This window comes from Hermetia illucens, chromosome 4 (assembly GCF_905115235.1).
Source record: "Hermetia illucens chromosome 4, iHerIll2.2.curated.20191125, whole genome shotgun sequence".
NCBI lineage: Eukaryota > Metazoa > Arthropoda > Insecta > Diptera > Stratiomyidae > Hermetia > Hermetia illucens.
The window spans coordinates 167593032-167664597 of record NC_051852.1 but is presented as its reverse complement, the minus strand read 5'-3'; the positions used below and the strand labels follow the sequence as shown (position 1 = coordinate 167664597).

General features: G+C 44.9%; 4 protein-coding genes across 7 annotated transcripts in view; 3 read left to right on the top strand and 1 right to left on the bottom strand.

Moving 5' to 3' along the window:
• Window positions 1-9090, top strand: part of LOC119653884 — a 26300-nt gene extending 17210 nt beyond the window's left edge. The window contains exons 2-8 of one of the 2 annotated variants that reach the window (XM_038059004.1): window positions 5639-6313; window positions 6383-7029; window positions 7166-7367; window positions 7451-7586; window positions 7660-7802; window positions 7883-8245; window positions 8306-9090. In XM_038059004.1, the coding sequence (XP_037914932.1) occupies window positions 5647-6313; window positions 6383-7029; window positions 7166-7367; window positions 7451-7586; window positions 7660-7802; window positions 7883-8245; window positions 8306-8910 (2763 nt within the window). In that variant the 5' untranslated portion in view covers window positions 5639-5646 and the 3' untranslated portion in view covers window positions 8911-9090. Of the gene's footprint in view, window positions 1-5638; window positions 7030-7165; window positions 7368-7450; window positions 7587-7659; window positions 7803-7882; window positions 8246-8305 lie in introns of both variants that reach the window. The other variant, XM_038059002.1, reaches the window with a different exon arrangement.
• A 10409-nt stretch (window positions 9091-19499) lies between these two features.
• LOC119655153 (protein charlatan) lies at window positions 19500-59763 on the top strand. Of its 3 annotated transcripts, none has more exons than XM_038060893.1 (6): window positions 19500-20150; window positions 49373-49596; window positions 49830-51142; window positions 51351-51485; window positions 57959-58237; window positions 58543-59763. In XM_038060893.1, the coding sequence occupies exons 2-6, from the start codon at window positions 49405-49407 to the stop codon at window positions 59684-59686; spliced, it is 3063 nt and encodes a 1020-aa protein (XP_037916821.1). In that variant the 5' UTR covers window positions 19500-20150; window positions 49373-49404; the 3' UTR covers window positions 59687-59763. The 3 variants fall into 3 exon arrangements, with proteins under 3 accessions (XP_037916821.1, XP_037916819.1, XP_037916822.1); XM_038060891.1 differs by having other exon boundaries at window positions 49728-51142; XM_038060894.1 differs by lacking the exons at window positions 19500-20150; window positions 49373-49596 and adding an exon at window positions 37205-37768.
• Window positions 59764-70116: 10353 nt separating this feature from the next.
• On the bottom strand, window positions 70117-70628 carry LOC119655370 (DNA-directed RNA polymerases I, II, and III subunit RPABC4). The gene is made up of 3 exons (XM_038061234.1): window positions 70473-70628; window positions 70325-70417; window positions 70117-70265 (listed from the first exon to the last, which is right to left on the bottom strand). Exons 1-3 carry the CDS (start codon window positions 70531-70533, stop codon window positions 70243-70245), a joined length of 177 nt encoding a protein of 58 aa, XP_037917162.1. The 5' UTR covers window positions 70534-70628; the 3' UTR covers window positions 70117-70242.
• A 116-nt stretch (window positions 70629-70744) lies between these two features.
• Window positions 70745-71566, top strand: part of LOC119655889 (nucleoporin Gle1) — an 8649-nt gene continuing 7827 nt past the window's right edge. Inside the window, exons 1-3 of the mRNA XM_038062036.1 lie at window positions 70745-70860; window positions 70918-71169; window positions 71231-71566. The exon at window positions 71231-71566 is cut by the window's right edge and continues 660 nt beyond it. Of these exons, the coding sequence (XP_037917964.1) occupies window positions 70837-70860; window positions 70918-71169; window positions 71231-71566 (612 nt within the window). The 5' untranslated portion in view covers window positions 70745-70836. The remainder of the gene's footprint in view (window positions 70861-70917; window positions 71170-71230) is intronic.

Sequence of the window (71566 nt, the reverse complement as noted above, 5' to 3'; positions counted from 1 at the left end):
TACCTAATTTCAGAAATAGGATTATTTTTGAAAAGTACCAGTTGAGCTCTTTCGTTTGATACCTCCCATGACTACATTATGTGAAAAAAATGCTGCTCCCCCCTTTTGAATATATGGAAAGCCTCCACCCCCTTATTCCTAATACAAAATAATGCAATGCTGCATATAAGGGGACACACAGACCACATGTTCTCATGAAATTTCGTGACAATCAGTTCACTCGTTTCCGAGTAATTCGGGTGTGACAGACAGACAAACGAACAAACGGCCAGGCAGACATTGAATTGATTTTAAAATTAAAATTAAAAATAGGTTTGGTGAAAAACGCGTTTTAAAAAATGCACTCAAAAATTCGTGGTATATACACGGGTTCATAAAATAAACGTCACATACACACATACTGAAATCGCATCAAATATTTTATTTCCGAGCTGTCACAATCTCAGAAAATGAAAGATTTTACCTCATACTACCAAGTGCCAAGTAGTTAGACTCGGACGATACTACCTATTGGAAAAAAAATTAGAGGCCTTAGTGGTGGTGGCCGGTAGGAAATCAACGCAAAAATCCGTCGAAAACCCCCACTACGGGGACTACTAAAATGGTGTACTTCTACATGGTTTCGATTAGACTGTGTAGGAGTCCCAGGACATCTAGAGAAGCCGAAATAGATTTAAGGGCAACACCTGCAGCTAACAATATTGTTAGAACTACAACCACCATCCCGAGATACCAAACTTCCTTGATCTCCCAAAATAGTGGCATATACTTCGCCTTCTTCTTCACGTATTCCCGCTCATTGTAAACGCAACATGTCGCCGTGATCAGTTCATGTCTGTCCGTATATTGTACCGGGGCCACAACAGTCCATCAGAAATGAGATGACCTAACATCTCTAACACCGAATCACAAATTCTTCATTACTCATTTTCAATCCACTCTTAAATTATAAGCCTTTTATAAGCCCGGGTGATGACCATGCCCTCCTCAATGACACATATATAAGTAAGTCCCTCTGTCCTAGCTCACAGCCATCTGTTCGAAAATGGAGATCGGTAAATGGCTCCCAAAGACAATTCACTGGTTTTGCCCCGCCTGGTCATCAATCGGCTCTTGATGTGACTTGACCTAGTGACTCAGAGCACTGAAAGATCGATCTTTCAAGTTAAGTTGATTCAGTCCGCAACCTACCTTACAAACAGCAGCATATAAGGCAAAAATAAGCGCGAACCGAGTCGACTTGATGTTGTACAGCAACGTCAACCATACCCCGCCTCCGATGTCATGAGGCAGGTTCATTCGCTCCATGACAGAATTTTGGCGATGCCAAGAAAACTATACACAGCAACTTCAGCAGCAAAGTGGCACAGAATTGTGCACCTTTCGGGTTGGGGTGAAGTGAGGATGTCGCCTAGATGGTTTTCTTTTGTGTATTTTGGATGTATCTACTGTATCTTGGATGCATCTATTTATTTACTCCTTACTTCTTAGGAAAACAAACATTGATCTATTGCCGAGAACCCTGTGTTTGCTTCAACCAAGCTTCCCATGAAGGAATTCTGAAGCAACATTCGCTTACTAATACCATTAAGATCCATTACCATTAATCCAAAATGAATCTTTAAAGAAGCCCTGCATTTGGTTCCCGCTGGGATGTGGAGTGTCTGTTGTTATGACAGATGCTGCCGCTTGCTCGCAGCCATGTGCTCGCAACCAGGTAGGAGCACACCAGTGCACTGCATCACGTACATAGCACTAACACCAGCTCTTATGCGCGAAATTTTTTCGCGCAACTCCCGTCGACGTCAAACGTAGGCAAGTCTTTTCTGTCTCCATAAAATTTTATAGAATGTACTGTGAGTTGAATCTCCTGTGTATAGTCTTTTTGGGGTGATGCATTCTGAGTTTGGGCATAGTAGTCGGTATTCGCGCTGGACATTTTCCACACCAGTCTTCGTCCCCGGCAATATTCCGAATGCATATGACAATGACGGAATAGCGAACACATTCAGTGCGTTTATTTTATTCTTCCCCAGATAATCGATTTGAGCACCAACTTCACATGTCGCAAAAAATCGGACAACAGAGCATCCTTCAAATCACCAACTCGAGCACAGATTCCTTACAGAATACCTAGGTACTTGTCTTGCCAGTCTCGGTCATAGCTAGGATGTGGAAGTCACCAATACTTTGTCCGGCATGTGGCTCGCTATCAAATTAACAAATGGCTTGTATTAGACACTTTCTAGACCAAATTCCCTCCAACATTTCTACTATGCGCGAGAAACTTCTAAGATGGTCGTCAGCACCAGATTTGCAAACAATCAAAGGTTGATCGCGATGGTCAAACAGCATCCTCAGTGGCCGAACACGACCTAGAGGGAAGAGCTATCCCAGAAACCTAAAAAGTTGGCGAAATTGACCATGAAGGTCCACCTCCAAATACTGAAACTCCACCAAAGCGCTCGGTCGACACGTGCTTGCTCAGACTCGGGAATATGGGGGAAAGGTCCTTTGAGCGCTACGATCCCTCATGTGTCATTATACCGAATTCACGTGTATATACTAGTGCGCGGATCCGTACCAGATCCTGAAAATAATCGCACAAACATAGGAAGCCTAACGAGTTAAACCAAAACGCGGGCTAAAACCTGAAAATAAAAAAACAACCGTTCCACCGCACGCGTGGAGCCGTAGATCTCCCGACCTAAGTGCCGCGATCGAGGGAGGAAGATCCACGACGGATCACAGTCTCGATTCTGGTTTCTTTTGCCTTCCGCTTTTTTACCCCAGATGTTTATTGAGGCGCAGCCTCAGGGGTTCCCTCCTTTCCTTGAACCCCCCGGGCATTATTCTGGAGGATGTCCCTAATTGTGAGAGCTTTACAAGGACTAAGAAGGTAGAGAGGGGAAAGGAATCCTCAAATCAAAGAAGGTTAATTATGATTCATTAAATGAGATATATTCAAAGGAAACGGGAAATGAATTAGCCATCATTAAAATTAACCATGATAAGATTCAATTTAAAAAAAAAAACAAAAGAGCGAGAAACTAAAACCATTTTGCACAATCCCAAAACTCCGAAGGATGGATCGCGTCTTCTTTCTGTAAGTAAATAGCTGATAAGTAATTCCGGTTTGTATTGGGCGTAATCGAATAGGGCTCGGGCTTTTTGGTCAACGTTTGACCTAAGTCATTTGCATATAAGTCACTATCCAAACGGTCAACCACTTTTTTCTGAACGCACTCGAAGAAACTATTAATTTCTCACAATCCAAAATATTCTATCCCCAAGATATTCACTGAGCAAGGAGTCGCTTAAATATCAAAATCAATAACTACAACCGACCAATGATATATTCAAGCCAACACTCCTCAAGTCATTCACCGCTTCCCGTTCGTTCATCATCCGTCCAACGGTGAACTCTTTTGCGAAAAACTGACGTTCTCTCCTATCCATTAGCTGTCTCTCGATCAGCCGGTCTCGCTAAATCTGCTCTTGGACTTCTAGAAAACTCATGCTGCCAGCAACATATGCGTGGTTTTGGCGAATGCGGCAGATCAGTCCCCTCTGTCACCATCAATTCACCCGAATGCATTCAACAATGTGCAATATACGACGAAATTTAAGGTAATTGCACGCTACAGAATGCATTGTTTCAACAAATTAATCCCGAAAAAGGCGAACAAAATCACGCTCCCGTCGCAAAGCGCGTTAATGATAATGATGATGAAACATCAAAATCCTTTTTTACTAACGACTTACAAAATTCCTTAGTTAAAGAAGAGAAGTAAGAAATGAACACGCCAAGCTTCACCTAATCATAAGCATTATTACAGACGGAATGACATATGCGTTCTCCTTTTCAGGAGGAGGAGCAGGATACGTCCTCTCTCGGTTGTTCTCAGGTATCCCACTCACAGGCCCAGGCATTGAAGTCACCCGCTATGATTTTCGGGGTATGACTACTTGCATCCAAATGGTGTAGCATCTCCTCGTACTGCGCACGTGTTGCGTTAGGAGGATCGTAACAGCTATAGACATAAATCCCTCCCATATTTGCTCTCACGAAACCAGCTTCCGGACGTTGCATAACTTCCTGAATGGCCTGCCCACCGCACGCCCATATCGCTGCTTTATCAGTCCGGTCCCTGGTCCAGGCACCATCACCGAAGTTACGATAGGGTTCACAAATAATGGCAACGTCAATTCCCTTCTCTCGGATGGTCTGTGAGAAGAGGTCTTGCGCCACGTCACACTTGAATCAATCTCATTTAAGCCTTTTATTATATTTAGCGCTCTCCTGAACACTGGACATCTGCTGATGCCAGTAATATGTCGGTTGTCCATGTCCTCCTTTCCTTCGCACAGCATGCATTTCGGATCAGCTGTGCACTCCTTGGCGATATGTCAATCTCCTCCGCACTTTCTGCGCCGCTTTGATCTATCGTGAGCGCTGGTGTATGCTGCGGCTATGTGCCCAAAGTCGAGGCACCTGAAGCATCTTTTCATGTCCGCTCGCTCGCTGAGTCGACTGTTGACCCAGCCTATTCTCACTCTGGCCGACGCTAATATTTTGGACGCTTTCTCTCTTGGCAGGTTGATAAATGCAGTCTGCGTCCCGCCATAAGCTTTTCGCATCGATTTGACTGCCAACTCCTGTAGTCCCGGAAGCTCGAATACCTTTTCCATCGCTGCGCGGACATCCTCCTTCGTGGTGATCTCATCGATGTCCTTGCACTCGAGAGGTACCTCCTGCCGTCTAGCCCTTACTTCAGCCTGCTGGCCAAGGAATTTTTCGACCTTTAGCTCCAGCTTGAGGTCTCCCTTCTGCGACCGCCTAATTCGGTTAACGCTGCTTTCTAGATCCCTAAGCTATGGGTCCGACTTAACTTGCTTAAGAATATCGGCATAGGAAAATGGGTTCCACAGTGTGCAAGACCTGTGCACTGTGCAAATCTGACCAGCGTATTCCGATGATACGGAAGAGTCTCAACTTAATCTTGTTGTTGAGATAACCGCAGCTTCAGATTTTAGACAAAGCACAGAAAACGATCTAGTGTCGTTAATGCGTGGAGCAACATCTAGTTTGGTGTTCCCGTCGGCAGGAACCATGCTTCCAAGATCAACAAATTGGTCGACCACCGTCGTACCACTGAGAACCTATAGCCAAACCAGAATCCTTCCAAGTCAGTTTTGAATCCTTGCCTAATTCGCAAACATATTTTTTAAGATCTAAACTCAACACAGTGTCACCATCCAACCATCCCTTCATTCATGTGTTGTACTATATGTCCTTATTTATGTGTCCTTACAATGGCGTTTTCCGCTTGTAATATGTTACGTGGTCGTCCAAGTTTTAATAACTTTATACAAAGTATGCAGATACACTTCAGACAAACCGCAAAGAAACATCAAAAATATCTGATCAAAATTCCGGAATATCCAAAATTACACAGGACACCACCACAGTGGCCGTAAAATACGTCCCTTCCTGTAGTGATGAGCAATTATGTTCAGCTGAACCTAAATATATTTGGACGTGCTTCCCGAGCGCTGTTTTCTCTGCATGATTCTTCCGTTGATTTTTGAACCCTTTAGATTCCTCCAACTAACGCATTATCTCTCACATTTACAGTTCAAAGTATGGCAAAACTATCTTATGCAGTAGTTCTACTAGTGCTGTCGGTACTTTCTGTGCCGACGATAAGGGGACAACAAAATGCTCAGTTTCGGGTGCCCAGCTCTCTGGTGGAATGTTACAGGAACTACAACTATTTGTACGCATACAACCGCGTACCGAGTACCATCGGGAACCTGATCAGCATGATACAGAAAGTCGAGAACGACCCCAACTATTCGCAGGACATGCGACAAATCGCAATAGGACTCATTCAGGTCTTCCGACAGGATGGAGTGGAAAGAGCGCCTAATGTCATGGCCACCGACACGGTTCTACCTTACGGACCAACAGGATTCCAGTTCCCCAAGTTCAGGGTCCTCATCTCAAAACTCATTCCGGGCAATGGCTATCAGTTCCCCAACTCGAGCCTGTCAGCACTAGAACGCTGCAGCCTTCATTTCATGCTATCGAACACTATTGATCGCCGAGTACGGAACGATGAAAGCACCGTCTGCAATCAATTATCTCAATACTCCGCCGCTATGAGAGTACCGCGCGCTGCTTCTGATAACGGTAAGAGTGCAGCATCGCAAGCTGCCAGTCAATATGACAATAACTTCCTCGCGGATGTTGAGTTGTTAGAAAATTTAAAAGGTGATAAATCTCCCAGTGGGGGTCTGCAGTTTAGCGGTGAGTTTTACCCAGTTTACAATGACACGCCTACATCTGGTACGGATGCTGAAATTCCTTTCGATGCAGCTGGTGGCTACTATCCCAACGGTAATGGCAATGGTTATGGTACTGGCAATGGTTATGGTAATGGCAATGGCTATGGAAGTGGAACCAACACTGGTAGCGGTAGTAGCGGGTTTGGTACAGGTTACGGATACGGTACTGGACAAGGGGGACAAGGTATCAGCCAATGTCCCATCGAAGGAGGTGTGATGTGGACTCCATGGGGCTCAGTCTCCGCTGGTACCGTAATCGCTGGTATCGCCGCAGGCCTTCAACCTCAAACCATCCAGGTTGGCACACTGCTCCAAACTTTCAAACGTGCTAACACTGGACGATGGACAGGAAAGCCACTTCAGCAGCAACAGCAAATCAATCTTAACGTGGACAATCGATGGGCGGCCACTCTTGCAGGCGAACTCTCTGAGGTAGCTTTGTTACAGGGTCCTATGCTAACTGCCGGTGGTCAAATATCCTTAGGTGCTTCCGGGGCATGGAATAGTACAGCTCTGCCTCGATATTACTTCCTCTCGCAAAATACCCGCCTGGAAATGACAGATCCCGAAATCCGAGGAGGACTTGATGGGCTCATTCTTGCAAGTAACATTACCAATTGGAAGAATGAGTACAGCTCGATGAAATTGAGCCAGTTGTTGGACATGTACTACTCAACGGTAATTTTTTTATTTATCTACTTCACAATCACCATTTCGCAGATGACAGAAAATCTAACTCTACGAAATCGAAATGGAGATTATGAGTTCCTTGCTTAGAATTTAGGCTTTCGAAAATACTAACTATCATTCACAGCGCGGAGTTTTCGGCAGAGGAGTCAGGGCCTGTGACCGCCGAGGTCAATTCGCCTCAGTTGCCCCACTTCAGACAATGATTGCCCAAACAACAGCTTTCAGCAATGTCCTCGATCAAGAAATGCAGCTTCGCGTAACCCTCGATAGTGCAGCCATCAGTACCTTCTCAACAAATGCTGCCAATGCGCTTGCTGGCTATGTTCGTAAGTAACCACAACCAGTTTTGCTTCTGTCCATGTCATATTGCTCTCGTCCAATCTGTATCGTCCTTTACTTTCGTATCTAGCCCAATACTTGAACGACGTATCCTGCTATTCATCCAACTTGGTACCGAATGAACAAGTTACCTGGAATACAGCTTCCGATCTTTATATTTTCGTTGATACGACCTGGCAATTCCAGGAGATCAACCCAATCATCATGTGAGTTCCGATTGTCAGATTAACTTTGTTTTAAGCTTCTATGAAAAGGTTTGAACTGTCCTTGAAACTGCAGGTACTTCCTACAAAACATGAACGTGAGTCCTTATGCCTCAAGGATGACCGTCATGAATGCTATGAACGGAGCCCCTATCGTCCCCACATCCCAATATATCACAGATGCCTACGTATACTGGAACTGGACTACCCATCAACAGCGTAAGTAGCCAACCTCAGGTTTCCGCCACATATCACCCCACGGGAAACTTAACTATAATTTTTCACACAAATTTTTCCAGAGCCACGAGGTTTGAACTTGGCCAACGTACTCATGACAATCGGTAACATTACACAGAACCTGCAACGCGCAGCTCAGAGTAACGCTACCTCCGGTGGCAGGTCATTGGTTGCTCTGGTAGCTTCGCAAGCCAGCGGAACCCAAATGGGACCCAATATCAACCAAGCTAGTGCTTCGTACACCTATCAACAACTACAATACCTCCGTACCAACGCTCCCGATTTGAAAATTTTGTTCCTCAGCGCTGCCGGAACTGTCACCACATTCTCCAACTACGCTCAATCTGCAAAGGATGTAGTTGGAGCGTCAACTGCAGGCAATGTCGTCTCACAGACAATCCCATTAATATTAAGAGTCCGAGATAGTAAGTGTTCCCTAGGTCCAGCATCCTAGAAACAGATAATAAGAGGGTTCCTAATTCCAGTTCCGATGGCACTGATTAACTACCGCTGTGGACCCTTCTGGACAACTGATCAATACGGAAACGCACAGATGTACCAATACGTGGCACCTGGATCAATCAACTTCTACCGTCTGTTAGCCAACTACTTCTTCGGAGGCGGCAGTGATCGTTACATCAGCATCCAAGGACCAGCTGCTGGAACCATTACTGTTTGCTCATCTCGCTACATTGAACATCCTACCACAAACGCCACCTACGGGTACGGGGGCTACAACAACAACAATAACAACGGTGTTTACAACAACCCCCAGAACAACTACCAGAACGACGTCAACTGCACGCAACTGACCTCGACATCGCAAAGTTACACCCTCTACTTGAACAACCCCTGCAGTGGTTACAACCGTATCATGGATTGCCCGCCCGTGTACATCTCGGTCCAAGGAATGTCTTCACCTTACGGAGGCTCGTCAGCCAGCTGCACGGACAACATGTGCCGCTTCCCAGACCAGCTTCGTTACACAGTTTCGATGAACAATCTGGGCTGCTACAGTTCAGCCACTCGATTTATTATTAGTTCCGTATTAGTGTTTGTTGCAGCCTTATTTAGTTATGTGTTTATTTAGGCGGGATGTGCAGTCAGGGTGCACACCCTTAATGTTTGTAATTTACCGTAATTTGTAAATGTAACGTTGGACGTAACGAACGAACTTTTTGAATTTTAGGTGATAAGTATTGTACAAGTCTATGACAATTTTTACAAAACGAGATACAAACTATTCGTAATAAAATAGGTAGTAAACAAGGCCCTGCGTTTCTTCTTTGGAACTTGTAACCAAAGGTCACTGTTTTCTCTACTCTCTTCCTTAGCCGACACTCTAGATACTGCTCCTGGAACCTTTGGTCCCCCGGAAGATACTTGTCTACTTCCCAGTTCAGCGGCAATGCTCTCCAGTTTCCAAGACTGGAAGGCAAGTCCATCTAGGGCTAAGTCTTGGAGGGTATAGATTTTAGGCTGTGCACTTTCACTCTCAACAAAATCTCCTGAATTATCATCATCAACGGTGCAACAACCGGTATCTGGTGTAGGCCTGCCTTAATAAGGAACTCCAGATACCCCGGTTTTGCGACAAGGTCCACCAATTCGATATCCCTAAAATCTGTCTGGCATCCTGATCTACGCCATTTCTCCATCTGAGGCATGGTCTGCCACGTCTTCTTTTTCTACCACACACATTGCCCTTATAGACTTTCCGAGCTGGATCATCCATACCCAACCGGATTAGGTGACCAGCCCACCGCAAGCTGTTGAGCCGGATTTTATCCACAACCAGACAGTCAGAGGATTCCTCTCTCGAATGCGGCCAAGAACCCAGGTCTCCAAAGAATACATACATTTGACCATATTGTGAGACCTTTCTGGCATAGTCACCATGTACTTCATGTTGCCTTCGTTAATGTGCAGCAGAAGATCTCGCACTGCCTGCTAGATCTGAATGAAGGTAGACTGTACATCTCGGGTTGTTCTTCCCATAATGTCAATATAGTCAGCTTAGGCCAGTAGTTAGGTGGGCTTGAAAAGGATGGTGTCTCTTGCATTAACATCTGCATCGTGGATCACTTTTTCCAGAGCCAGGTTAAAGGGGACACATGATAGGGCGTACGGTCTTCCAGGATTCGCCAGTGTATTCCAAGCAGAGGTTCTGGTGATACTGGGAGCCTGTCAATGGCGAAGGGATCATTTGAGCTCCACGCGTAACCTAATCATTCTGATTGACAGCCAAGCAGACACTACGACTTTGTACTCAATGGCAACATCCTCCTTCATAAATGCCACGGACCAGCTCTGAAGATCTGAGCCAGCTGGATTCTAACCCTTACGAATTTGTGGGATCAAAACGGCGCATCCCAGCACTAATTGGCCTCCTCGGAGTGTTCACTGATTCTTACCTACCCCCTACACGATAACGGATCTCCAGTAATATACGGACGATAGCTCAGGATTTTGCCCTGCGGTTGCTGATCAGCATGAGCTTCGGCACCTTCCAGCAACAAGGATAGATGCCCTCCTGTCAAGCAGTGAATGTTCCGGTTTGTCTGCCAGCAACAAGCTTTGCTTTTATTTATCGCGGAGATCATAAAACTCTTTCCGCATCTAGGTTGTTTCAGCCCCTAACAATACATAGAGGGCTGGTTGCCTTCAGAGAAATGGAAGCCCTGAAGGACGAGTGTCAAATTGGTGTACACCAAGCAATAGCGCAGACCACCTCGAACGAGATATATTGACGATCGCTTGCCTAAAAGTCTTCTATATTCCATCACCCCACCACCGATAACACGAGTGATTCCAACGCGAAAGTTAGTTAAGTAGAAAACGCTTCCTCCGCAGCCTGCACGCTTCAACGTTGGCGTGGATTTGGCGTTTAAAATTACGAGTCCAGCCCTCATTGCCATTTCGAGCATCCACTTCTCTTTGAGGTCTGGATGAAGCATTCAAGTGCTCTGACACTAAAGGCATCCTCAACCAGTGTCTCCCTCTCTGTGTCCAAGAAAACATTCCCCAGAGCATCAAATCTGCTTCTCAAGTTCGGTATTCTTTCATTCGGTGTTAGATAGACACTAAAAATCGTTATCCCTAAAGCGTTCAAACGTATCAGAAGTTCGACGTCATCCCAAACCTTCTCAGTTCCGCTCAGAAGACTGGATCATGGCCGCAGTATGTGCAACATCCTCATTAGTTGCGCCACAGTCCCTGCAGAGACCGCAACACTACTTTTTGTTGCATGTACTTGCTTTGCGATATACCTGCCCACATTTATGGTATGCTGCTCCCCTGAGAGACTTGATGGGGACTGACCATATTCGCACCTTAAATACTAACCAAGCAACTTTGCTTATTGTTTGACAACTTCTACCATAGCAAGATTTTGGTCTCTAGAATTCCCAGAGGTGACGCTATCTGGGCGTTGGTTGCCTCCGGGCATTCACGATTGATGGCCTTTTCGTTTCCTCATCTTTCCCTTTGTTACTCCACCGTTCGTATCTGTCTTAGCTTTTGGCAGATGGCGGTCTTTCGACGCGGAGCTGTTTCTTTCTGTTCTTCTTTGCTTTCTTTTTTTGTGCCCCGGAGGCTACTTAGATGAAATCTTCTGCGGATACCTTTGTCGAACCATCTACAGTCCGCGCGTAGCTTACGACCGTTTCTGGTTTTAGGGCGTCTCTTGTTACTGTTCATGTTTGCCTGTTGAAAGAAGTGCGGTCCAAAAATTTCTCCAGTTCCATCAGCCCTTTTTCCAAGCATTTGCTAAAGGTTTTCTGGAAGGAGGTTGCAAGGCCCATTTGCTTCACAAATGCCGCACATTTCTAGATAAGCGTTTCCTCCGCTGTCGCAATGATAGTCAACTAGGCTCGCCTTCGGTCTATGTCCAAAACCATCTGGCCAGTTTCAACAATCTCCTTTCGGCTTCTTTTCGAAAAAGGAGCAATGCGAAGTATTGGAGTTGGCCTCTTCGCACCGGCAGGAGCATCACTTCGCGGGACTTCCTCTGAATTTAGCCGTGAGTCTTCGACCGTTTTTGATGTTGAATAGTCTCGATAGTGATCGTGCTGCCTTTATCTGGCCTCGCACATTGGTCAGGTTCAGTCTAGTCAGTCTTATCAATTTCGCCGGGATACCCGATTCTCACATGGACGTATATGGTTTTACCCTGACCATGCTATCATAGGCGGCCTTAAAATCGATGAATTTCCTGAATAGCCCACTATAATATAGCTGCCATTGACCCATCCCTCCTGGATTTTCCCAGAAACCTATTCACCTCTAATGTTCAATGTCACATGCTCCTAAAACCACAAATTCATCCGAAATCCTCAGATAGTGGAGACTACCGCATGGCATAGCCAACAATTAAATTATCGTACTTTCTTAAAGTGCGACCTATCCACTGCCATTTCTGCTGCCTAATTAATATCTGGAGGCGCCTAGCTCTTATTTTGACGTCGCTGTTCGTTAAAAATAATGTCGGGTCAGAGTACCCTGACGATATGACGAAGGCAGGATTTAAAGAAAGATCAGAGCCTTCGATTAACAGCAGGACGAAAGAATCTGGCCCAAAACAACCTTTTCTTAACTTTGATGATAAATTACCTGTATTCGTAATTTGGACAGGACAGTAAAGGTAAATCTAGCGCTGTTAAGTTACCGGTTGGCATCGAATTCGGTCGATCCGTCTTCTAGGTGAAGTTCAATATTTAAGATCCTTTTATAACTATTATGCTTGGAATGACACCAAAAGTCTCCACTTCCTAAGCCTCATCAAAAGCCATTACAACAATGGTTTCGAGCCTTTACGTCTGACCCAGACAGCTCTTCAAACCACTCAAACCTTTTCCTCCCATGAATGCAAGAGGTCATCAGTAAACATAAAATCCGGTACGATGACTCATTTACACTTACCTACAATGACTAAACCACACGGCGAGGAACGTACCCCTTGAGGTGTCAAATAAGATCTCGCTCAACCAGATCCCTCCAGAGATTTGACAAGAAGTCAAACTTGTCCGGATTCTTAACAAGGGAAAAACTCAAAACGACCTAAATAACTTCAGACCGATTTTCCTCCTTAATGTTTACTCCAATCTAACCTGTGTTTCGCCTTCAGGAGGCACACGTCAACCCCTGCCTCAACCACCTGCTTTTACATATCTCCAAGGAGAGGAGCCATAAAAAACTTGTCCTTGGCTTATCCATTGACAATAGCGAGGTCTACAAAAAGGTAAAGCTGTCCCTCTTGACGATCGTGATGTCTGATATGAAGCTCCCTCTTGTGTCCGTTGAACTTAGAATATAATGCGCATTAGGAAACTGACCACGGGTGATCATCAGGTCTCGGTGAATAATCGCCTACTCCAAAGGGAAAGGGAATAAAGGCAGTTGTGGCGTCAAACGTTATGAAGAGCACCACCCATCGAGCTAGTGTGCCTCTAGTCGATGAACGGCATCCATGACTTGCATGACAGCGAGTCTACTCCCGAGAAGCGGCAGTGTCAAGTATACAAAGTGATCGGTGTGAAGGAGGAAGCTCAAGATCGCCTTTCCCTTTGCTCATCAGTGCACGCCTCGCCACCTTTCAACGAGAAGGGAAAATGCCCTCTGTCAGGAAAGCGCCAAACAGTAGTTGGTCGGTGTTAGAACGCCAGTTTGTATGCCTTTGCTTTTATACCATCGGATCCTGGTTCTTCTTCTTATTTTTCATAGAGAGGACTGCCTCTCCAACTGTTTATAGAGAAAAGGGGACAGTGCTAAACGCTCTCTTATCATTCAGTACCGGGTGTATAGGAGATAGTACAATGCGGTCCATCTCCTCGGCCTTAAATGAACAGGGTTTCCACAGAACCCCTATTTTTCAGGTTACCAGTTTGTAAGCGAGTCCTCATGGGTCCCCATTCACCTCGACAACCAGGTCCTGCTAGAAACGAGCTTTGCTCCTGTTTATCACGCTGCGGAGTCTTTTTGTCTTATCTAAACTCTTTTTTTTGTAAGGGAGTAGAAATTCTCAAAAGTCTCTGGCCGTGCGGGATATTTGATGTCAATCGCTACAACCGTCTCCGGGAAAAATGCGTGTGACAGACAGACAGACCTGTACAGATTCGCCAGATCTCCCATCAGACGCGACCCTTCGTGAGGATAAGGGAATGCTCGGCGGATGCGTGGAAATGGGGGGGGGGGTATGTTTATACGCAGGTCGGGTAGGTGGAGAAAAACACCCACCCGTGGACAAAAATGACTATGGGAAGGACCCCCAGAACAAGAAACCAATATCGAAGAAGAAAGGAGAGAAAAAGTTACGGTGCTGGGACTCGGAACCCCAGTATCGGCGGCTTTTAGGAGTGGGCAAGCAGACTCTGGGCTCTCTCGACTGCAGTGCCTCGATGGTGGATTACTTGGCCACCGTTGCATTTAACACTACAAGTAGCCTGGAGAAAGCGCCCTGTGGGAAAACCAAGCAGAGGAGCAATGTCAGAAGAGGGAGGAAAAATAATAGAGTTCTCCGAATTCATAAGGGACAAACACAATGTGCACGTGGCCCATCAAAAACATGGTCCGAGCCATTCGGGTACCGTACAATAGTGCCAAGGACGAAAAAATTCCTCCAAGAAATCAAGCGTCATACAAGCAATACAAGTGACACCCCGTCAAAATCCAAAAGGCAATAAGATTGAAAAGAGGAGTAGAGAGCGAGCAAACGATTCTTTCAGATCCTCGCAGGATGCGAAAACGTAAAAAGGCATCTTACCGGCAAAGGGGAAGGCAAACAAAGTTACCAAAATTGTGGAATCTGCGGCGCCAGCTCCAATTGACCCAAGCTAAGTAAAGTCCCAAAAAGAAACCAAGGAGCATGGGCCAAAGTTGGCGGAAAGAAAAATGCGACTCATAAAAGAAGATTACGGCCCGAATTAATTATCATCTCCAAAAAAGGTGACGTCATTTATGCCGATATCCTCAGGAAGGTCAAATCCGATCCTAAGCTGAAGGACCTTGGAGAAAACGTCAGCCAAATCAGACGCTCCCAAAAAGGAGATCTGATGCTGGAGCTGAAAAAGTGTCCCGGAAAAACAGTTGAAAATTTCCTCGGCAAGGTAGAGAAGTCCTTGGGAGAAGAAGCACAAGTACGGGCCAGAAAGCAGGAGATTGTTATACAATGTGAGGACATTAAAGAAATCACCACCAAGAAGGATATCCACGACGCCTTAGAAAAGCAGTTCGGACCACCAGTCGTTTGTCGACTCAGGGAGCAGGTGTCCCCCAAGCGCTGCGTTTGAGGCCTGCAATTTGACCACATAGCGGCGAAATGCACCGGTGAGCGTGACAGGTCAAAAAGTTTGCAGAAAATATGGGGAGAAGGTCATATGTTCAGGGAGTGCAAGACTGAGCCTCAATGTATGCTGACTGTCGGCCCGTTGCAGGCAGCAGCAGATGCCCAGTGTTTAGGAGAGCCTTGAATGCAGGAAAGAAATGAGGTTGATACAAATCAACCTCTGCAAGGCAGCGCAAAACCTTCTCTCGCAGACCATCTATGAAAAGGGAATCGAAGCTGACATAATCAGTGAGCCTTATCGCAATAATAAGAGCGGTGCCTGGACTGCAGATGTAACTGACAAGGTGGCCATATGGGCGTGTGGAAATTAAGCTATTCAAGAAGTGATGAAGTTTCCAGAAGTTGGATTCGTCAGGGCAAAAATAGCTAGTATCTATATATATAGTTGCTATGCTGCACCAAGCGCGACGATAGCAGAATCCGAAGGAATGCTAGATAGACTAGTCTCGGATGCAAGAAGTCGAAATCCCAAGATCATAGCAGGAGATTTCAACGCGTGGGCCGTGGATTGGGGCAGTTGCACTAAGAAGACCAAGGGCCGTATCCTGCTCGAGTCTTTCGCGAAGCTAGACTTGGTGCTTGTCAATACGGGAATTGATTCCACTTTTCGTGGGACAGGGTCAGGCTCAATAGTCGATCTGACATATGTGAGTACCACATTGGCAAGGAGAATGGCATGGTTTGTCAGTAAGCATTATACTCACAGCGACCACCAGGCAATTTTCCTCCAGATCGAATATGGACGCGTTCCTGCGGAGGTGGAAACCAGGGCCGGCCCATAAAAAGGTTTGAAGAGGATTCATTCATAGAGATGCTATTGGGAGGCCACAATCCCGGTGGTGTGGCTACAGAAAAGGTAGAACTGCTATGCCGAGGCGGCGAGTCCTCGTAAAAACGCGCTCAAACTATTGGTGGAATGAAAAGATTGCGGTGTTACGGAATGCATGTTTTCGAGCTAGAAGGTTCTACCAACGATCTAGAGGAAGACTGGACTTCGACGAGAAACGGCAAAGGTATGTGAACCTTCAAGGTAGGCTTAAGCAGGTTATACGGACCAGCAAGCGAGAATGCTTCAAGGAACTTTGCGCAGAGGCAGACCGAAGCCCCTGGGGAACAGCGTACAGGATGGTTATGAAGAAGATGAGAGGGCGAACACCACAACCCGCATCTTCTGCTCGACATCGTGATGGCGCCCTTGGACGTCTACACCATACCTGCGGTAACTGAGGAGGAACCTGCGCAAATTTGCCGGAGAATTAGTGATAACAAAGCACCCGGTCTGGATGCTATTCCCAATAGAGCTCTTAAACTCGCTGTTAAAACCAGACCCGACTGGTTTAACAGCGTTTTTGAAACATGCATGGTATAAGGAGTTTTCTCCAACCGGTGGAAGAGGCAAAAACTAGTTTTACTCCCGAAGCCGAATAAGCATCCAGAACACCCATCATCATACCAACCGATTTGCCTCATCGACATGGTAGGAAAGATGCTCGAAAGGGTCATCTACAATAGACTGCTCCCTATCATTAAATATAAGGATGGACTATCGGAGCGACAATTTGGATTTTGACAAGCCCACTCAACAATCGACGCCGTAGACGTTGTTTTGAAGCTGGCTCGAGACGCAATGTCGTCTTAAAAATGCTGTGACGTGGTAACGTTGGACATCAAAAATGCCTTCAATTCCGCTAACTGGGAGTGAATAGCTCACTGGCTAAAACGGGTGTCCCTAGTTATTTGACTAAGCTCCTCGACAGTTACCTTTCGGAGAGGACACTTTGGTACGACACGAATGAGGGATCCAAGCATGACATCGTCACCGCGGGAGTAGGGTCCCCTCTTGCGGAACCTCATGTACAATGGGTCCTTGTCCTTCCCGGGCCAAAGGAGGCCACGATAATCGTTTTCGCAGATGATCTAGGTATGATTGTCGTCGCGAATCAACCTGAAGACGTTGAAGTGCACGCTAACGAAACCATTAGCGCCATAAAAGCGTGGCTGGAGATGGTTCAGCTTGACCTCGCTGAACAAAAGACGGACGCGGTCTTGATTACCAACCGTAGGAAGAGGAAATGGAAGGTTAATATTCGTGTTGGTGGTCGCATCATCATTTCGAAACCGGTTACCAAATACAAATCTGTTAGGTGACGTCCCCCATTCTCCATACATTGCGTAAACCGATTTCTGGCGTTTGTCATGACTCTTGTTAGCATAGCAGGTGTTATGTTGGCAATTTCTTCTTGGATGTTAGTCTTCAAATCTTGTAGGGTTCTTGGACGGTTCACATAAACACGGGATTTCAAAAAACCCCATAGAGAAAAATCACAAGGGGACAGATCGGGAGAGCGTGCCGGCCATTCCAAATCGCCTCTAATTGAGATAAGGCGCTCTGGAAAGTGTTCCCTCAAAAGAGCCATCGATGCTCTTGAAGTGTGTGCTGTTGCACCGTCTTGTTGGAACTTCTCACAGAACGATCGAATAGTCCAAGGGCAGATGCGTGTTTGCGTGCAGAACGCCGTGGAGATCGCAACATTGACGCTCTCACTGCTTCAATGTTCTCAGGTGATCTAACGGGCGGAGGGACTCCAGTTCTTCCTTTTGTCGCACTTGCAGTTTGTCTGAATGTAGTGACCCATGTAACAATTGATTTGCGGTCTGGGACGGGAGCCAACGGGGCTAAATTAAAGCGATTCCGAAATGCACACTGTGTTGCAATAACCGAACATCCGCTTGAAAAGTAAACCTCAACAGCAAAGGCACACTCCTCACTATTCCAACGCATGATGGCGACTGAACCGTGTCGGGACAAAACTTTACAGTATCCCCTCTTGAACGAGACCACTAGCGCTCCGCTATGACATCAACTAACTGAGTGGCGCGCATTTTAAAAAAGGAAGTTATGCTGCCGCACCCTGTACCTAGGGGTGATGATTGACGCTAAAATCAATTTCAAGGGACACCTGGACTATGCCTGTGAGAAAGCGGCAAATACCAGCGTATCATTAGCCCGGATGATGCCTAACATTGGAGGCCCAGTTTGGGAGGACGCACCGGCGTGTGAGAGTAATCGGAGGAGGTAAATATGACTTACGGCTTAGTGGTGCCAAGGGTGTGCCGCGCCTTCAGAACAATATTCGGCGACGCAGCGTGTGTTATTGCGGGAATGATCCCGATAGACATTCTGGCAAGTAAGACACGATGCCTGTACGAGAAAAGGAAAATGAATCCTCCTGAAAAGGATGCAGAATACCGAAAGGCGGCAAGGCGAGGGTCGCTGGGATGGGGGATGGGATGACTGGCAGAGGGGTCGCTGGTCCCACACTTTGATTCCCCATATTGAGGAGTGGACTCAGCTACACTGTCCACTATTTTTCTGGGAGAGGAGTCTGAAAAACTCTCTGAAAACCAACCTACTCGTAAGCCCCCAGAAGCTCCCAGTCGTCGGGGAAACGTTGAAGTCGGAAGGAAACTGGTGTACGGTGAACTCCGCAATCAAAAGAATACCAGAGGAACTTGGAAAAGCGGGGCGCGCAAAGAGGACGCGAAGAGCGGAGGGCTTGGTCGCTTAAAACGCAGTCCACCCCGCAAAGTAATGCTCTGCGGCGGTTCCGCGGGGAAAGACGAAGGAGAAAGTGGGGGTGGTTTTAATGGGTGAGAATCCCACACGCTTCTGCAACCTGGCGCGGCAGTGTCTTTGTAAGATTTCCACCTCCATCCATAATAAAACGACAGACATGACAGACGGACACAGACAGTAAACCGATTTTAATAAGGTTTTGTTTTACACAACAGTCGGCTGTTTCTATGGTTTTGAACCCTACTGTATATTTGTTCGCCATTTAGTTTCTTGTATCTCATTCTCAACTCTAGAGTTAGTTAATTTACTGAAAATAGATAGAAGTTGTTAATCAACTCTCTAATACTTTACATATGCATATTGTCTACATCAAAATCGACCATGATTCCATCCTATACACCTACCTGAATCCTGAGATGCACAGTTTCCCAAACTTATACAGGTGCGTATCCTTAAACCCTGCTATAAATATCGTAAAGATTCTCCTTACTTCCTATATCACATATCCAAACCTATGACTTAAGCTTAATATGTCCTTGCTTTCCCAATACACTTTGGAACCTTGCCTAGACACTTCCTTCTGCAACCACATCCCCCAACAGATGTCCCTTTCCCAATACTAATTTTTGTTTCTCACAAAGGGGTGGTTTACAACAATAACAACCCATCAACTACGACCGTTTGGGCATGGGCAGAAACGCATAAACAATATAACAGGATTGCTCTCTTGCTGGGTGGTGGTGGGTGAACGAGTGGCTGCTTCTCCTCCACCCTCCAATTGTTTTATTGATCCGCATAAAGTTCAGTCCACGAAGATTTTTAATTCAAGTTTTCCAGTTTGCCTGCAAAAACGTGAACGCGTGGTCGACCATATTTTTCGCACTTTTCACGTATTCCGTGAAGGGGATGTCCTCACCAGCCTTGCTGGTAGTGTATGCCCGGAACTTCGCAGCCAGGTGCCAGTGCCAATACATTTAGGAATAGCTTTTGTGACGTCGTCCTTTCTTTTGTTCCTCGGTCGATCCTCCACAGCTCGTGCCGGCGTGAATTCAATTTTCCGACAAGGCGACGCGACGGTCTGTGTTTCTGATAAGTGTCGTGGCGCTCATTTGTGCCCCCAATGCTATGATAATAATCCTGGAAAGTAGCCTGTGAAGCCAAAGAGGATGAAAATTTCAACAGTGGTATCGCGAGTGGAATGTGAATGGCGACGACGGACATGATGCACTTCTAAGTGAACAAGAGCCAGTCATACCGACGCGAGGTTGGCCCACACCGAGACTTGAGTTCCCCAACCTTTCACACCAAGCATTTGGTTCCTTTCCGCGTAATTCAGTGTAAATGTGATGTCCTTCGAATGATTTCCCACGGAAAGAAATTCGACGGCGCTCCGAAAATGCAGGCCGTGATGGTGGGTTGACAACACAATTCCAATCGGGAATCAGCGTTCTCGCTTATCGATTTTTCACAGAAATTCGTCACTTTTACGATAGTTGTTTCCCCCCTCGAACGTCCTTCGAGCTCTCCCTCTCCACGTCCAGGCAGCGACCACCGTCGCGCCGATAGCAGCGAATAATAGAAAAATATCCGGTAAAGTAACATTTTCTGATAATCCACGGCATAACTTCGGAAGGGTAATTGCATTCAACGGGAACAATGGTAGCGGACATGGCTCCATGCAAGTAGTCAGTGGGACAACAAGGCCACTAGCGAAGGGGTGACCTGGGGAGGGTGGAATAGAGTAGACAAAGTAGACAGAGAACGCATAACAACGGATTTAAAGCAAATATGAAATCAACTCGAGAGTTGTTTTGATGAAGAACGAGTGCAAAGTGCCACAAAGGGTAGACGCTTGGGGAGGGTTGTTGTTCGTCCGTTCATTGATTTTCGCTTTTTCTTGTTCATTTCGCGTCTCATTAGTTCTTTACATAGTTTTTTCCACAGAAAATAGAACAATACGTCTGACATGATTCCCTAACCTAACGTAACGTAAAATTTTTATTTAAATTTCCGGGGAAATGCATAAAAAGATACAATAGAGCTGAAGAATCTTCGTAAATCAATTCAAAAACTACAATTTTATGTATCTCCTCTTTGCAATCTTTTGTGGCATATAGGGATCAACACAGTTTATCTTACGTTGTTACATTTTTCTCCAATTTTGATATCTCCATGAGAGCGTGCTTCAGTTTCAATAGCATCACATTTAATACTGTGCAAGTGATAAACCTATAACAGCGGACCATCACAAAGACGAACACAAACAACAATTATCAATCCGATCACCCGGGCAAAGAGAGCGAGAAACTAATAATCAACCAACTTCTTGCCAATAATGTGAGAAATATGTTGATTCCCCTCCTAAATTGTAATGCATTTAAATTTAGACAGATCCTTGCGAAGTAATAATAGTTGCCCTCGATAGGCGAGGCACTCACATAGAAAATGTTCCGTGGATTCCGCTTCTTCATTACAGAATGAACACGTATCATCTTGGATAATTCCTATTCTGAACATATGCCCGACTAGTGAATTATGGCCAGTCAGAATTCCCACAATACTCCTGTAAGTCTTCTTGCTTTTTGACAGGATAAACTTTGCAGTAAGTTTGTTTGGTTCTGACAGCTAAAGTGTGGTGTCTTTACCAGCATTAAGGCTCAGCCGCCTGTCATTATGGGAAGCTTATTCCGAGTTTTTGATAGCAGCATTAGCCAGTGCTACTGAAACCCCAATTGATGGTTCCGGTCCGGATATGGGGAAAATTGAACTCTCTTTTGCTAAAGCAACCGAGATTTCATTTCCTTCTGCACTACAATGACCGGGTACCCAGAGTGATTCCACCGTATTGAATCTAGAAACAGAGTTCAGTCGATTTCTACATTCCTAAACGATTTTTGAAGTGATCAAAGGACTGCTCAACGCCCTCAATGCAGCTTGACTATCGCTGCAGATTGCAAAGCACCCGCCCTTCAGCTGCTCGTCAACCATCCAGGTTGCCGTCCTTAGCATCGCATACAATTCAGCCTGAAGGACTGTATATTGTCCCAAAGGAAAAGCACCACTTCTCATTTTTATTGCAGAGGTAAACTCCTGCTCCAGAATCTTGTTCTGTTTTTTTAGGAATCGATGTAGAAGAGCGTAGCGTATGTCCAGACAAACATTCTTCTGATTCGTCGCAGTTTTCTCTTCGTTTCAAGATAACATCATATCTTCTACCAAACAGATGTATAGGAATCTGAGAATCAGAAGGCATTGCGAAAACTAGACTCAGTTCTCCCAATAACACTTCCAATGCTCTGTGCCCTCAACTCCATTGCTTCCCCATAGATCTATTCGAATTAGTCTATGAGCTGCTCTCATTGCAGTGCTCTGAATAAACAAATCCAAGGACTGCAAATTGAGTAATGCATTCAAAGCTGCGCCGGATATCGTGCTCATGACACCATGTTACCCAAATACAACGTTCTTTGCGTTCTAATTTACAGCGAAAACTCTTTTGTTTCTACCTTAAACTACCCACACTACGGATGCATAAGCAAACATTGGCCTAATTATAGCGACATATATCCACCTGAGGCGTAAGGCCTAAGTCCCAATGGCTAGGCAAGGGTCCACCTATACAGCTCATAAACTGTGAGAACTCGTTTCATCTCTAGCTCTTCCAACTTCCAGATATATCACTTCTTCGAAGAGTTGAAGGGTTGTTGTCCTCATCTCTGGAAAGCAAAGACCAAGTTCCTCCTTTTCGGAGGGCGATGGGGCACCAACTCTTAATCAAATCAACGGCGCGTTTTGTATTTCTACACACCATTCCAAGATCTCGACCAACAACGACCACAGCCACGTCATCCGCCTACATAGCCCGTAAACGGTGAAAACTCATTTCATCTTTATCTTTACATGTTTGTTCCAAAGAAGCATGTCTAGAATAACTCCCAGATATTTCACTTCTTCGGAGAATTAAAGAGTTGTGCCCCTCATCTCTGTAAGGCTAAGACCATACAGTTTCCTCCTTTCTTTAAATAATTCCATTGTGGTTTTATTTGGAGTTCCTGAACATCGATTCCTGCAGCACCAACTGCCAATCAAATCAACGACGCGTTGTGTATTTCTACACACCATTCCGAGATCTCGACAAACAACCAACAGAGCCACGTCATCCGCATAAACTTGCAAGTGTATTGGCAGATTTTTTTTAGTTCGCATAGTAGTAAGTTGATCAGCATACTCCACGAAAATGACGTCGCTTCCATTGTTAGGTGCTTCAGCACACAGCAATCTAGCGTAGATCCTCTTTATTAGAGTTTCGCAAACACTATGCTCTCTGGCGGCATCACAGAGCTTTTGGAAAGGCACACAGTCAAACGCCCCTTCAATTTTTACAAACATCCCCATCGCGTACTCATAAAATATAATAATAATAATCGTTGGCGCAACCATCCATAGGCCCTGATCCTTGACTTCATTCAAGACCGTAACGCTACATTAGAAGATTACAGTATCCTATAGGAGGCAATGTGGTCAGCATTGCGCTCGCCCGAGATTATTACTCTGATATGACTTAGGTACTCATTCACAACTGAGTCGGTTGATATCCGACGTCAAATCACGATACAAATCTCACTGCCACCAGTGAGATTCGAACCGCGACCTTTCATACGATAACCTTGTGTTCTAACCACGCAGCTATCCGGACACATTGCGTACTCGCCTTTCAAAGTTGCGTCCTCTATCTATGAAAAGATGAAGAGCACACTCACAGCACTTTCCACGTTGATAAACAAATTTTTAAACTTTCCGTTGTTAAAGGACTATTTCTTGACCATTTGCCAACGAATTTTATCGTTGTTTACTGTTGTTGACGTGGTTTTGAACCTCGACTCTCATTAGACGCTTCCACCTTCATCCTTCGTACCCCTCTCCTGTTGACTTCCCTTGGCCTCCGACGTAGCAACGCTCCAAGGCCAAACTCAATGGTTCCATTGTGCACGCCAGGATGACGGATGTGAAGTTATTTGACACAAAACGATAGGCAGAAAGCTCCTCTTTGAATACAATCCAAGTATTGACAAGTTAGTTGAAAACAATCATGTCTCCCAGACAAGTCCACCGAAACAACCAAACCGTTACGAACAAGTTTGGAATATTATTCAAATTCCACGTTAACTGAACTCCATCCATTCATCGAACTTCATTCAAACACGGGAGCGATACCCAAGCTCGATCGGGGTCATTACTACCCTTCAAACGCCACAAAGTCAATGAAGAAAACTTATTTTCCAGCCGCCAGAAAATCGTACATTTCTGCATTTTCTAGAACACATTGGCGTTCTTCACGGGCAAACACCTCTCTTCAGTTTTCGCCCTCAATATCCGCAAGAAATAGCTTGGCACGTGGAATGGGTTTTCTAATATGCCTAGCATATCTGTCCATGTTACGAAATTGAAGGCATTTCTGACATCAAGCGTTATGAGGAACACTATCCGGTAGGATCGGCGGCTGTGTACCTCAGTTCGATGAACTGCATCTACCACCTCCATAACAACATCCACCGTGGATCTCCCTATTCTGAACCCGGACTGCCTCAGCTACAAATCCCGGCAGCGCGGATTACTCCAGCGAGTCTGCTCCTAATGTGCTTTCGAGCCGCATCATATATATAATATATATATAGGTCCCAGGCGAAACGTGGATTGGTACCCACGATGGAGCATAAAACCTGGGAAATGCCTGCTGAACCAACACCAAAAGCTCTACTGCCAAACCCTATCTTCACCTCCACGTGGTGACCGGTGGGAGCTCTTTCTTAACGAAAAGCTGCAGACGGAGAAGGATGAAGGCGAGTCTCCCGCGCCTAAAAACGGGACAAATTGTACCAACTGGTCCTCCAGGTTGGGGGTTGGGTAGGGCTGACAATTCTACACGGAAAACAACTTTTTACGAAGCCACAACAGGAGCCTCGGATTGGACGAATTACACAACGACGAACCCAGCAACGACAACGGAATAACGATTTGCGCATTTTCTCATGGAATGTGCGCTCCCTGTACAGAGATCAAGCTGATGAACAGCTAGCCGATACCCTGTTCCAATATAGTGCTGATGTAACAGCGTTACAGGAGATGCGTTGGACATGGACCGGTTTCGTGGAGAAGAGACGCTACACTATATATTATAGCGGCCATCCAGTAAACCATGTGCTCGGAGGAGGTTTCTTAGTCAACCAAAAAATGAAACCTGCTGTTATCAGCTTTGAAAACATAAGTGAACGGTTATGCACAGTACGTTTGCGAGACAAATTTAGAAATATAAGCCTCATAAACGTTCACGCCCCTACAAAGGAGCCTGCAGAGTCGGAGAAGGATACCTTCTACGAGGCAGATGAACAGACCCTCGAAGCCTGTCCGAACTATGATATCAAAATCATAGTTGGAGATTTCAACAGTCAAGTAGGGACGGGACCCGTATTCAGGCGATACGTTGGTTCCCATAGCTTACATAGGGATACCAATGATAACGGACAGCAGATTATTCAGTTAGCAGTATCGCACGAAATGGTTGTTGGAAGTGCCTGGTTTGCACTGAAAGCGGGCCACAAACAAACATGGTCCTCTCCAGACCGAACCACTTTCAACCAAATTGACCACGTGCTAATCGATCGCTGCCACTTCTCAGCCTTGATGAATGTCAGAACATATAGGGAGATCACTATCTCGTTAGCATGGTGCTCCGAGCTCGAATAACAACACCAACCAAAATCCTGGTGAATTCCACACACGGTTGTTGGCAACCAACAGAGCCTATTTCAGCTTACAAAAACTGTTCCACTCGCAACGTCTCACCATAAGGTCAAAGCTCTTACTGTATGAGACAATGATCTCATGTATTCCTCGGAGACTTGGGATCATAGCAAGAAAAATTGTAAACTCTTGTCCAAATAACCAAATAACTGGGTGAGATCCTTGATAGCGATAGGTGCGGTTTTGTCGGTAACATTGGCAAGGCCAGGAGCCTTCTTCAAACCGAGTACGCAACTGAGGTCGTCTTTCGTTCTTATGCAAAACCCGCTTACTGGCCTAGCAGGGTGTAAACTCGGTAAAAGTGGATCACTGCCCGGGGAATTTGCAGATAAGTCACAAACACTGCTCCTTTGGCATCGCTCCTCACCCAGTTTCCATTAGCAAGCCTTAAGTCTGTACAGGTCGCTTCAGCTTTTTGGTTGGTCCATAGGGATAAGTCGGGGATGTGATATGGACTGATACTGCTCGTAAAGTGCTAGAAGTTACTTTCTGTTTCTGCTTTCAGAGCACTTCTCAGCTTCTTGGTGGCGTTTGTGAGCTTTTCCTTCAGTCTCGGAGATTGATGTTCATGTCATTCCCACCTCAAATTTCATTTACTCCTTATCAGCTATTGTGTTTCAGTCGACGATATTTTCCTGTACCCACCGCATTGCTCGACAGCATTGTTGATGTCGTGACAAATTTCCAGTGGACCTCTGACGTGGTGATGAGCACTGATGTATTTCTTCTACTTGTCTACTAGTTAGTCCTCTTATTTGTTAGTTTTTCGTGCCTGTGATTAAAATAGGGGAGTGATCCGAAGATAAGTCAAAATTGGCTGTAGCGCAAATCTGGCCTCCACACATGTTTTTTGTACAAGTCAGTACCCACGTACTCGAGGAGGCCGATCAGACCTGAGTCTGCAAGGGACTCATCTAAAGTGGCTTCGGCCACGAAGCCTCACCGGAAGTTATCTGGTACCATGGGAACCGGGACGGCCTTCTGAGAGCATATGCTGCAGGAAAATTCCTGGAGGATGTGTTTTCGGCCCGGTTATTTGCGGTTGGCCCCCTAGTGGGAGTTTGATGGTGGTTGTGGTTATACCTACATCACGGGCAGAGCTCCTCAGAGCTCAAGCATGGAGTTGCGCTGTACAACTCGGGTGCCGTACCCCTTAGTTGCGGCAGAAGTGTTAGATAGGCATCGCATCCACTGGTATGAATGCTGAGCCTGCACTCAGTATAAACCAGGACCGCTGTGCTTGCATGGCGGGGCTCTGATTGTGGTCCCAAAATCAATCCGTGTCCGAAGAGGACCGTGGGATTATGCCTACACGGCAGGTACTCATGTTAAATCCCCAGGACTTTCATGTACAAGTCAGTAGGCCAATACCTAGGCTGTTCTGAAAAAGAACATTAAGCCCTCTGGACTCGCTCATGACTTTGTCTGCCTTTCGGAGAAATTATTATTGATCCCCAGTGGATATGATTGGCATTATAGTCCTCAGTGACTAGAAATTTCTCTCCAAGTGTGCTTAAGGAATCGTTTGTGCAAGAATCGTTTCGGAGATCAGCAAAATGTCTATAGAATTGTCGATTAAGAATCTGTACAGCTCAAGTTTGTGTTGGCTGATCTGCATTGATGTCGTAGTTTGTGTCAATGTGACGAGAAATCCCTCTAAGCTTTGCGAAGCGGGGTTCATTGGTGCTTGACCTTGGGAAGTGGATTTAAGGACCGTTGCATAGCTAATGGCGGACTGATACTGACAGTTGTGACTGGCAACCGCACAGTTATGAAATATGATTTGGTTATTTCGTGTGGCTGCTGACCTGGCTGGGTTCGCATCTTTTGCTTAATATCCATATACACTGAACTTCCTCTGTAGTTAGCAGTATGTGGTAAACCGCAGTTACTGCAAGATTTGGCACTTAAGTCCTTCTTGTTTTTAGTGCAGACAGTTGTATTATGTAAACCTTCGCAGATTACAAAAACACTCGGCAGGTCTGGCATTACACTTTCCCATTCCTCTTATGGGGTTCTTAAACCAGAATTTTTCGATGGAGGAGATATTTCAAATTGTAGATTTTTTGCGTCTCGCCCTTTTTTAGGTTTTTCTGCTTTGGTTCCAGTACGACACGGTATAGGGGCTGTGGAATTTTATTCCGGTCAATCAAATTGTGTACCGAATTAACCGTGAATCCTACAACTTCCAATGTTCTTTGGCTGTCATTCGTTTCTACCCCTGATTAAATGTCTATCAATGCAACTAGAAGACCCTTTGCACTTTTCAGTTGGTAGGTATAAAATTGTTCTCCTACCTTTTCGAATTCGGACGCGACCTTTCTAAAATTATTTTCGTCGTAAATTTGGAAGGATGTAGGCCTAAATCCAAAGTCCATCCAAAATGAGGCTCTGGCGATGCCCAATTTAGCTTATCAACGCCGGATCGACTCTTCTATCTCTACTTCGATACTGGCTGCTACGACGGCTGTATTTTCCTCATTTCGCACCAATCTATTTATGCTTTGTGGCATAATGTTGAGAGGAGTTTACTCACCATTGCCTTCGCACTGAAGCCATGATGAAGACCGAGCCTACGACAAATTCACCCCATTTACAACCCGTTTACCGTATTTACAACTAGACCGGAATTTCATTATGCTTTTAACCATGAGTGTCCGAATAGCTCAGTGATTAGAGCACTGGGTTATCATACGGAAGGTCGCGATTCAAATCTCACTGGTGGCAGTGGGATTTGTATCGTGGTTTGACGTCGGAAACCAGTTGGCTCAGCTGTGAATGAGTATCAGAGTCAAATCAGGGTAATAATCTCGGGCGAGCGCAATGCTGACCACATTGCCTCCTACAGTGTCCTGTAGTGTACCGTTACGGTCTTGAATGAAGTGCTCTAACACACTTCAAGGCCCTGATCCAATATGGATTGTTGTGCCAGCGATTGTTATTATTATTTTCAACCATATCTAAATTTGACAAATTAATATTCGAGGAACCCCAAAAACCCCCTCAACTGTTCCTTTGAGGAAAAACATTTGAATTAAGAGAGCTTCTCTAGTAATTCTCCAACACAAATGTAAGCACGCGTGATCTTCTACACCCTATTCTTAACACCCACACAAGGCAAACTGGAAGAGCGTGGCTGCGACATACGGCTTAAATCAGCAACTGATTACTTGGTACACTGACGGATCCCTCACAGCAGAGGGAGCGGGTGCCGGTGTCATTGGTCCAAGGAAAATGTACTTTGAGCCAATGGGCAGGTACACTAGCATATTCCAGGCGGAAATTTACGCCATAGACAAATGTGCCACCTTTAATCTGCAAAGGAACTATAGGGGCAGAAAGCTATTCTCACCGATAGCCAAGCAGCGATCAAGGCACTTAGGTCCAACCAGGCGAACTCTAAACTGGTATGAGAATGCCTTGAGAAACTGAATACACTCGGCTGCTGGTTTGGAAGGCAATGAGGTAGCGGATGAACTAGCCAAGAAGGGAGCAGGGATGCCTTTACACGGGCCAGAACCCTTCTGTGGAATCGGAAACGGTTTCATGGCTATGAACCTAAGAAACGAAGAGAAACGGTTGAGGGAACTATACTGGGCGAGCCTACCAGGGATGGAGCAGTCCAGGGTGCTTATTGGGGGATACGAACCCATGCGTACAAAGGATTGCTTAAACCTCACCAAAAAGAACCTCCGAATCATAGTGGGAATTCTCACTGGTCATTGTCGGCTGAACTATCACCTAGGGAAGCTAGGGATATCTACGGACACGTCCTGCAGGTTTTGTGAGGAGGAGGACAAAACCTCTATGCACGTCCTGGGACAGTGTCCGGCACTTGTGCAAAGTAGGTCGATACATCTGGGAGACACTTAATACCAGATGCAAAGCTGAAACTTCTGGAAGTGGGGAACATACTAAAGTTCCTAACGGTTACAGGCCTGCTTGAGATATTATGATCAACAGGTACACTATAACCAGTAAAAGGGGCACAATAGTTCTTCAAGGACGCGGTGCGACTTTCCCTTAACAGAATAATAATAATAATAACACCCACTCAACGGGAACTAACTCGTACTCAAAGAATTCTCTCCTATCCAAGTACTTTGTCGTGTACGATTCTTACGACTACCCCCATTTTCCTTTTCACCTGTTAAGTAAACACAAAGTACAAAGATACGAAAAGGTCAACAAGTTGCCGCCGGACACCTCAATTGTGTTCAGGTAATTTTCTCGTCTCGCACATATCCTTATGCGAGTAAGGGTCGTTTCCCATAGAATCGAAGACCAGCGGTCTTCCCAGAAACAGGTGAATTTTACGCTACTCACGAAATACTTGTCTTCTCGTTGCAGTGACATTGAATACTTTTCTTGCTATCGTCGCCCAAGGAGTTTATGGGGGTTGGGAGGATGCTTTTTTCGCTGACATCGTGTCGCCGCCCAGTCCAAAGTTCTCAAAACCGTCTGATAACACATTTTCTTGTTTTTCCTGCTTAAGTAATGCAAGAAAATAGGTTCTGTGACAATAGGGCTGCCGCTTTTTTCCTTCAAGGAAGGAAGAAGAGGTTTTCAGATATTCTTTCAAAGAACGTCTTAATATTAGGCGAAGACAGCTTTACGGTTTCTTACCAGTGCAGAGGCGATTTACCTTCAAATTGTTCAGCATTGCGTGGCATTTTGCTAAGTTTTATTCAATAGGAGACGCGCAGCTTTTTCCAAACTTAAAGTTAAGTCTTAACGCAAATGTAATTTTAATGATATCTAAAGCTTGGGAAAACGTCAAGCAGACCTCTGTAGCCAACTGCTTTCAGGATGCAGATTTTAAAGATCTCTCGAAAGGAGGGTGTAAAATATATATAGTAATGTTGGGTATCAAATAAAAGGTCTTGATTAGTACTTTTCAATGCAGGTCTTAGTTTTGACATCTCTTTGAAAGGCAAGGAGTACGAGGAGTCGAAAGTGATGATTTCTTCTCGGACACTTCCCAACCGAAAAATTTGAAAGAAATCATGAAGCTGCCGGTGGCCAGGCTGCAAAATATTCTCCATATCGATATCTGCTCAAATTAAATTAATAATAGTATAATACAATATTTTTGGAGAAAATTGACTAGAAACCCGCCTTAGCGTTATCCTAAAGTTAATATAGACTATAGTGGAGCATGTTATCCCCAAGTTCGATCAAAATCACAGTTACAGTATTTGAAATAATTAAGACTTGTTTTTTTCTATTCGCTAGTGTTATTTATTGGTCTTGCAAATACCAACTTGTTAGCACTGATGAAGGGAACAAGTGGTTTCCAAAATATCAGTATATGCAAGATCAATAAATAACACTAGCGAATAATCAAGTTTTCATTATTTCAAGAAGTTCAGATTGTCCCAAATCATTGATTATTAGTTTTCCTTCAACTCTTAGAGATGGGATTGATTTGCTTCTGTTTTTTTTTTTGATGAACCTGTAAATTTTCCAAAACTTGTCCGGTCCTTGCTGGAATTGGTTGCACTTGCTCCTATTGAAGTAAAAACAGGAAGATGAGGTGAATTAAGCGCACATCAAACTGAAATGTCCCCTACATTGATTTTAGCGTCGGTGAGTAAGAGGCCAATCGTGGAACTATAGCCGTTACCTGCGAAGACAGTAGATTCGGAAGGTACATGTATCAATATGTCTTATTTTCTCTTGCGCAATTCCATAACCTATGCCTGTATGCTTGGCGTTTAAGTCTCCATAGTATAAAAATCCATTTAAAGAAGTCAGCTGTTCTATATCTCTCTTTAAAATTTCGGATACCAGTCGACTCAGCTGTGAATGAGTACCTGAGTCAAATCAGGGTAATAATCTCGGGCGAGCGCAATGCTGACCACATTGCCTCCTACAGTGTACTGTAGTGTACCGTTACGGTCTTGAATGAAGTGCTCTAACAAACTTCAAGGCCCTGATACAATATGGATTGTTGCACCAACGATTATTATTATTATCATGAGGTAGCATTATCGTCTCCAACAAATCCTGAGACCGTTGACAATTTCTCCTATCTAGGGTCGAAAATCACAACCGATAACAACTACGATGATGAAATCCGCGCACGGTTGTTGTCAGCCAACAGAGCCTATTTCAGCTTACAAAGACTGTTTCGCTCGAAACGTCTCACCATAGGGTGAAAGCTCTTACTGTACAAGACAATGATCTTGCCAGTCCTCATGTATTCCTCGGAAACTTGGATTCTTAGCAAGAAAAATGGCGAACTCTTGGCCGCGTTCGAGAGAAGAATCCTCCGAAGAATTTTTGGCCCCCTACATGAGGATGGACGATTCCGTAGCCTACATAATGACGAAATCTATGAGCGATACCATGACCGTCCGGTTGTGAATAAAATCCGGCTCAATAGGTTACGGTGGGCGGGTCACTTAATCCGTATGGATGAAGATGATCCCACCCGGAAAGTCTATAAGGGCAATATCTATGGTAGAAAAAGAAGACGAGGCAGACCCTGCCTAAGATGGAGCGATGGCGTGGGCCAGTACGCCAGACAGCTTTTAGGGATATCGAATTGGTGGACCTCGGCGCAAAACCGGGATGTCTGGAGTTCCTTATTAAGACAGGCCTAGACCGGATACCGGTTGTTGCGCCATTGATGATGATGATGAACAAATCCTTCTACACAAATATATCCATTACGCTAACAATTGGAAGTATCGGACGTACAGCTTGCTATGAAAAATTGCCCCATTCCGTTATATTACTACATCCGTGCTTTAATATTTTGCGAACTTCCTATGAAGTTCTTTGCCTTCCTTTGCCTTTATTTTTGTTTAGTCGCTCCAGAGGATATTATGGCTTTTTTTCGTAACCGCTGATCCGCACTAGGTTTTACGATTCAGGGTAAATTTTTTGCTCATCTTCAAATTTGCAGTTTTAAGCAAAGGAACTTTCCGGGCGATTCTACCAGTCACTTTGAGCTTACTAATCCTAGTCGAATAGTTCATAATGAAACAACATTGCCAATTTCGCTTGCATTCGTCCTGGATGATTTGAACGGGCCGCGTTTCGCCAATGCAGCAATTCGATTGTTAGTCACTGGTGAAGATTTTCTGGGTACCCCTGGCCTTTCAATGGATATTTGCGGTTCCAACGCATCTGTAAAGAAATTTTAAGACCGTCCCATTAATGTGGCAATAAATTGGTACGTTTTCCCTTCATCCTGGAGCTGACGAACAAGTCATCTCTCCTCTACACTACAGCGAAATTCAAGACCCATTTAATATCATGACATTATAATATTATAATTATATCTATCTTTAGTTAAATTCTTTCATAATTCTCTCTTCTAAGTAATTCTGCAACTACGTAATTATTTAAATAAAATCATTCCAAAATTTTTTTCAACACACATCTATTTTACTTTCCAGCTCCTTTTCAAGACTGAACGAATAAAAAAGATACAATATTAACCAAAAACTAGTTTAACTGTAGGTACTCCCCCATTTCATTTGAAAAGAGCCTTACACACTATCGACCCGACTTTGTTTTACAGGACATACATACTTTTTCTAAACATTTTTCAAAATTAAAGATTCACACCTATCATTTCGTCGAGGTGTGTTCATACAAATGGCTACCTCGAGTAATTGATACTGATATTAAAATAACTAAAACAAGTGGACGCTTCAGGTATAAAAGGTATTGTGTATTTCTTTTATAAAGCTATTTTTGTGTACTTTTGTCCCATTAGTACATAGCACGTAGTATATGCATATGTGTGTATTCATCATCATCGGCGCAACAACCGGTATCCGGTCTAGGCCTACCGTAATAAGAAATTCCAGACATCCAGTTTTGCACCGAGGTCCACCAATTCGATATTCCTAAAAGCTCTCTGTCGTCCTCACCTACGCCATCGCCATCTCAGGCAGGGTCTGCCTCGTTTTCTTTTTCTACCATAGATATTTCCCTTGACTTTCCGGGCTGGATCATCCTCATCTATACAGATTAAGTAACCTATTGAGCCGGATTTTATTCACAACCTGACGGTCATAGTATCGCTCATAAATTTCGTCGTTATCTTCTTTCTTCTTCTTTCTTTTTCTTCAGCCTTTGTCCCGTTCACAAGCGGGGTCGGCTCGTCGTGATCGGCTTCGCCATTTGGCTCCATCGAATGCCTGATCTGGGTGCAATCTCGAGGCTTTCAAATCCCCATCCAGCGTATCAAGCCACCGTTGCTTAGGTCTGCCTTTTGGCCGTTTACCATCGACTTCGATGGCAAGTGAATTCTCGTTTGCACGAATTGCGTGACCATACCGTCGAAGACGCCTCTCTCGCAACTTTTCCACGATCGGTGCAACCCCATAACGATCGCGGATATCCTCATTTCGGATGTGATCTAAACGTGTGACGCCACTAGTCCAACGTAGCATCTTCGTCTCCATTATCGCAAGACGCCGTTCATTGTCTTTTATGGTCGGCCAACACTCAGAACCATAGAGAGAGACTGGACGGACGACATTGCGGTAAATTTTAGATTTGAGACGTTCGTTGATACGTCGATCACAAAGGACACCAGTTGTCGAACGCCACTTCATCCAGGTTGCGTTGATGCGTGAATGCGTGAAGCAATTTCATAACGCAGTTCTCCATTGGCTGATAGCGTTGACCCGAGGTATTTAAATCGCTCAGTTCTGGGCAGGTCACTGCCGCTGACAGTGATTATGCCTGTTTCATAGGGATCGGTCGTCAAAAATTCAGTTTTGTTTAAATCCAATCTGAGACCGTGTTGCATGAGGCAATCATTCCATTTTTGAACAAGTTGCTCGAGATCATTTTTGCTATCAGATGCTGGGAAAACATCATCTGCATAAAGCAGTATGTAGGGCGCTGGACGTTGGATATCCCGTGTGACGGTGTCCATAACAAGGACAAAGAGGAGTGGTGAGAGGGCACTTCCTTGATGAACACCAACAGAGACGCGAAGCGGTTTTGATACACCCGCCATACTTCGTACTTTACTTTTCGGATCGTGGTAGAGGAATTGAGCCCAGCGCACGAGTTCTTCTGACACGAAGTGTTGTCGTAAAGCATACCAGATGAGTTCGTGTGGTACACGGTCAAACGCTTTCTCTAGATCCAGTTCTTGACAAATCCGGCTTGATTCACGGTTATTTCAACCATTTCGCGAATACGGTTGTCTAGAATGCGTTCAAAAATCTTCATGGTATGGGAAAGTGACCGGATCGGACGGTAATTTGAACATTCTGCTGGGCTACCTTTCTTTTTCCATATTGGAACAGTGGTACTTTCTTGCCAGTCAGATGGTGTTCTTCCTTCCTGAATAACCCGGTTAAAGAATTCACTGAGCCACAGTGTTGGGTCCCAGCTCTTCGCTTTCCAGAGCTCAGATGCGATGTCGTCAGGTCCTGTTGCTTTCCCCGATTTCATTTGTTTTATTGCCTCCTCGACTTCAGTTGCGCTGACTGGTAGAACTGCTCCAAATGTCGGCAATGATTGTGGAAGTGGAGGATGAGCAAATTCTTCAGTTGAAATCTACTCGAAGTATTCTCGCCATCGTTCATCCTCATGTAGGGGGCCAAAAATTCTTCGGAGGATTCTTCTCTCGAACGCGGCCAAGAGTTCGCAATTTTTCTTGCTAAGAACCCAACTCTCCGAGGAATACATGAGGACTGGCAAGATCATTGTCTTGTACAGTAAGAGCTTTGACCATATGCCCTATGGTGAGACGTTTCGAGCGGAGCAGTTTTTGGAAGCTGAAATAGGTTCTGCTGGCTGACAACAACCGTGCGCGGATTTCATCGTGTTAACTGTTATCGGTTGTGATTTTCGACACTAGATAGGAGAAATTATCAACGACCCCAAAGTTGTAGTCTCCTATCTTTATTCTTCCCGTTTGATCAGTGCGGTTTGATGTTGTTGGTTGGTTGGTTCTCGGTGCTGACGTGGCCACCATATAGTTTGTCTTCCCTTCATTGATGTGCAGCCCAAGATCTCGCGCCGCCTGCTCGATCTGGATGAATGCAGTTTGTACGTCTCAGGTGGTTCTTCCCATGATGTCGATATCGTCAGCAGTAGTTGGGTGGACTTAAAGAGGACCTTACCCCTTGCATTTACCTCAGCATCACAGACCGCTTTCTCGGGAACCAGGTTTAAGAGGACGCATGCCCATCATAGACCGTTGTTGATATCGAATGGTCTTGAGAGTAACCCTGCTGCTTTTATCTGGCCTCGAACATTGGTCAGGGTCAGCCTAGTCAGTCTTATCAATTTCGTCGGAATACCGAATGTTGATTTTGTATGAGACAGACAACGCCTCTTTGCCAGTCGTCAGGCACTGATTCGCTTTCCCATACCTTGAGCACAAGTTGATGAGCCACTTTGTGTAACTGGTCGCCTCCATATTTAACCAGATCCATCGGCTCCTGGCGACTTAAGGTTTTTTAGCCGATGAATTGCACGGACTGTTTCTCCTAAACTTGGTGGTGGCAGTATTTATCCGTCGTCTTCAATTGGCGGGGCCTCCAACTCCCCAATGTTCTCGTCGTTCAGCAGCTCATCAAAGTACTCAACCCATTGCTCCAATATGCCCATTCTGTCAGAAATCAGATTTTCCTGTTTTAATGTTAGTAAGCTTAATATTTTTTTGGTAAACCTCTCAAATAGTTGAAATACATTGCCAATCGAAAACAGTGGCCTGCTGCATGGTTAATACGCTTTGTCTCATTTGAAGGTTTACAACAACAATTTATTTATTCAGTCTGCGCTCACCAATCAATGAGGAAATTGGGGTGCGACTCACATTTTAGAAGGAAGTCATTGCCATATCAGCTAACAACGGAAAATGATGAAGATTCTGTCCCTCTTATTGTTTCGAATATCATTTCTACATGAAATGTATGGTTTTCGAGTTATTTGCGAAAAATCGTTGAAAAACATGCATTTTTTTTTTGTACGGAAAATTTTCACTAAACATTTGTTGCTAAGAATCGAACATTTAATCGATTTCTGGTCATTTCGAATTCCATTTCGAAATTCCACTTCGGGGGTGTCACAGGGAGGCGTACATCGACGCTATATAACTGTTGTTTCTTATGTCACGCTCTGCCCTCACTCCAAATTTCATGTCAATAGGTCTTGACTGAAAGAATTCGGAAGTTGAAAGCTTTAATGACTGGACTATTGCTGACATACATTAATGCACTCCAAACAACATGAAATAATGAAAATCTGCAATAAACCCCGGTGGCTTCTAAAAGTTTCAAACGGAAACATTCCAAACACGTTTCCATAGAATCCGGCGACCGACAACACTCATCAATGTGACTAGCGCATCAGCCCAGAGACCCAAATTTCCAATGGCCATGCAAAGTCATTACGCCAAGCAACCCAAAAAAAAATGCAGGCAACTTGTAACCCAATACGACCCACACACAAACGCCCGCTACTTAGGACCACTATGCCCAGGGCACCCCCGCCTCCCAACCGCGCCTGCCCATAATCGCACCAGCAACCAAAACACTAAACTGTGCAGTGCATCAGGGGGCGGCAGGTTGATGTGCCCCGTGGTGATTACCGAGATCCATGCATGCACCGCAAGTGCAGTCGCGGCGGTCGGGGACAAGGGTTGGTCACAATCTGGCCATGGACCGCAGGCAAGCGACCCAAAGACCATGCTCTGGAGGTCGGCAAGTGGTGCACGGTGGGCGCACAGCGTCAGCACCGGCTCGGGATGCCACCGGGCTGGTGAGGTGGTGGTGGTGCGCCTGCTGCAAGAATTGGGCCAGTGCCGCCGCACATAGGACGTCACCATCCACACACATAGCACTCATTTCGGCGAAATCGAATTCGACCTGTTCTTCCCGCGCCCGCCCCTCATTCTGCCCTTGGCCGCTTGCGACCCTACACCAGACACCAGACCAGTCTTCTTCCCAAGTTCACATCACCACGAAAACGACCTGCTCAAGTCGAGCCTGAAGGCACGAAATCTTCTCGTCTGCGGAACGAAGGAGACACACAAGGAACGGCGCGACGAGCAAGAGTCCCACGCCGAGGGTTGCATTTCACCCAGGCAGCATTCCAACACCCTCTGCGAGCGAGTAAACAAGGCGTCGGAGACAGTGCGTTGTGAAAATTTTCTTTTGTTTCCAAACAAAGTGAGTGCGGAATTCGCAAGTGATTTGTTTTGAGTTTCTATCCCTGGCCGAGCACAGAATACGAGGAACGGTAAGTCCCAGTCTAGATCTGCATATTTTTAGAAGGACGTAGTTAGTTTCCCACCCACCCCGGAAGTCCAGCACTCGCGAGCGCACCGCATCACGGCGGAGGCCTCGGCTTTCGAGAAGTGGGTGGCCGGTTTCTGGGGGCGGTTGGGCGTCGGTGGGTGCCGGGCATCTGTTGCTTTTGCTGCCTTCAATCTTTCCATTCACTCGTAACCACAGCTGATAAACGAGCGCTTCATTTCCTGCGCCGGGTTCACAGACACCCGATACTGTCGTGGGCTTTGGCACCAGTTGAATGGAGCAGCTCCCCCTCGTCCGAAGCGGGCTTAGATGACCTTGTCCCGACACTCGAATTTCACTTGAAAGTTTCTGGGAAAAATGTAATTTGGATGGAAAACCGAAGCCGCTACCAGCACATCTCGACCGTCGCTAATCGCCATATCCTGTCCCTGCTACCATTCGGCCGCCTGTTCAAGAGGATCGTCTTCCCCTAATTCTTAGCACACACACCGAGCAGGCGAACGGGCGTACGTACATTTTGCGTCTTGGAGTTGCTTCTCTTCTTCGCAGGCCCACTTGAGGGAAAACACGTTTTGGGTGCATGTTGGCTGGTGACGGTGTGGCGGCGGCGGTGGTGGTGGTGATGCGTGCCATGCGATAGCATTGAAAACGTAGCGAGGGTTGTCTGAAAGAAGAGGGCATACAAAGACCCCTCGGGTAGCCCTTGGAAATGGATGTGCTCAACTCATGTTGGTTCGTACATCATAGCATGAATAGTGCATGAATATAGTCATCTTACAACTGCCCTAACTTCGGAGAAAATATTCAGTTGAATACCACGAAGGTATCCTTTCGACACCCCACGTTCTTCCTGAGCTGAAACAATTTGTAGACAGGAAATTGTGGGACCCGTTTTATTTTTTGAATTGCACAAACATGTGCAGCCAATTCATCCAGCAAATACCCCTCTGAAGTTCTCTGTGTCTTCTTGGGGGGCGAATTTACCCTTTCGATTTTCCGTTGAAAAAGTTCGAAGCATCTGCCACGTTGATATTCTGCCTTCAGTTCATGTAACAGGTCACTTACCCTTCTTAGAATAGTTGCTTGCTTAAATCCTTTCATCGCACTGATGGGAATAGTATCGTAAATGATTTCGATTTCCCCACAACCCCCTGAAGCCTCCCTTCTTAGATGACCTCAACCCGCTTAATCTTTAATTTAAAACTTTTAGTGTTCCGGGAAATTTAGATTTCCAGGTTTTTTGCTAATGTTTCCAAAAATTAATACCAAAAAGGACACGACAAACATAGAATGAGATGTATTTAGTGAAAACATTTCTTTTGAGGATTAGACTGAAATAATCGAATTAATTGCCAAATTTGGGGGTTTACATACGAGGAGTGATCCCTAGATGATAATGAAAGTAAACCAAGTTGATGAGTTAAAAGAATAATTGATCTAAACCCAGGATTCCCTTAGAAAAAACGTATCTTTATCTGAACCTTCCAGAAAGCGCAGCAACACCAGTATTTTCGCTATCGTCTTGGTGCCTGGGAGTTGTTGCGTTTAAGCACAGAGTGTTGAACTCCCGCAACAATACGCCAGTCATAAGAGAACTACCCTGATACCGTTTGGCACATTACCTCGGACTAGCCCTCCCGATCTCCCGGCTTAGGAAGCTTTCAAGTGAGGGAACCCACCAACGGGAGGGTAGCGCAAGAAAGGAGTTGTTAGTTCAGAAAACCTGTTGCGCAGCAGGACTGGCAATAAGCCTTGGCTAAGTCCAAGGCCAAAAAGATGCGGCAATTCGCGAGGTAATGCGCAAAGTCCTGGATGAGTGGAATCGGTCAGGAACAATCTGAGCATTTAGTCTTCTGTAATCCCCACAGGGGCGCCATTCGCCGTTTGGTTTAGGGACCATATGCAGTGGGGAAGACCAACAGCGGTTTGAGGGCCCTGTTAAACAAGTTGTTAAAATTCTTTCCGCGCAATAGCCAGTTTCTGGGGTGGTATAGGACGCACCTTCGAGAAGATCGGGGAATCAGTGGTTTAGAGAGACTACACTCGGTAGTAATCTGACTGAACTTTTGGAGAAGTGCCCGAACACGAGAGTCGGGAATGTCTTCTAAAAGAACAGAAAGATTATTTTAAAAAAAGTCAAGCGACGACGGCTTTACGGTTTCTTACCAGGGCAGAGGCAAATCGTCAGACGCTGCCTCACCTCTGCCCTGGGAGCAGCGTGACCGTAGCGGCTCGCAGATGTTGAATGCTCCTTTATATAATTCGTAAAACACGACATGCCTACGAATTATATTAAGCGCAAATCCGCCTTGTTGACCAAAGCTGGCCAGGGCTGAAATATTCGTTTTGAGAATGAAGGGGGTCCTAAGTCCGCATCAACTTAATGCAGGACCGGACCAATTGAGGAGCAACTTACTCCTTCTTTTCTGGTCCACGGACCCCTCGCAGGGCTTGCACCCAAACTTTTTTAAAAAAAGTCAAGCGACGACGGCTTTACGGTTTCTTACCAGGGCAGAGGCAAATCGTCAGACGCTGCCTCACCTCTGCCCTGAAAGATTATTGTCTGAGTGAGATGCCGTTTGGCCCGACGAATTAAGGTTGGTCGTGGGATCTATAAGAGACTTGTTTTGCAAGTCCACCAGCAACCCATAATTTTTTTTTTTTTGGGAGTAGGGTAGTTGAATGCGTTTACGCACAGAGTGTTGGACTACCGCAACAGCACGCTGGCGGACTACCAACTAAACACCTCCTTGTCATCAGAGAACTGGCCGGGAACCGTTTGACACATTACTTCGGGCTAGCCCTTCCGCTCTCCCGGCTTTGGGAGCCAGGGAATTCCTTTCACCAACGGGAGGGGAGGGGAGGAAGGGAGTTGTTGTTAGTTCAGGGAACCCCTTACCGTCCGATCCCTCTGCCGGTCGAGTTCAATCTTCTTCGTAGTAAGAAGAGCCCGAACATAATGCGCAATACGATTCCAGCTGCCAGCGCTCTTCAGCATCTCTCTGACAATATTGTCTGGAGAGAGCTCCCCTGTGTCTGCATAAGGCTGCTGGCGAAGGCCGTCCCACCTCTCGCAAGAGAAAAAGGTGTGTTCAGCGTCATCCGCCACTCTATTGAAGAACACACAATCAGGAGATCGCGCCTTCCCAACCCTGTGCAGGTAAGATTGAAAACCTCCATGCCCACTTAGAAATTGGGTAAGGAAGTAATCAATCTCACCGTGCTTTCTGTTCAACCATGGGTCTAATTTGTCGATGAGCCGCGCAGTCCACTTGCCCCTTGGCTCATTTCGCCAAGAAAGTTGCCACTCGTTAAGGGTGCGTTGACGTTCTTCACGGGCAACCACTTCTCTGAAGTTTTCGCCCTGACGGCGATAGATAGCTTTGCGCTCCTTGGCAAGGAGGGCAATGGGGATCACTCCCGCAATCACCATCACAGCCGGTTCGGAGATGGTGCGATAAGCAGACGCTACTCGCAAAGCTCCCCGCCTCTGCACTTGAGCGAGGCGTTTACGATGTACCTCCTTGTCAAGGGCATCAGCCCATATCTCCGCACCATAGAGAAGGACGGACTGCGTTGCTCCCATGAGGAGGCGTCTCCTAGTTGATATAGGGCCGCCGACATTCGCCATTAGCCGACTCAAGGCCGCGACTTCAGCTGCAGCGCTGTCCGCGGCTGCTTTGATTTGCTCAAAGAAGCTCATCTTCGAGTCGAGCATTAAACCAAGGTATTTAATCGCTGGTTTTGACTCTATAGTCAACTCGCCGATCGATATGGGACGCAAGGTCGGGTGCTTCTGGTCAGGATGACTACTTCGGTTTTTTCCAGCGCAAGGTTGAAACCGTGAGCAGTCATCCATCCGCTTACCCGTCGCATCAATATGCCAAGTCTGCTTTGCGCCTGTTCAACAGTGCGTCCGGCAACAAGTGCCGCAACGTCGTCTGCATAACCGACCAGGCGCGATTCTTCGGGCATATCGAGTCTCAGCAGACTATCGTAGGAAGCGTTCCAGAGGTCCGGCCCTAGGATGGATCCCTGCGCTACTCCCGACGTGATTTCCATCCTCCTCTGGCCCTCTAGCGTCTCATAGAGCAGGGAGCGGTCTTTCAGATAATCCCTCAATATCCGCAAGAGATAGCTTGGCACGTGAAAGGAGTTCTCTAGTGTTCCTAGCATATCTGTCCATCTTACGGAATTGAAGGCATTTCTGACATCAAGCGTTATGAGGAGCACTATCGGTCGAGATCGGCGGCTGTGTGCCCCGGCTCGATTAAACGCATCGACGACCTCCATAACAGCATCCACTGTAGATTTCCCTGTTCTGAACCCGAACTGCCTTGCGAATAAGGCCCCGGCAGCACGGATCGCTTCAGCGAGTCTACCCCTAATGAACTTCTCGAGCACTTTTCCGGCCGTGTCAAGCATACACAGCGGTCGGTATGCAGACGGGAGCTCCGGGTCTCCTTTACCCTTACTGATCAGCGCGAGTCGGGCCACTTTCCAGCGACAAGGAAAAATGCCCTCCTTCAAGCACGCGTTGAACACTTCCAGCAGCAATTCTGGCCGTTGGCGGAACACCAGTTTGTAAACTTCCGCCGGGGTGCCATTAGGACCTGGCGCCTTCCTGTTTTTCATAGTGAGAACCGCTTCTTCGAGTTCTCCCATTGTGAAAAGGGGGCAATCCACGACGCTTTCCGCGCTATTTATATCAACCCGTACAGGATGTCTGGGGAACAATGCCCGCACAATGCGGTCCATCTGGTCGGTGCTCAATATGCAGGGCTTCCGCAGAGCCCCGATTTTCCGAGTGACAAGCTTATAGCCAAGTCCCCACGGGTCATCATTCACCTCATTAACAAGATTTTGCCAGCAACCCATAATAAGACAAGAAGTCCGCGCCTAGTATGGAAACGCCACGAAAACGTCCTACGCAAGCCAAGACTCACGTCCACTTGCTTATACCCGTAGATGTTGATACGGAGGAATTTGCTGCCGTCAGTTTTAGTGATTGTGGAAATAGTCGATGGTACCGGGGTACGGGAAGAACCGAAACCTCCGCACCAGTATCCACGAGGTAGTTGCGTCTGCTGAGGGGGTCAAAAATCGTTAGGGGACGTGGCGCTGCGTTCTGGGTGGCCGTCGCCAGGACCTCCCGCGGAACTAGTTTTTTGCGGTAGACGCGAATTTACACGGGAGTGTACATCTGGTCGCTTTATCGCTGAATCTACGATGGTACCAGCAAATGCATCGGCCCGTAGGCTGTCCTGATGATTGGCAGCATTCGACATTTATTTCGAATGTTGCCAATGCTGCTGCGCGACAAAACCATTTTCGCCGGCCGAGCACAAACTTTTTCGAAGCAAAAAGAGCACGAAAATAATGCGCAATTCGACTAGCGCTCCTTAGCATCTCTCTGACAATGTTGTCTGGAGAAAGGTTCCCTGCGTTTGCATAAAGCTACTGACGAAAACCGTCTCACCTTTCACAGGGCGTCGTCCACCACTCCATTACAGAACATAGAATCAGGAGACCATGTCTTTCAATTCTTGTGTAGATAAAAATGAAAACCTCCATGTCCACTTAAAACTTGGGTAGAAAGCAATCAATCTCACCATCCATCGGTTCAGCCATTGATCTAAATTGTCATTGAGCCGCGCAGCCCATCTGCCCATTGACTCATTTTGGCAAGGAGTTGCCACTCGGTAACTGTGCGTTGACTTTCATCACGGGCAGCCACCTCTCGTAAATCTTCACCCTTGCGACTGAAGACAGCCGTTAATTCCTTGGCAAGAGGACAACGGGGATTACTCCCGCGATCACCATCACAGCCGGTTCTGGGACAGCTTGATAGGCAGACGCCCCCACAAAGTTCTCCACCTCCACACCTGTGCAAGGCGCTTACGATACACCTTGCCGAGAGCATCACCTCAAACCTCCACGCCGTAGACCAGAATAGACTGTGTTGTTCTCATAAGAAAACGTCTCCTGCAAGAAGTAAGAAGCAGCCATTGGCTAACTTAAGGCCGAACCTCCAGCTGCGACCTTGTCCGCTATTGCTTTTATTTGCTCGAACAATCTTATCTCTGAGTCGAGCGTCATCCTAAGGTACTTAATCGTTTTGACTCTACAATCAATTCGCTGGTCTATACGCGATGCAGGGTCGGGACTGTCTCTTTAGTCAGCTTGCCTAAAACCATGAGCAGCCTTCCATCCGTCACTTCAGTATGCCAATTCTGCTTTGCGCCTGTTCAGTACGTCCTACAATAAATGCCGCAACATAATCTGCATAATCATCATCGATCAGGCGTAACTCCTCTGGCATATCGAGTCTTATCGTGAGATGTTTTCAGAGGTTCGGCCCTAGCATGAGCTTCTGTGTTACTCCCGACAAAATCTTCATTCCCTTCTGGTCTTCTAGCCCCAGATCATCATCATCATCATCAACGGCGCAACAACCGGTATCCGGTCTAGGCCTGCCTTAATAAGGAACTCCAGACATCCCGGTTTTGCGCCGAGATCCACCAATTCGATATCCCTAAAAGCTGTCTGGCGTCCTGGCCCACGCCATCGCTCCATCTTAGGCAGGGTCTGCCTCGTCTTCTTTTCCTACCATAGATATTGCCCTTATAGACTTTCCGGGTGGGATCATCTTCATCCCATCCCATCATCTAGCCCCAGATAATTTGTCAATATCCGCAAGATGTCCAAACAGCTGAGTGGTTAGAGCACAAGGCTGTCGTGCGGAAGTTCACGGTTCAAATCTCACTGGTATCAGCGAAATTTGTATCGTGGTTTGACGTCGAATGCCAGTCGACTCAGCTGTGAATGAGTACCTGAGTCAAATCGGGGTAATAATCAGGGGAGAATGCAATGCTGAGCACATTGCCTCATACAAGTGTACTGTATTGTGCCGTTACGGTCTGGAATAAAGTGCTCTAACACACTTCAAGGCCCTGATCCAATGGATTGTTGCGCCAACCATTATTATTATTATTATCCGGAAGATATAGACCGACACGTAGGCTGTGCCAAGCATAGAGAGTGGTTAGTATGCGGACGGCAACTCAGACTCTCCGGCGAGGTGTAAAAATGTCCCCTTTCGGGTCTGCATTGCGAGCGTCGAGCAGTAGGTCTGGCCGATAGTGAAACACCAGTTTATAAACCTAAGTATATAACCTTTGCCAGGATAGCGTCGAACCCTAGTAATTTCTAATTTTTCATAGAAAGAACTACCTCTTCCACCTCTTTCATAGTGAAAATTGAGCAATCTTCGGCGTCTTCCAGGCTTTTGTCATCAATCCGAATGGAATCCGTAGGTAATAATATCCATGCATTTAGGCCTATTTCTTTCTTAGGGCCAGGATTTTTTTGAATGATTAGTCCCCGTCCCCGTGGATCCCCATCCAGCTAGTCGACATAGCTCTTGTCAGTAGCGAACTTTGCTTTTTATTTATCGTCCAGCGGAGTCCTCCTTTAACTGATCTGTACCCTGTCATTATTGTAGTACTGGTCTTCTCGCGATCGTTTAAACGTTGTGCTACATTTCCTCCTCAGGTCAGCAATTTCCGCCGCCCGCTAATATATAAAAGACTTGCCACGATTGGGGCATGGAAACTCATAACTGAATTTACGACAGTGCAAGTTGCTAGCACCATCATGCTCTGAAGTTTCCTCCAGCGTGGCTTTGTCTGTTCCAAAAGCTTTCACAGATCTCCCGATGTTTACCTTTGCGACATTCCACACGCTGAGAAATACAGTCAACCATTTCAAACGCGATGTATTGATGATTATATCAGGGATGATTCCTTAGCAGCCTGAGCACGTTGGCGTGGATCCGGTGTTTAAGACTTAGAGCCCAATTCTACCGGCCATTTCCAGGATCTGGTTCCCTCTGGAGTCTGACCGAGGTATGCCCCATTTAAGAGGGCTAGCGTTAGAGTCCCTTCCTATTAGGATTCGCCCCTCTGTGCCCGAAACGGCTTCCAGACCATCAAGCCGGCACCGAAAGTCCGCCGTCAGGTAAACGCTAAAAAATTTAATCCCTAAGTGACGAATCCAGACAAAGCCATTTCCCCGGCCTCCTTGGCAAGGACACGAAGTTGAAATTCATCCCGAACCCAGATGACAGCGGTACCCGATAAGTTGAGATACCATGAATCCGTATCTTTGTTCCGGTATTGCTCGCTGATCAGCACTAGATGAGCTTTTACCTCGGCAACGAAGTGCGCTAGCATCTCATGGACGATTGCTGCCCGTTGTATGTTAATTTGTAGGATGCTGATCATACTAGTCGCGTCCTAGCCCTTTCTAGCTCCGCTCTAAATATTGAACACCGCCCCGAACGCGCAATGTGGGTAACGCGTTCAACAGGCGCGCCACGACCCTTGCAGACAATGCAATTTTCGCTTTCCTTGCAGTTCTTCGCTTTGTGGCCTACCTGACCACGTCTGAGGCATGCTGTCCTCCTGTTGGGTCCGTTGCAAATTGTGGACGTGTATACGTAGTCCAGACATCTGTAACACTTGGGAGTTATCTACAATCGTACCGTGCATACCACCCATCCAATTTGGATTTCCCCACTGTTAACCTTCCATATTACTCGAAATTTCCACCACAACGAGTTTTTGGCCGTGAGCAGTCACAGAAGTAATACCTATCCGGGCATTGATTACCTTTGAACATTCACGCTTAATGGCCTCCTCCACTTCAATCTTTTCTGTGGGGCAGACAAAATCTCGGATTTCTAGAGAGCACATTGCTCTAGACTAAAATGATAACCTTCTTTCCCAGTAGCCCCTTGACCGCTTCACAGAATGTACTCTTACTAGTTGTCTTCGAGCCTAGCTCGACGAGGACTCCGCCACCCTTTGTTTTCCATATGGAAGACACTTCTGCTCCGTCGTCTTCGGGTTTAATTTTATGGCGGATTTCATTGAGGACTTCGGCAAATATTTTGCCTTCCATCGGCTTAATCAGCATGAACTGATCATCTAGTCCTTCTTTGTTTCCTCGTCTTTTCTGTTACTGATTTTCGGTTTGTAGCCTCCTTGTATTTGGACAGACGGATCTCTGACGGCGTAACGAGTTCTTTACTTTTGTCCTTTGTCTGTTTTTTTTGGGCTCTGGAAACTACTCGGTTAAAATCTCCTTTAGGCACGTCTTCCTTTTTCCACTTTTTTCCCAGTTCGCTTTGCAGTGGGCTATCTGCGATCCGTTCGGTACTAATAGTGTTCTCAGCGGGAAGTGCGACTGTTTCTGTTTTCTGCGCGTCTTCCCTTGATATTCACGTTCCCCTGTAGAAGGAAATGCGGTCCGGCAGTTCTTCCAATTCCATCAGCCCGTTTTTGATCCTTTGCTGATTGTCTTCTGGAGGAACGTTGATGAGCCTTTCTTCTTTGGTTCTAACAAGCACACTCGGTTCATGTCCGAATCCACCCGTTCAGGACTACGACGGCTTTTCACTGGGTTTTTTGCCGGAACAGGAACACTGCAAGATATTAGAATTGGCGTACCCACACCGTCCATCGCCTCACTTCGTAAAGCTCCCTCTTTATTTGGGCGTCCCAGTGTCACATCGGGGGTTTCAGCCCTCGCTGCCTCTTTCGCCGGTCGCTGCAGTAAGCAACACAGTTTCGTGGTGCATCCGAACGCAGTCAGCTCTTCCTCCTTCCCTGATGTTCCGTCCATTTTTTTAGTTTTGTTATGTTTGTTCTCCAAGTAAATTGTATCAGCGTATTGTGTGAAAGCGAGTGAACCCCAATAATCAGGAATGGGTGTACTCTCGGGGACAAAGCCCCTACCCCAGTCCCCTGAAGACACTCCGACCTTGTACTTATGAATACATTACATTAAAAGTAAAGTTCGAAGTGTGGCGAGGATATCAAAACCGCTTCGTGTTAGATTGAATATGAATAAAACTGAGTTTTTGACGAACTCCATGAAACGGGCACAATCACTGTCAGCGGCAGTGACCTGCCCAAAACTGAGCGATTAAAATACTCGGATCAATGCTATTAGCGAGAAGAACTGCGTTATGAAATTGGATGAAGTGGTGTTCCACAACTGGTGTTCTTCGTGATTGACGTATCAACGATCGTCTCAAATCTAAAATTTACCGTAGTGCCGTCCACCCGGTCACCCTCTATGGTTCTAAGTGTTGGCCGACTATAAAAGACAATGAACGGCGTCTTGCGGTAATAGAGACGAAGATGTTGCGTGGAACTAGTGGCGTGTCATGCCTTGATTTCATCTGAAATGAAGATGTTCGCGATCGGCATGGGATTATACTGTTCGATGGTATGGTCACGAGATTCGCGTTACAGGAAGAGGTCTGACCATCGAAGCCGATAGACATTGACCAACAGGGTGGCCGAAGCAACGGGGGCTTGCTACGCTGGATGGTGATCTGAAAGCCCCGCGACTGCATCCAGGTCAGACAAATGACAGAGAAAAATAATGCTCCTGATCACGGCGAACTGACCCCGCATGTGAACGGGATAAAAGCTAATGAAAAAGAAAATTTGAGCTACAAAGTAATTAAATTAGCTTCCATTCTGCAATAAGACATATTTTGCGTTCACAACTTCCATTCTTCGCATTTCTTTCGTAACTTTCTACTCTGAAGCGACAAAATAGTCATGCAAACAAAAATAGGTTATTTTAGCAATGGTTATTTTTGGTTCAAGAGAAAAAGTCCTTTTTTCCAATACCATCTATCTTACGAGAGGGGAGTTCGATATATCTAGTCGAATAATTTTTTTCTTACATTCGCGTAAACATAAGATGAATGTTACTTCCGTGCATTGATACCTGTTGTCGCAAATGAGCCTACCTACATCCCCACATGGCACCACGTGTAGGTATCAAATTCGCCGTATTCACACAAACAAGGCGGTGGGTACCCTACACAGGTGAACGTTTCGAAATCAACCCAAAGGCCCTCACATGCTCTAGCATCTCCTCGCACTGCACTCAAATAAGAGGAAACTATAAACGACCCTCCTCGCCACTATGCAACGCAAGAAAGGGGTCGATTGGTCGGTCATTCATTTGCTTCGAAAAGGATGCCTCTCGCTGAGAACCTGACCTAAAAAGAATGTTATGTCTTCCCTCGCCCCGTTCCCTTCGGTACCCTGAGTGCTGTTTTTTCCAGCCGAACTTTTAGATTTGAAGGTTTCTACCCCAGTTCGTGTGCGTCTGCAAGACCCTCGTTCTTCTTCTCCTCGGCACCATAAGATGTTATCATTGAAAATAAATGCGGACGCACAACAGGAAAGAAGACGAAAAGTGAGGTTTTCCCACCCACTAAACTCGCCACGTTTTGCCGATGGGTAAAAAGTTCTTTAGAAATGCGTCGTTGAATGTGGGCATATGACAGTTAGTGTTGATATTATTTAAACAGAGTTAATAGTTTGGATATTTTTCTACGCTGCCATCACAAGAAAATAATGTTGGAAACGAAGGGAATTATGTTCGGTATTATTATAAATATATCGAGTTCGGGCTATCGAAGCAAAAACGTTCGAGAAGGGAAACAACTATCGGAATATTGTTCAGAAGCCATAAAGTCTTTGTCAATGTTTCGTAGGCAATATTGTTTGGTGAAATGATATATGAAACATGGCTGCATTAATACCAGTCTCACAGCCGCCAAATGTCGAGGCAGCTTACGAGGACATGTTTAAAGAAATTACTCGGAAACTTTATGGTGAGGAAACTGGGAATGGACTCCATACGCTTGGAACGCCCGTAGCACATATTGCAACAACCGGGCCTACAGCGCCGGAAGGAGAAAGATCCTTTACAACTCTGGTAAGTTCAGATTCAAATGATAGACTCTTATGAGTATCTTTCGGCGAAACAACATATAACTTTTGCCTGGCTATCTTGCAGCCCCACTATCTATTGCATATCTTGATCTTGAATATATTTTTACTTTACAGAACATTGGATCAAATCTTCTGACATTTCAGCAACCGATTATTGACGCACAAACTTCAGTTGTTAGTGCCACAACAACTAAAAAAGGACTTTCTGCTTTTCAGATGTCTGATCGCTCCCTCACTACAACAATCGAATACGATCAAAACGGTAGTGCGGAAACGTCGACGGCTAATAACTTCAAAACCGAGGATCATCTCACCACGGCTTTTGGATTGGCAGCTTTGATGCAAAATGGGTTTCCAACAACCGGAACAATACTGAACACTCAAACCATTTCAAAGCCAAATTCTAATGTCACTACGACCTCAACGACGTCATCTTCCAATACCATTAATGTTGTCGCCAATGCATCTGCGATTAATGCAGTCGCAACAACGGTAGAGAATAACGATCAACAACGATGGGCAACTGCAACGGCCACTGGAGAAATAATCACATGGCCGACCAATGGAGGTGCTGGTGGCGGAAAGATAGCGTCGTTTAATGGACCACAAAAATCAGTGAAAACCATAAAAAGCCGAAACGTGGCCCCAACAGAACAGCATAATGAGGGTGCCACCGTTTACCATACGGCGAATAATGCCAGTACGGTGGTTGTTCAAACGACCACTGCACCTGTGAACAACCAAACGCCAAATAGTCGTAAGAATAAGGTTTCGCAAAACAATCAAACACAGGCACAACAAACGAATCCAAATCAGGTTCAAATTCAGAAGCGATACTCATGTAGTCACTGTCCTTATTCGACTGATCGCCGCGATCTATACACAAGGCATGAAAACATTCACAAGGAAGAGAAACCCTTCCAATGCTATGCCTGCTTAAAGCAATTCAATCGGGCAGATCATGTGAAGAAGCACTTCCTGCGCATGCATCGGGAGCTTACCTACGACATTAACAAAACCCGTAGAACAATCGTCACCGAGCAGAAACCTGTAATTTTTACACAACGCAATAACAATCAACCCCAAGCGCAATCACAACCACAACAACAGCAGCAACAACGAATTACCGCTAACTTTATCACAACCCCACGATCGGGAACACTCCAAGAAGCTACCAGCTTAAGCATAGCCCAAACTATAGAGAGCGTAGCAACTGCCCAGATTATCCAGACTCCCCAGTTGAAGCAAGAAAAAACAACAGGGGATGAGAAATCTCCAGTTAAAATAAAACGAGAAAAGCGTTTCAGTTGCTGCTATTGTCCTTGGACAGGTGCCGATAAATGGGGTTTAAAAAGGCACTTAAATACCCATACAAAACCATTCGTTTGTATGCTCTGTGATTATAAAGCAGCAAGATCTGAGCGATTAGCGACACATGTCCTGAAAGTACACAACAAGAAAGCCTGCAATAAATGTTCATTCCTAGCGGAGAACCAGGAAGAATACCAAGCTCATTTGAATGAAGTGCAGTAAGTATTGGATACACCATAATTTTATTAGACCACAATGTCAGTTTATGGAAGGCAATAGGAAATATTTCAAATAATAATTTGTTTGTTACCAAAGAACAAACCATCCAGTTCCAAGAATCTTCCAGAAACTGTTCACTCATGAATGATTTAGGATAGAACTATTCAAAAATCGTCTCCTCCTCCTGTTTTTCTGAATTTAATGTAGCCCTCACGATCAGCGACCCTCAAGGAATAACAATACCAATAATAACTCTACGAACGTGCTAAGAACAATAGGGAATACTCTCGTGACAACTAACAACCAAATTAATAACTTCCAAAACCCAACAACATCCTTTGGGTAATACCAGTGTTTTTCTGTGTGTAAAATTAGATGTGCTTTTATTGTTTTGCTAATTATTCTGCTCCTTTTGCAATCTGCCTTTGGGCAGGATTCGTAACTGTGATGACTTTGAAACATTGTCCGGTAAAACTACTAAAATATTTTGTTGGAGCATAATTTCCAGCCGTTTCTTAGTTTTTAAATTTTTTATGTTCCCACAATGTAATATATTCTCCCTAAATTATTTATGACTCTCTCCCAAAGTTCGGTAAACTTTTCTATCCCTTGCTTGAAAAAATTGGGTTTCTTCAAGCCAATTCCGGAGTTCAGCATCGAACTCGTACTCGGGATTTTCAAACTTTAATTGCTCGAATCAAAGGACGGACGGTATTCTCGAATTCACAACACTTCACCTAGTAGAACTTTTGGAAACGTTTCAAAAAGCAACCCTTTATCCTCCCGCGATGCCTAGCACTCCTCCTCACAGGAAACTTCTCCAAATCCTTTCCCACAGCGTCATTTCACGGTTGTTCCCGGTACTAATCAAAACCTTTCTCCTCCTCAAAGAAAATTTCTCCAAAATCCTTTTCCACTGCGTCACTTCACGGCTGTTCCCGGTGCTAATCCAACCATGCACTCCTCCCATCCTTGACATCCTCAGGTCATTATTTAGAGAATAACCCCGCAAAACTTTTTTTAGAGACATCCTCTAAATAATGGCCTGATGACGTCAAGGATGGGAGTGAACCTCAGGGGCCGCGCCTCAATAAATATCTGAGGTAGAAGAAACCTTTATCGGGGCTGTGATTCGGAGACTTACGGCACACCGGTCCTAATCCCCGTGGTCTGCGTGGATGTAAACCCCCATTATGTTAGTTTTACCCTTCTTGCGCGCAATACCACTGACAGGAGAGTCTGGTGCATCTGGTGGATTTCACTGGGCTTACCAGCTGATCCCCACCTTCCGCCGAAGATTCCGCTTCCGTGCGTCCGATTTTTCTAGATATTACCACTCCTAGTGGTACAGCCACATTCATGTCCTCATTCCCAAGGGTGTTTCATTCTCCTCCGCAATGGGGGTTACCAGTTGATCCCCACCCTGGTTCCATTTCCATATACCGGCGTTAAACCAGTAGCGTTCACGTGTGTCAGTTCACGTCACTAGCTTCCCTTTCTTTCGCTCCTCCCCGTAATGGCGAAGAAGCAGGTTCTGACAGAAAGGAGTAGTCTGTAGCCTCCTCTCCTCTGCCGAGCCTTTCTCTTCCGTTTGCGGGTAGATTTGGGCTGTAGTATCGCGGACGAGCCGGCCGTAGTTGGATTTCCAGTTTCTCTCAAGTAGAGAGTTTCCGTACTTTCCTTTCTGGCTAACTTCGGCGTAGGCACTAAATGCAAGCTTTCCATTGCCTCGGCCGCGCTCATGGTTGCGGGTGGATTCGAAGTCTGTGACTTCTTACGACTTGGAGAGTTTAAATCCCTTGCTTCCATATTCACGTTTGAACACCCTTAGTGGAATAGTAAACTACTACAAACTCCCCCACTACGACAAGGTGGTGTTCGGGAGGGGAAAATTCAAGTGTACTTCACTAAATAATCAGATGAAAGAGCTAGAGTTACATTTTCAAATTGCCGAAATCCTGTTTTAGGGTAGCACCCAATACACAAAATCTACGACTTGTGGTTTCGTCGTAGGGTCACCTTGTACATGGTGTGGCTATCACCACTCACTAACGGTCTTGGTAGACAAGAGGCTTGGCCCCTGAAAAGCCACACATCGCCCTCGAGGAGAGACAGCGCACCCTCAAAGAGAGAGAGACTGGCCTCAGGGATAGATATTCGTTTATAGATATTCGGGCTAAATTTTCCCCTAACGTTACCTATCGTTGTAACACCTGCTGCAGTACCACGCTATCGGATGCAATTCAGCTGCTGCATCAACACACGGCGACTTTGGCGTCGATTCAACTAGCATTTTCAAAATCGCCGGCAATTCTGCCCCCGCAAGCTGCTGCTTTATCGAGCACCAGCGTAGTCTCAGCTCCTGAGATGCCGCTGACTGGCTCTGTTTATACCTCGCCAGCGACTGCAGCCAACAAAACTGGCGCCATACCTAAGTCGCCCCGGTCGACTAATTCTAATTCTCTGCCTCTATCTGCCTCGCTCTATTCCAGTGTGTCCATAAAAGATGATATCAACCCGATGACGTCCGCTAGCCTACTGAAAAATCCTCCATCCCAGGGACAAGTTCCCTACGCAACATCGGATGCGCTACGAAGTTCTGGCGTTTATCCTACAGTCGCTACATTAGCACCACCGCACGCTTCATCCTGTGTATCATCGACGCCCGCCACCGTTGAACCGCAAGCCCTTCCGACCTCATCTCGTCCGAGCGGCCCCCAATTGAACGTCGCCTCGCCACCGAAACAGCTGTTCGTGTCAAGGCTAGCGTACTCCACTACGCCCGATGAAATTCTGGCCTATATCAGAAGCAAAAGCAACTCAACTCTGTCACCTCTTTCCTGTGTGAAGCTGACGAAGGATGGCTCTCCTGACCGAGTGATAGCTTCCTTCAAAGTGACATATCCCCATGACTTCGAAGCTATCGTCCAATCCTCCTTTTGGTCACAGGGGGTCTTCGGTAAGCCTTATCAGAGGTCTCAGCTTCGTCAAAATTTCCGGCCCGCCCGCCTGCCTCGCCGAACTTGAATGATTCCAATAACTATACGCTATTTTATCAAAATGTAAGGCGTCTAAGGACCAAGCTGTCGGATTTCAAACTGTCTGCCTTAGCATTCCAACATCATGTCATCTGCATTTCTGAAACCTGGCTGGATGACAGGATTTTAGATTCTGAGCTCCTCGAAGGTTACTCTGTCTTTCGTTGTGACAGAGACTGCGTTGCGCTTGGCAAGACAACTGGCGGAGGTGCCCTAATAGCTGTTAAGTCCCCTCTCCGTGCTGAAATCATCTTTTCCTCCTTCTCCTCCTCCTACGATTCTGTTACTATACGTGTCCTTCCGCCAAACGTATGTCCCTTTATCATATCGTGTGTATATTTTCTCTGCCTAAGCCAGTCTTCCCTGTGCGAGGATTTCTTCGACAGATTATCAGAGGCCCTAACCGTTTTATTTCCCTCAATTCCTTTCATCCTCTGTGGTGACTTTAATCTTCCTATGCTCTCCTGGCCCGGTACTCCTGGTCTTCCCTCCCTCCCTAATAACTCGACCCACCCTTCCCTTCCTCTATCCACTTTCATGTACACCTGCGGGGCCCTCCAATTTAACCTTTCTAGAAACCACTTAGATCGCACTCTTGACCTTGTCCTCTCTAACCTTCCTGTACGTTATCTTTCCCAATCCCTTCATGCTCCGTTTTACGTTGCCCCGGACACCCATCATCCTCCTCTCGAGTTCGATGTTCAGATATCCCGACTACACTCTCCTGTTGCTCGCAAACCTACCAAGTTCAATTTTCATAAGGCGAACTTCGAAGGTCTGAACTCAACTGGGTCCCCCTCCTCTCTCCATTTATGTGTGACCAAGCACTCAACACTTTCTATACCATTTTATCTGATCTTCTTCCTTGTTACGTTCCCTCCTCTCCTAAGTGCTTACGCTCTTACCCCGTCTGGTTCACCACTGAAATTCACAAAAAACTACGTCAAAAACAGACTGCGAGAAAGAAGTTCCTGTCTTCTAGAAACGTTGCTGACTTAGTTTTTTTCAAATCCCTTCGTTCCTCGGTCAAATCCTTAACACGTAAGTCCAGACACGAATATTTGTCCAGCGTGGAAGACTCACTAAAGCGCGGAAATCTGAAACCTTTCTGGTCCCACATTCGCAACTCCCGCTGCCCTGCCCAGTTATCCCCTCCGTCCATTAAATTCTCTGGCTTCTCAGCTAACTCCCCCCAACTATCTTGTGATTTACTCTGCCGCTACTTTTCGTCAGTCTATGTTCCTCCCCCTTCCTTCGAATCCCTCCCGATGGTAGATGTAGCCTGCCTCGCATCGCCTACCATTCCCCTTCTTACCCCTATCCTTGTCGAATACCTCATTGGCAAACTTGATGCCAAGGTCGGACCTGGCTACGATGGTCTTCCAAACCTCTTTTTGCTCCAAACTTGTAAGTCCATCTCCCTTCCCCTATCTCTTATTTTCAACAAAAGCCTGGAAGAGAATCATTTTCCCAGCTTATGGAAAGAGGCTCTCATTATCCCCATTCACAAAAGTGGCGATCGTTCGCTTGCCGAGAATTACCGTCCCATTTCCCTCCTCTCCTCCTGTTCCAAAATCCTGGAAAAATATGTCAGTGACTGGTTGTCCGCCCACTTTCGCCAACACATAGTGAAAGAACAACACGGCTTCATTAAACGTAGGTCCACTGCCTCCAACCTGCTTGACTTTACCAACTTTGTCGCCAAATGTCTAAATTCACGGCAAGAAGTGCATACCATTTACACTGACTTCGCGAAAGCCTTCGACACTGTAAATCACAATATACTTCTATCCAAACTCTCGTCCCTAAACGTTCCCATACCACTTGTTTTATGGCTTGCCTCTTACCTTTCCAACCGATCCTGCCGCGTCTCTTTTGACAGCTGTACTTCCCGCTCCTCCTCCCCCTCTTCTGGCGTCCCACAGGGGTCTATTCTGGGTCCTTTGCAATTTTTATTTTTTATTAACGACCTTCCTCCCCTCCTTACTTGTCCCTGTTTGCTCTATGCAGACGACCTTAAGCTGTTTTCCGCTATATCGTCGCTTATGGACTGTGTTTCCCTTCAGAATAACCTGGACACTCTGGTTCGTTAGTGCTCGACTAATAGTTTAGCGCTAAACGTCAGAAAGTGTCACTCTATGTGCTACTCCCTAAAATCCTCACCCACTTCTTTCTCCTACTCGCTTGACGGACATTCCTTATCCTGCTTAAATTCCACTCAAGACCTCGGAGTCACTTTCGACAATAAGCTCCGCTTTGACACCCATTGCCTCGATGTCATCAATCGAGCAGCAAAATTGTCAGGCTTTATTCTTCGCTCCTCCTCTGATTTTGACTCCATCCAACCCTCCTTAGCTCTCTTCAATTCCCTCGTAAGGAATACCCTCGAGTATTGCTCCGTGATCTGGTCACCCTCCCGTTACTGTGATTGCCTTGCCCTTGAAAATGTGCAACGTAAATTCACCCGTTCCCTCTTCTTTAAGAAAAGCTTCCCTCGTGTGGATTACCCCTCCCGCCTCCGCTTTCTAAACCTTCCCTTCCTACAACAGCGTAGATCCTATCTGGATCTATGCACAATCTTTAAACTTTCCTCGGGTCTGATGGACTGCTCCGCCGCTGACGAGATCACCTGCCGTCCTGCGTCTTATAACACACGTAACGCAGATATTTTCAACGTGCCCTTCGCGGAGCTCGAAGTCTATTTTCATTACCCGATTCCCAGGTTTTGCCGAAATTATAATGCAAAACAGCTTGGTCCTTTTAACTTCCCTACTTTAAGTAGTTTTAAACGTAGGATAAGTTTTTTGCTTTCTCCTCCTCCTGAGGACAATAATTAATTGGAATTCTCTCTGTTTGTTGTCCGTTAATTAAATAAATAAATAAATGTATTCCGCGTCAGTCCTGCACTGCACTGCTTGACCCCGCACTGCCCCATACAATGACATGTAATGAACTTCATTTGACCACTCACCAGCCCCCCGCCTCATTCGCGCTCATTGTGCATTGGCCATTATATGTAGCCATTACGAAAATTAATAATAATCGTTGGCGCAACAATCCATGTTGGATCAGGGCCTTGAAGTGTGTTAGAGCACTTCATTCAAGACCGTAACGGTACATTAGGAGGCAATGTGGTCAGCATTGTGCTCGATTACGAAAAATTGCCTAGTAAAATTCGAGCCTAAGCCAGAAGAAGCTGCTCCAAATGTTTGGAATTGCGAGAGTCCTGAGTCCGCAGCATTTGATGAGCTGCCTCTGCCCTAGACGAAACCACAAGTTGAATATTTTCGAATTCTGCTGCTAGTCGCTTTCGAAAACATGGTTAACAGTATGGTCCATAATAATGTTCTTTACTGGTTTCACATTTCACTGTGCTACCCCAGCACTATACAATAGCCCTTCCATAGCGGTATCTTGTTCCTCTAGCTATTCTCTGGTCGATATAATGCTACGTCAAATTTCTGGCATATTGGAAAGCGATTTTCTTCTTAGAAGTTGCTCCAAAAAAATAATTTTAAAAATAGTTCTGAGTTATTTTTGTACAAAAACGTTTTTGATTATGAATCTAGAGATATTTCAAGCGAATAAAAACAAATTGAGAGAAAAATCAAACAACCCCTTAATGGGCCTTTTGATAATATCCCTATCGGTCACAGAATAAATAATATCAAAAATTGGAAAATCAAGTCATCACAGTTCACTTAAAGGCAACTTGCATTCAATCAGCTGAACTATGCGGACTATTCTAAAAATTATCTCCCCCCAATCTCGATTTAGCACAATCCAGGCAACGAGTGCAGGTGTAGCCATCTACACAACGAATGATCCGTCAGGTAATGCAACTAATACAAATGGTATCCAAGAGATCATCGTGAATCCATCTTCGATGGTTGGCTGGCGACTAAGTGCTACAGGATCTCTAATACCGCCAACGCATATAACAAGCAACGAACAAAGTGGAGTTCTGACCACAAACAACTCAAACCAAAAACGCGGAGCCGAGAGGCTCTTCCAATACTTGGAGGCAGATGGAAGTGATCCAGAAGACTATACGCGGTATTTTTTCTTCAAGACACCTTGAAAATGTTGTGTGGATTTTTTTTTTTTTGGATTTTAAGTTGCTCTAATTCGGTTCCTTTTATCACTTTATGGTTAATGTAGTTTTCACTTGTGTTGTTGATAAGGTTTACTGTGGACTTATATCACCCTGTCGTCATTTTTCCGTTATTTTGGTTATCCATCACCAACATATTAGTTCTTTCCAATTGCTTCTGTTTTACACTTTTCATTTTTTATGTAAAAATCGGTGGGAATTTGCGAATTACCTTGGTAATAATATTCCTCTCGCTTTTCTCTTTTAGTCAACTGAAAATGGAGGCGATAAGTCGAAATACCGCATCTGTCGCTCAGGATTTTCATAATGCGGGAGGCGTAGTAAAAGCTCGAAAACACAACATCATAAACAGTCGAAATAACTACGAGGCAATGATGAAATTCATCAAGAGTGAGGATTTCTCCAACAATTCTAGGTCAATATCTATAATGTTGGATAAGAACAACCGCAGTCCGAGTCATGTGCTGAATTCAAAAGATTATCCTTCATCAAGAAAGGATAAAAGGGCGATGTCAACGTTCCACGAAAAAGAAAATGAAAATCAATGGCAGCACATGAAATCGCCTCCCGCTTATCAAAAATCGCTATTTGACATCGATCGTCGAAAATCCAATGGACAACAAACAAAAGGACATCGCCTGAACTTCCTAAGTCAACAGGATAAGGAGAACTCCAATTCACTATTCACCAACATGGAGTATGAGAATAACAATGCAAGTGCACAGTTCCAGAACTATGTCAAAGAGATCATCAACAAATACTACGCAGAAGTACCATTGCTTTGCGCTGAGCCGAGTGTGAAACCCAGTATCCATGCGATTACGAACAGACTCACTAGTCGACTCAGTGAAGAATCGAAAAAGAACGAAATTACTAACAATAACTATAAAACTGCAAACGACTCGAAAATGGACGACGAGACACGCAACTACGTCGAGTATTTGAGCAAGAAAAAGGACATAACAATTACTTATGCCAATGGTGTACCTGCAAGTACCAACTCCACGTTATGCCCCACTAGTGACCCTAGCATTTCACCATCGAATAATAAGAGAAAACGAAAACAGTTGAAGCCGAAGAAAATCGTGAAACCTGATTTCATGACGATATTACGGGATAAATACTTGAAACGTTTAGTCGATCCACGACTGTCATGTTCGAAATGCATCAACACTTCATTAGGACATGATATGATCCTGTTCCCATACCATACTGCCGGCTCCTTGACTTTGCATCGATTTTGGCGTCATTCACCGCACAGCCAAAAGTGTAAACTATGCAATAAAGTATTTTTCAGAGACTACAGTTATAAAATTCACATGATTTTAGAACACAATAAGAGAAAGTGGTATATGCCACCTAGGAGGTTAACGAACCGGGGACACATGTAATCCCTTTTTCCAATTAAGTTAATTCAACACGGTCATAGCTTTGTTGCCATTCTTTAATCCAATTAATTTAAATCCTATTTTAAAACACACATCCCCGATTCACCCTGGAACAGTGATTGTAATTTCAAATGGCAATACTGCAGTCGGGAATTGCTTTACAAGGGTAATGGTGATATATTTCTCGGAAAATTCTACTGTTCCTAGCTTTATCTATCTTTTAAGTTAACCAAAATGTCGAAGGAAAAACTAAATAGGTAATTTCATTTCATTGTACCTGATTTCAGCCACTCGAAATGCATTCATTCGTTCACATTCCCTAATTCAAAAGTTTATAAGAATCCCCCTAGGAAGCAAGATAAAATAGAGATCTTAGGAAGTCAAAATCACTTTCTCAATTTACCGTTGTAATGCTGTAATGATGTAAAGCTAAATCTAAAAAAGAGATGATTTTTAATTAAAATAAATTAAAATAGAAAAGTCGAGAAAAAAAAATTTAAAGTATTCTTAAGGTAAACATGGAAGAGCAAAATAATAATGATGTAATAAAAAAAGAAAAATTAATATTACATAGGTTTGTAAAATAACAAATGGTTTTATTTCCGCATTTATGTATATTCCCCTATTTCAAGCGATTGAAATTGCACCAAGTATGAGCACAATTTCGATGGAGCAATTACCGGGAGGCAGCGCTCATTGTCGTTGCTGGTCGGCTGGCACTCACAACCATAATTGACAACATGGCGAACGACACTGCGGTAGATTTTGGATTTGAAAAGTTCATTGAAGTGTTCCGTTGGCTAATAGCATTGATCCGAGGTTCTTAAATAACTTAGTTGTTAGTAGGTCGCTTTCATTGACAATGATACATCATACCCGTTTCATTAGGATCGGTAATCAAATCTCGGTTTTATTCAGTTACAGAACGTATTACATGAGGCGATCATTCCATTTTTGGACAAGTTGCTGTTTGATGAATACTGACAGGGACACAGACCAATTTTGATACACCTGCCACGCCTTCAACTTTACTCTTCGGATCGTTTCTACATGAAAAACCGCGCAGCGTATATCAGGCCAGTAGTTACACAGCTCTTGAGACGCCCAATTTATTTCGTGATTATTTAAACGATGTCACAAATGCAATTGCCAAAAATGTGTTCATGGTTTGTAATAATCGAATATGAGGGTAACTTCAATATTCCGAAGGACTGCCTTCTTGTTAACGTTTCATGTGAAACAAAACCTCATTAAAATCGGTTTATTGTCTGTTTGTCTACCACGCTCATTTTTCTCAGAGACTGTTATACCGATTGACCTCAAATTTGGGGGGAACTGTGAAGGCTCACGCATACAGAGAGTTACATCGTCGTATGTGAAATTTAAGGGGAGGTCTCCACAAATACGAAATAGGGGTGTACAATACTTTACTTTTACTTTTCAAAGCTGGTCTCTGTTTTGACATTTATTGCACAATGGGAGAGGGCGAGGGCTGAAAAGTGGTCATTTCTTTCATGGACCTATCCTCAGAACCCACCCAACCGAAAAATCACGAAGCTGCCACTTGTACGGTGTCTAGGCTCCGAAATATCCTTCATATCGGTATCTGCTCAAATAAAGTTAATAAGTATATTACTATAATTTTTAGTAATTGACCGCAAAACACCCCCTTGAGTTCATCCTAGAGTTGTGAACAATATAGGCTATAATATAGATCATGATCATTCCAAGTTTGGCGGAAATCGCACTATAACAAACAAAGTTATAATAGATCAAAGTTGTCGCTTCACGGCAAATTCTAGGACTCTGATTGTCAGTAGCACGCAAAAGTGGATACTCTGACATAATATATGCATGGACATTACGTGCTAGACACTGATGGGACAAATTTCCACTCTTATACCACTTATATAAGAAATACATAAACCCTTTCATACCTGAAGCGTCCAACTTCCCGTTTATGGTCGTGGTATATATTGGAATAGTTGTGCTTTCTCGCTAGACAGATATATCATCTTCAATACCGCGATTGAAATCCTCACTGAATGTTGAGTTCCAGCTATTCGCTTTCCGAAGCTTAGCTGCAATGTCGTTATGTCCTCAGCTTTTGTGAAACTGACAAGTAGAAATGCTCTGAATGCCGGCAGTAATTGCAAATGGGTTGGATAACTATTTTCTTCCTTTGGAATCTACTCGAAATATTCCCGCCGTTTGTGCACGTGGGTCGTCGATCAGTTAGCAATGCAACTATAATCCACACAACAGAAGTGTTCGATAGCTTGGATGCTCTGCACGGTGCACTGGCCCATCGGGGACCATGCCGCTAGGCTCGGCATACCCTCCAACTCGCATTGCCGAAGCTGCGGAGAATGAAGGGAAACCCTCATGCACTTTCTCTGCGATTGCCCAGCTCTGGCTAGAGTCAGGCTGCGAACACTGTAAACCATTCTTTGGGGACCTCAAAGAGATTTCTAGCTGCAGGGTGGGAGAGCTACTTTCCTTCGTGAATGCTACGGGCTGCCTCTGAAGATCCGAGCCGACTGGACTCTGCTTCCCTGCTCCCATAACAGTCACGGTTTTAGGAGTTTGTGGCATCGAAATGGCGCACCAAAGCGCTAATTGGGCTCCTCGGAGCACGCCTACACTTGCGTGCTCTTGTGTGGTAAGTCTGCTGAATCGCATTTCAGCTAACCGCGAACCATGGCGCGCAGGTGTGGCTGATAACACCACCTCCTCCGTGCTTAATTATTAGAAGAAGGTTTTTTTTATTAAGCGCTGTTCCCTTCTTCCGCCTAACTAACTTCTTTAATTTTATTCCAAAGATGCAGAACTTGCTTTCGTCGGAAAATAGGAACCGCCCCCAAAATCCTGGAGTCATTTTTATGCATTCATTAGCGAATTCTATTCTCGTTTTGAGAATGAAAGGGGTCCTAAGTCCGCATCAACTTAATGCAGGACCGGACCAATTGAGGAGCAACTTACTCCTTCTTTTCTGGTCCACGGACCCTTCGCTTAGGGCTTGCACCCAAACTTTTCTATTCTGTTCTTTCGGTTTATGTAGGATATGTACGCGCTGCACGGCAATAATAATAGGCTTTTGTCAATATTTTTCATACGGTATCTTCATGAATGTCTTTATTGGTTTCCCTTACATCTTCGCTAATTTTGGAAGCCGCATTTCTTGGATTTTCTTTCACTGATGACAAAATTAATCCCTTCACCCGTTCGGTCAACTTAGATGGACGAAGTCTGCAAGACTTGTTAGCACTGATGAAGGGAACAAGTGGTTCCCGAAATATCGGTTTTTGCAAGAATAAATATCTACACCAACGAAAAAGAAACAACAAGTTTTTTATTATTTCAGACAAACTATCTTATTTATTTTTTTGTTAGATTGTTAGGTAGAGTAGGTGGGGTAAAACTCGTATTTTTTGCTTTAGCAATTTATCGGGCCCAGTTTACAAATAGCGGCGCAGTAAAGTTTAAATCGGTTAGACTAGCGTTTGCTAGTCGAGCATTAAAATTTACGAAAACCTTAAATTGCGAGTTTTTTAAGTGGGGAAAAAACTCGCACTGAAATTGGATGGCTCATCGGTTGCAGGGGGAGTAATCGAATCAGCAATGGCAGGAACTGAAGCTGTTTCATCAGACAGACTGGCATCACCTCTGATTCCGTTTCCAGCGTGATTGTGTTGCCTATGTTTGTTAGCATTATCTTCTTCATTAAAAGAATCTCATTAAAAGAGTTTTCTGTTACGTTTAACAATTTTTCTAGCCCGATAGCATGCTTCATTATTGAAATACAGAACAACTTATACACCCATCTCCGTGGGTATTTTGATCTTCTTGTATTCACTATCACCTCTTGTGAACCTCTGGGCCACAGTTAGATACTAGACAGCTACCACACTCCCCCTTGCCCCTCAAGGGGGGAAATCAGTGCGAGTACACACGATTTCAAATTGTTTTGCCCTTGAGCATGAGCGAGATGTAGCGAAAATCCGATCAGCTGTGTTTGACATACCGCCCGGACTTGCCAATGTATTGGTGAGATCGGCAAGTTTTTGCTTATGTATAAGTGAATACGTGAAACAACTTTTTGCTATATGGGTGAGCACGCCGTAGTACCAGAATAGCAAAAGCTCACCGATCTCTCTCTTACCAATACGATTTGACGAAGATTATGCCTTTTCCTTGTTTAGCGTCTCTGATGTGTACAGATAAGCTTCTGCAAGCACATTTGCAAGTGAGGTCATTTTTGTAAGAGTACTGCCTATAGTAGATCTACTGTGCTCTGGGCTTTGATTGCTTTTTCGTTGGACTGTGAGACTTGAATGATTCTCTCTTCCGTATAATTGAGTGATAGATCCTTAATGATGTCATAGCGGCACGTTTCACTAAATGGTATGAAGGTCTTGAAACCGCATTCTGTGACCCGTTAATCCGTTTTAAAAAATACCGACGCTCTCACGAAACTGTTCCACTTGATGTTGACAATACCTTTGCCGTAGTTGAGGGCTTCTGTATGTGTGTATAGGTCTAACGGATCCATGCGCTCCCTTTTGTCCTGATTTGCCTGGATTCGACCCATTAAAACCAAATACATTCTGTTTGGTCGTGTTTTTATCATAAAAATTCATTCTCGGGGTTTTTGGAGGCGTCTCTCCGCTGATGGAAGTGGACATTGTTTTAGCCGATTTTCGATCAGGAAAGGAACCCTTGGCTACCTTGGACATATTTTCAGCCTAATTGGTGGTTATTTTGACATTGCAAGATTCACCTTGCTGGCATGCAAGGTGCTCTTTCATTTGAGCCAGGGTCATCATGGGGGAACACGTTTTGGACACCTTGTTTTGAAGACGAGACGCCGGAGACACATGCACATTTCACAGCGATCTCTTCTCTGTTCTCACTACTAGTTTGCCCGTTGCCAAATCGAAATTTTCACCGTCACCAAGTGCAAGATTCGACACATCCATGCTTGCACCAGACATTTCTGGGTTGTCCCCAGTATGCATAGACTAGCCAAGGTAATATCATCCGAACATGATATTCGCCATTTTTTAATTTGGTGACGTCACTTGGGTCGTGATTATCGAGTAGTCCCTTTCAGTTTGAAAATCGTTGCGAATACTTTATTGAGAAGTGTTCAAATTTGCAGTTTTAATTTTTCTACTAATGGTATTTGAGGCAAACTTTTGTAAATAATTGAAAATGATGAGGTGCGCGATAAGTGGTTGAGATGGTTATTAAGACAAAAGAGGAAGCACCTTGAGAGAGTGGAAAAAATTTTGCAAAAAGTGAAGGAAGATCGACTTCAAAACCGCTCGTGTGTGTTCAAAACAATTAGTGTAAGGCAATTATAAGCTCCAGGACATATTTCTGGAGACTGTGGAAAGCAAAGGGTAGTTAAAAGATGACGCTATTCCAAGGCAATATTTACGGGAGCAGGGTAATGAAAGCGACAGATCCAAAAGGCTGAAGCTCAGGAAACAAAAGAAGGTGGTACAAAATGCTGTATGGTCTTTTGGGAGGTATGTTATTCAATTTGAAGATGAAATTTAAAAAATAGGAAAAGGCTAAATGTTATCATTCAAGGTGGAGGCGTCCATATTGTCAGCAGCCTAACCAAAAAATAGTAGTCAGATATTGTATTCTGCTTATCTTTGTGCCTCCTTCTTGGACGAAACGGTCTAGCCTTTTTCCTCTTTTTTTTCATTGGATACTTGCCCATGAACCAGGGGTCCGCGCATAAAAAGTGGCTCAGCATGTTGCTATGACCTTAATATAATCCACCATTAAGTTGATGGTGGGCTTGGCAGTCCTCAAATTGATAAATAAATAAATTCAATTCTAATTTTCATTAATTATATTAAGGGCAAGAAGAAATTGCAAGTTGTCAAAGCAAAGTAGAAAGTATTTCGCCTGTTCAATCGACTCGAAAAGACGCCCAGGTTCAGACAGAGTAAGTTGAAATTAGGGTGGAAATACGTTTATTTCGCTAATCTAAATAAATTGTTTAAAACAGGGTTGATTACGATTGTAGCAAAGAATTGGAAATATTAATATATATTGGAGGCAGTGGGATTTGTATCGTGATTTGACGTCGGATACCAGTCGACTCAGCTGTGAATGAGTACCTGAGTCAAATCAGGGTAATAATCTCGGGTGAGCGCAATGCTGACCACATTGCCTCCTACAGTGTACTACTGTAGTGTACAGTTACGGTCTTGGGTGAAGTTCTCTAAACCACACAAGGCCCTGATCCAATATGAATTGTTGCATCAACGATTACTATTAATATATAAATAAAGTTCGCAATAAAAAAAGTCTTACACGTCTACAAATAGCAGAACGAATTATTTCTTCACTCAAGGCTGCTTTTTCGAAAGGGCAAATTCGGAAAATAGGAAATCCGAATAAAAAGACGCGTCGGAGTAGTGAGGATATTTCTTCTGCAATTTCTCTTTATTCTGCTCGAGCATACAGGCTTCCATACAAGAGAAAAGTAGCATTGCCGACACTAAACAAATGGGTTGCAAAGATGAAACTAAATCCTGGAATGGTAAATTCTGTGAACCACTGCCAGCAGTTCCGACACTAAAGAAATGGAAAAAATTAAGACTATTTATTAATTTTATATCTTCATGTTACGTTTATGTTCTTTATTGAACATAAACGTGATTAACATGATGATCGGATTGAGTCGCAAGCCTCGGAGAAATGCTAGGGCGTCCACCTCAGTCGACGCGGCAGGACGGGTCCTGTCGAGAAATGGGCAAGGGTTCTTGACGCATGGACAGCGTCAGGACGTAAGCAAGTTAGTCCGAACACAACGAACAAAACAAATACGTGTCTGCACGCTCAATGTTGGTACCCTAACTGGAAAGACAGAGGAACTCGCAAGAGCCCTTCGGAAAAGGTGCATTGACATCTGCGCTCTGCAAGAAACCCGATGGTCTGGTGCCAAAAGCTGCGACATTGAACGCGAACGCGGTGAAAATGGCTATAAACTTCTCTATTTTGATAGCCCACACAGTCAATACCGTGTTGGCATTGCTATCTCAGAGGGTTTCCATAATGCTATTAAAGAAGTTGAACGATTTGATGATCGACTGATGAAGCCCACCATTATATCAGCTGATCACACTATTCACTTCTTCGCCGCGTACGCACCATAGACAGGTCCGCCTGACGCCGAGAAAGATGCCTTCTGACAACTTCTCGATGAAAAGACTTGTCATGTGCCTGCTGACGACTATATCATCATTGCCGGCGACCTTAATGGTCATGTGAGTGAAAAGGCAGACGATAACAGGTGCCATGGAGGAAAGGGGTTTGGAGTGCGCAATGAAAGTGGCGAGTGTATAATCGATTTTGCTGACACCCATGACCTTGTACTTATGAATACATGGTTCATCAAACGATTGTCTCATCTTCCTACATTTTATAGTGGGAACAATAAAACGCAAATCGACTATATTCTCATAAGACGCCAACATTTTACCACTGTCACTGATTGCAAAGTCGTTCCCTATGAGACCATCGCACCTCAACATCGGTCGTTGATTGCCGTCCTGCGAATTAAGCCACCGATAAAACAGCGTGAGGAACGCACTGGTCCGCCGCGCATTAAATGGTGGCGATTTGGTGAGAAGGAAGAAGAAACGGTCTCACTCATACGATTGCCAACCATTACGAATGTGGAAGAATCATGGAACCAAATGAAAGACACGATCCACAAAGCGACGATAAAACACCTGCTAATTGGCAAATTTATAAGAATGCCAACCGGGAAGCAAAGAAAGCGGTCGCTGTCACCCGAGCGAACCATTTCAAAAATCTTTACGATAAACTGGACACTCGGGATGGCGAGAGAGATCTGTATCCACTTGCTAAAAGCCGTGATGAACGCACACAGGATATCGTACACTTCTGTTGTGTTAATGATAAGAACGGTACTTTGCTTACCAACCGTTGAGCCGCAACGATAGATGGCAAGAATACTTCGAGTAGATTTCAACTGAAGAATTTGTTCATCCTCCACTTCCACAATCATTGCCGACATTTGGAACAGTTCCACCAGTCAGCGCAACTGAAGTCGAGGAGGCAATAAAACAAATGAAATCGGGGAAAGCAACAGGACCTGACGACATCGCATCTGAGCTCTGGAAGGCGAAGAGCTGGGACCCAACACTGTGGCTCAGTGAATTTTTTAACCGGGTTATTCAGGAAGGAAGAACATCATCTGACTGGCAAGAAAGTACCACTGTTCCAATATGGAAAAAGAAAGGTAGTCCAGCAGAATGTCCAAATTACCGTCCGATCCGGTTACTTTCCCATATCATGAAGATCTTTGAACGCATTCTTGACAACCGTATTCGCGAAATCGTTGAAATAACCGTGAATCAAGCGGGATTTGCCAAGAACTGCGGAACTACTGACACAATACACGCTGCGCGGTTACTCATGGAGAAACACCGTGAGAAGCATTGCCCTCTTTACATTGCATTTCTGGATCTAGAGAAAGCGTTTGACCGTGTACCACACGAACTCATCTGGTATGCTTTACGACAACACTTCGTACCAGAAGAACTGGGGTGCACTGAGTTCAATTGCTCTACCACGACCCGAAAAGTAAAGTTCGAAGTATGGCGGGTATATCAAAACCGCTTCGTGTCTCTGTTGGTGTTCATCAAGGAAGTGCCCTCTCACCACTCCTCTTTGTCCTTGTTATGGACACCGTCACACGGGATATCCAACGTCCAGCGCCCTACACACTGCTTTATGCAGATGATGTTTTCCTAGCATCTGATAGCAAAAATGATCTCGGGCAACTTGTTCAAAAATGGAATGATCGCCTCATGCAACACGGTCTCAGATTGAATCTAAACAAAACTGAATTTTTGACGACCGATCCCCATAAGACAGGCACAATCACTGTCAGCGGCAGTGATTTGCCTAGAACTGAGCTATTTACATAAATACCTCGAGTCAACGCTATCAGCCAATGGAGAACTGCGTTATGAAATTGCTTCACGCATTAACGCAACCTGGATGAAATGGCTTTCCACAACTGGTGTCCTTTGTGATCGACGTATCAACGAACGTCTGAAATCTAAAATTTACCGCAATGTCGTTCGTCCAGTTGCTCTCTATGGTTCTGATTGTTGGCCGACCATAAAAGACAATGAACGGCGTCTTGCGGTAATGGAAACGAAGATGCTACGTTGGACTAGTGGCGTCACACGTTTAGATCACATCCGAAATGAGGATATCCGCGATCGTTATGGGGTTGCACCGATCGTGGAAAAGTTGCGAGAGAGGCGTGTTCGATGGTATGGTCACGCAATTCGTGCAAACGAGAATTCACTTGCCAAGATTGGTCTGAACATCGAAGTCGATGGTAAACGACCAAAAGGCAGACCTAAGCAACGGTGGCTTGATACGCTGGATGGGGATTTGAAAGCCTCGAGATTGCACCCAGATCAGGCCAAAATGGCGAAGCCGATCACGACGAGCCGACCCCGCTTGTGAACGGGACAAAGGCTGAAGAAAAAGAAGAAGATTGAACATAAGCATGATTGATTGGCTTCATTATGAATGAATTTTGCAAATTTTTCTTTGAATTTCTGAAAGTGAGGTGTTCTGTTGTTCGTAATTGAAAGCAACATTCAGTTTACTAACAATAAATTTTAGTGATGACTTCATTTTTGGTTGCAATATTTACAAATCTGTGATCATCTTACCAAATTGGAGTTTCGAAATCGAATATCTCTGAGACTTTTCTAAAGACAAATTCTTTTTAGGGATTGAGGAGTCCTAAGTCCGCAATGTCGGACCGGACCAAATGGAGAGCAACTGGCTCCCACTCTTTATGGTCCACGGACTCCCCTTTTTGGATTAAAACCCAAAGTTCAACAATGAAACGAGAGACGAAGACGGTTACAGTTTCTTTACCAGGGCAGAGGCAACTCCTCAGACGCTGCCTCACCTGCCCTGAGAGCAGCGGAAACGAAACGGCCGACAAGTGTTGTACGCTCCCTTTTATAATTCGTAAAACACAAGGGTACGAATTATATTCAGCGTGAATCTGCCCGCAGTTTGGACCAAAACTCGGCCTGAGCTAGAAAGCAGCAAAAAACCAGTCCAAGAAACCGTACCGAGGACCTTCACTACGCACTACCACAGACTACTTAGCAATCGAGGTGATGACTAAAACGCAAGATTGAAACACAAGGGAAGATCTCACTGGTATTTTGCACTTCCGAACCCTGTTACGGTCTGATTGAGAGAGTGTCACGGATGTCTAGAAATATACTTCGTAAAAACCACATAGTTTAGAAGTGAAAACACGCAACCTCGAAAATTTGAAAAGTCCAATTACCTATTAAATCTCTCACTAATCACTTAGTGAATTTAAAAATTCTAAATAGATTTCAAAGTAACCTATGTATTTTCCCAAACATACAGATTTATTAAACTTATTTAAAACTAAAAAGATTCAAAGGATGGTCACCACTGCAAGCCAAATCGTCCAAATCCTTTCCATGTTGAATTCACCTGGCGTCGAACACCACCACTGAAAAAGAAAGGAACTTTTATTCTCAGTTCTTTTTTATTTTTTCATTTTAAATTTACATCGCTTGGTTCGCTTCTTGTACATAATCCGGTATCCACATTCTCTGCAACGTATGGGATCGCGAGGACGCATTTCGTTTTCATGGTGACATTCTATAAGGGGAAACTTCTAGATTAAGTAAATTATTACACGGAGCTTCTTTCTTACCTCCACAAACGTACACCATCGCTGTTTTTAGGACGGCATCCTTGGAGCTGGTTTCCGACATATTCACTGCGTTAAATCCTTCAGTAAAATGGGAAAATAAACAGCTAGCCCAATCTTAACCTCAGATGAACAAGTTCGCACGATTGGCAAGTGACAGCTGCGTAATTGCATCTAACAAAGATTCCTAAACTGTTATGATTTTCACCAAGTAATTGCAATCACACTTCTTCACTGCCAATTTATCAAACTGTAAAATGGAACAAGAAGAAGAAGTACATCTGTTTTTGTTTAATGTGACAGTCTTATTATGATCGGTTAGCGCCCAGTCTTCACTTATTCTTGAATAGGAACTCAAGTCGATACAATGACGACGAATTGCGTACTACAGGTGGGTTGTATATCATTTCTATTTAATTAGCACTTGGTAAATTTCGTATATTTCTAGCTTGATTTTGACCAGATAGAGTCGGACGATTTGCCGTTAAAATTGTCCGCATTAACCCATGCAGCACGGATAAGTCGATGTGAAACTAAATGTTGTTTAGGACCCGCAGGGGATGGAAATTCAGAAGTTTCCTCACAAAAGTCCAATGAAAATTCATTGAAAAAAAGTAGTGGAAACACCCCGCCCAAGCCTCGCAAATCAAATTTAAGCTTAAACACGAGTGAGCAGCCAGTTTCCCCAGTAATCCATAAGGTGAGTTACTTCGCAAATATATATTCAGTTTATCGTTTACCTCACTGCGGCATCTCTCTAGCCAATTGACTATGAAGCCTACGACAGATATGCTTCATCGAAGCTTTCTGAGAAGCAGCGTCGGAGCCTGGTACGGAAGGAGCTTGAAGAAAAGCGCCAACAGTTCCTGCTCCAGCAGAAGGCCAAAAGCCAGCAGCTTATACAGTTGCAACACACAGAAGAGTCCCCGAACGATGTAAAATTTAGAATCGAACAACTCATCCTCCAAGAAGCCGAGACTCTAGCGTCTGAGCTAATCGCGGAAAACGAGAGACGCGTTCGCGAGCAGGAAGAAGAAAACAGGAAATACATTGAGCAGCTCAAAGTACATCATGCTGTCCGCCAACATCATGCACTT

Excerpts from the sequence above, each read along its gene's own strand:
- LOC119655153 (XM_038060891.1), top strand. The coding sequence starts at position 49,405 with ATGGCTGCATTAATACCAGTCTCACAGCCGCCAAATGTCGAGGCAGCT. Across the intron at positions 49,597-49,727 it reads AAAGATCCTTTACAACTCTG|AACATTGGATCAAATCTTCT; the intron begins GTAAGTTCAGAT and ends TTTACTTTACAG. Across the intron at positions 51,486-57,958 it reads AACCCAACAACATCCTTTGG|CACAATCCAGGCAACGAGTG; the intron begins GTAATACCAGTG and ends ATCTCGATTTAG.
- LOC119655370 (XM_038061234.1), bottom strand. The coding sequence starts at position 70,533 with ATGTCGGAAACCAGCTCCAAGGATGCCGTCCTAAAAACAGCGATGGTG. Across the intron at positions 70,418-70,472 it reads GATGGTGTACGTTTGTGGAG|AATGTCACCATGAAAACGAA; the intron begins GTAAGAAAGAAG and ends TTCCCCTTATAG. Across the intron at positions 70,266-70,324 it reads CAAGAAGCGAACCAAGCGAT|TGGTGGTGTTCGACGCCAGG; the intron begins GTAAATTTAAAA and ends TTTCTTTTTCAG.